We start from the raw sequence: 60,717 nt of genomic DNA, 5'->3' as shown, positions 1-60,717 counted from the left end.
GTGTTGCTCGCAGCGCATTGGGACTGCGATCAATCGATTTCTCTCGCAAAATTACGTCGGAATAGTGTTCTAAAGAATTAATTGCAGCACTTTTCAAAGTCGTCGAAATTTTCACCAAAAATCCAAAGGGGTTAGCCTTGAATTTTCTTCGGCCGAAAAATCTTTTGTCCGGGAATCGATAGGTATTACGCTTTTCAGACTAATTCGACGCCCAGGAACTCAGAAAACACATGAGAAATAGCGTAGGACCAGCAGCAGAGAAATGACGATGAAAATCTTCAGTTTTTCGGCTGTAACTTTACAGGTGTTGCTCGCAGCGCATTGGGACTGCGATCAATCGATTTCTCTAGCAAAATTACGTCGGAATAGTGTTCTAAAGAATTAATTGCAGCACTTTTCAAAGTCGTCGAAATTTTGACCAAAAATCCAAAGGGGTTAGCCTTGGATTTTTTTTGGCCGAAAAATCTTTTGTCCGGGAATCGATTAGTATGACGCTTTTCAGACTAATTCGACGCCCAGGAACTCAAAAAACACATGAGAAATAGCGTAGGACCAGCAGCAGAGAAATGACGATGGAAATCTTCAGTTTTTCGGCGGTAACTTTACAGGTGTTGCTCGCAGCGCATTGGGACTGCGATCAATCGATTTCTCTCGCAAAATTACGTCGGAATAGTGTTCTAAAGAATTAATTGCAGCACTTTTCAAAGTCGTCGAAATTTTCACCAAAAATCCAAAGGGGTTAGCCTTGGATTTTTTTTAGCCGAAAAATCTTTTGTCCGGGAATCGATTGGTATGACGCTTTTTAGACTAATTCGACGCCCAGGAACTCAGAAAACACATGAGAAATAGCGTAGGACCAGCAGCAGAGAAATGACGATGAAAATCTTCAGTTTTTTGGCTGTAACTTTACAGGTGTTGCTCGCGGCGCATTGGGACTGCGATCAATCGATTTCTCTCGCAAAATTACGTCGGAATAGTGTTCTAAAGAATTAATTGCAGCACTTTTCAAAGTCGTCGAAATTTTCACCAAAAATCCAAAGGGGTTAGCCTTGGATTTTCTTCGGCCGAAAAATCTTTTGTACGGGAATCGATTGGTATTACGCTTTTCAGACTAATTCGACGCCCAGGAACTCAGAAAACACATGAGAAATAGCGTAGGACCAGCAGCAGAGAAATGACGATGAAAATCTTCAGTTTTTCGGCTGTAACTTTACAGGTGTTGCTCGCAGCGCATTGGGACTGCGATCAATCGATTTCTCTAGCAAAATTACGTCGGAATAGTGTTCTAAAGAATTAATTGCAGCACTTTTCAAAGTCGTCGAAATTTTCACCAAAAATCCGAAGGGGTTAGCCTTGGATTTTTTTTGGCCGAAAAATCTTTTGTCCGGGAATCGATTAGTATGACGCTTTTCAGACTAATTCGACGCCCAGGAACTCAAAAAACACATGAGAAATAGCGTAGGACCAGCAGCAGAGAAATGACAATGAAAATCTTCAGTTTTTCGGCTGTAACTTTACAGGTGTTGCTCGCAGCGCATTGGGACTGCGATCAATCGATTTCTCTCGCAAAATTACGTCGGAATAGTGTTCTAAAGAATTAATTGCAGCACTTTTCAAAGTCGTCGAAATTTTGACCAAAAATCCAAAGGGGTTAGCCTTGGATTTTTTTTGGCCGAAAAATCTTTTGTCCGGGAATCGATTAGTATGACGCTTTTCAGACTAATTCGACGCCCAGGAACTCAGAAAACACATGAGAAATAGCGTAGGACCAGCAGCAGAGAAATGACGATGAAAATCTTCAGTTTTTCGGCTGTAACTTTACAGGTGTTGCTCGCAGCGCATTGGGACTGCGATCAATCGATTTCTCTCGCAAAATTACGTCGGAATAGTGTTCTAAAGAATTAATTGCAGCACTTTTCAAAGTCGTCGAAATTTTCACCAAAAATCCAAAGGGGTTAGCCTTGGATTTTTTTTAGCCGAAAAATCTTTTGTCCGGGAATCGATTGGTATGACGCTTTTTAGACTAATTCGACGCCCAGGAACTCAGAAAACACATGAGAAATAGCGTAGGACCAGCAGCACAGAAATGACGATGAAAATCTTCAGTTTTTCGGCTGTAACGTTACAGGTGTTGCTCGCAGCGCATTGGGACTGCGATCAATCGATTTCTCTCGCAAAATTACGTCGGAATAGTGTTCTAAAGAATTAATTGCAGCACTTTTCAAAGTCGTCGAAATTTTGACCAAAAATCCAAAGGGGTTAGCCTTGGATTTTTTTTGGCCAAAAAATCTTTTGTCCGGGAATCGATTAGTATGACGCTTTCTAGACTAATTCGACGCCCAGGAACTCAAAAAACACATGAGAAATAGCGTAGGACCAGCAGCAGAGAAATGACGATGGAAATCTTCAGTTTTTCGGCGGTAACTTTACAGGTGTTGCTCGCAGCGCATTGGGACTGCGATCAATCGATTTCTCTCGCAAAATTACGTCGGAATAGTGTTCTAAAGAATTAATTGCAGCACTTTTCAAAGTCGTCGAAATTTTCACCAAAAATCCAAAGGGGTTAGCCTTGGATTTTTTTTAGCCGAAAAATCTTTTGTCCGGGAATCGATTGGTATGACGCTTTTTAGACTAATTCGACGCCCAGGAACTCAGAAAACACATGAGAAATAGCGTAGGACCAGCAGCAGAGAAATGACGATGAAAATCTTCAGTTTTTTGGCTGTAACTTTACAGGTGTTGCTCGCAGCGCATTGGGACTGCGATCAATCGATTTCTCTCGCAAAATTACGTCGGAATAGTGTTCTAAAGAATTAATTGCAGCACTTTTCAAAGTCGTCGAAATTTTCACCAAAAATCCAAAGGGGTTAGCCTTGGATTTTCTTCGGCCGAAAAATCTTTTGTACGGGAATCGATTGGTATTACGCTTTTCAGACTAATTCGACGCCCAGGAACTCAGAAAACACATGAGAAATAGCGTAGGACCAGCAGCAGAGAAATGACGATGAAAATCTTCAGTTTTTCGGCTGTAACTTTACAGGTGTTGCTCGCAGCGCATTGGGACTGCGATCAATCGATTTCTCTAGCAAAATTACGTCGGAATAGTGTTCTAAAGAATTAATTGCAGCACTTTTCAAAGTCGTCGAAATTTTCACCAAAAATCCGAAGGGGTTAGCCTTGGATTTTTTTTGGCCGAAAAATCTTTTGTCCGGGAATCGATTAGTATGACGCTTTTCAGACTAATTCGACGCCCAGGAACTCAGAAAACACATGAGAAATAGCGTAGGACCAGCAGCAGAGAAATGACAATGAAAATCTTCAGTTTTTCGGCTGTAACTTTACAGGTGTTGCTCGCAGCGCATTGGGACTGCGATCAATCGATTTCTCTCGCAAAATTACGTCGGAATAGTGTTCTAAAGAATTAATTGCAGCACTTTTCAAAGTCGTCGAAATTTTGACCAAAAATCCAAAGGGGTTAGCCTTGGATTTTTTTTGGCCGAAAAATCTTTTGTCCGGGAATCGATTAGTATGACGCTTTTCAGACTAATTCGACGCCCAGGAACTCAGAAAACACATGAGAAATAGCGTAGGACCAGCAGCACAGAAATGACGATGAAAATCTTCAGTTTTTCGGCTGTAACGTTACAGGTGTTGCTCGCAGCGCATTGGGACTGCGATCAATCGATTTCTCTCGCAAAATTACGTCGGAATAGTGTTCTAAAGAATTAATTGCAGCACTTTTCAAAGTCGTCGAAATTTTGACCAAAAATCCAAAGGGGTTAGCCTTGGATTTTTTTTGGCCAAAAAATCTTTTGTCCGGGAATCGATTAGTATGACGCTTTCTAGACTAATTCGACGCCCAGGAACTCAGAAAACACATGAGAAATAGCGTAGGACCAGCAGCAGAAAAATGACGATGAAAATCTTCAGTTTTTTGGCTGTAACTTTACAGGTGTTGCTCGCAGCGCATTGGGACTGCGATCAATCGATTTCTCTCGCAAAATTACGTCGGAATAGTGTTCTAAAGAATTAATTGCAGCACTTTCCGAAGTCGTCGAAATTTTCACCAAAAATCCAAAGGGGTTAGCCTTGGGTTTTTTTTAGCCGAAAAATCTTTTGTCCGGGAATCGATTGGTATGACGCTTTTTAGACTAATTCGACGCCCAGGAACTCAGAAAACACATGAGAAATAGCGTAGGACCAGCAGCACAGAAATGACGATGAAAATCTCCAGTTTTTCGGCTGTAACGTTACAGGTGTTGCTCGCAGCGCATTGGGACTGCGATCAATCGATTTCTCTCGCAAAATTACGTCGGAATAGTGTTCTAAAGAATTAATTGCAGCACTTTTCAAAGTCGTCGAAATTTTCACCAAAAATCCAAAGGGGTTAGCCTTGAATTTTCTTCGGCCGAAAAATCTTTTGTCCGGGAATCGATAGGTATTACGCTTTTCAGACTAATTCGACGCCCAGGAACTCAGAAAACACATGAGAAATAGCGTAGGACCAGCAGCAGAGAAATGACGATGAAAATCTTCAGTTTTTCGGCTGTAACTTTACAGGTGTTGCTCGCAGCGCATTGGGACTGCGATCAATCGATTTCTCTAGCAAAATTACGTCGGAATAGTGTTCTAAAGAATTAATTGCAGCACTTTTCAAAGTCGTCGAAATTTTGACCAAAAATCCAAAGGGGTTAGCCTTGGATTTTTTTTGGCCGAAAAATCTTTTGTCCGGGAATCGATTAGTATGACGCTTTTCAGACTAATTCGACGCCCAGGAACTCAAAAAACACATGAGAAATAGCGTAGGACCAGCAGCAGAGAAATGACGATGGAAATCTTCAGTTTTTCGGCGGTAACTTTACAGGTGTTGCTCGCAGCGCATTGGGACTGCGATCAATCGATTTCTCTCGCAAAATTACGTCGGAATAGTGTTCTAAAGAATTAATTGCAGCACTTTTCAAAGTCGTCGAAATTTTCACCAAAAATCCAAAGGGGTTAGCCTTGGATTTTTTTTAGCCGAAAAATCTTTTGTCCGGGAATCGATTGGTATGACGCTTTTTAGACTAATTCGACGCCCAGGAACTCAGAAAACACATGAGAAATAGCGTAGGACCAGCAGCAGAGAAATGACGATGAAAATCTTCAGTTTTTTGGCTGTAACTTTACAGGTGTTGCTCGCGGCGCATTGGGACTGCGATCAATCGATTTCTCTCGCAAAATTACGTCGGAATAGTGTTCTAAAGAATTAATTGCAGCACTTTTCAAAGTCGTCGAAATTTTCACCAAAAATCCAAAGGGGTTAGCCTTGGATTTTCTTCGGCCGAAAAATCTTTTGTACGGGAATCGATTGGTATTACGCTTTTCAGACTAATTCGACGCCCAGGAACTCAGAAAACACATGAGAAATAGCGTAGGACCAGCAGCAGAGAAATGACGATGAAAATCTTCAGTTTTTCGGCTGTAACTTTACAGGTGTTGCTCGCAGCGCATTGGGACTGCGATCAATCGATTTCTCTAGCAAAATTACGTCGGAATAGTGTTCTAAAGAATTAATTGCAGCACTTTTCAAAGTCGTCGAAATTTTCACCAAAAATCCGAAGGGGTTAGCCTTGGATTTTTTTTGGCCGAAAAATCTTTTGTCCGGGAATCGATTAGTATGACGCTTTTCAGACTAATTCGACGCCCAGGAACTCAGAAAACACATGAGAAATAGCGTAGGACCAGCAGCAGAGAAATGACAATGAAAATCTTCAGTTTTTCGGCTGTAACTTTACAGGTGTTGCTCGCAGCGCATTGGGACTGCGATCAATCGATTTCTCTCGCAAAATTACGTCGGAATAGTGTTCTAAAGAATTAATTGCAGCACTTTTCAAAGTCGTCGAAATTTTGACCAAAAATCCAAAGGGGTTAGCCTTGGATTTTTTTTGGCCGAAAAATCTTTTGTCCGGGAATCGATTAGTATGACGCTTTTCAGACTAATTCGACGCCCAGGAACTCAGAAAACACATGAGAAATAGCGTAGGACCAGCAGCAGAGAAATGACGATGAAAATCTTCAGTTTTTCGGCTGTAACTTTACAGGTGTTGCTCGCAGCGCATTGGGACTGCGATCAATCGATTTCTCTCGCAAAATTACGTCGGAATAGTGTTCTAAAGAATTAATTGCAGCACTTTTCAAAGTCGTCGAAATTTTCACCAAAAATCCAAAGGGGTTAGCCTTGGATTTTTTTTAGCCGAAAAATCTTTTGTCCGGGAATCGATTGGTATGACGCTTTTTAGACTAATTCGACGCCCAGGAACTCAGAAAACACATGAGAAATAGCGTAGGACCAGCAGCACAGAAATGACGATGAAAATCTTCAGTTTTTCGGCTGTAACGTTACAGGTGTTGCTCGCAGCGCATTGGGACTGCGATCAATCGATTTCTCTCGCAAAATTACGTCGGAATAGTGTTCTAAAGAATTAATTGCAGCACTTTTCAAAGTCGTCGAAATTTTCACCAAAAATCCAAAGGGGTTAGCCTTGAATTTTCTTCGGCCGAAAAATCTTTTGTCCGGGAATCGATTGGTATTACGCTTTTCAGACTAATTCGACGCCCAGGAACTCAGAAAACACATGAGAAATAGCGTAGGACCAGCAGCACAGAAATGACGATGAAAATCTTCAGTTTTTCGGCTGTAACGTTACAGGTGTTGCTCGCAGCGCATTGGGACTGCGATCAATCGATTTCTCTCGCAAAATTACGTCGGAATAGTGTTCTAAAGAATTAATTGCAGCACTTTTCAAAGTCGTCGAAATTTTCACCAAAAATCCAAAGGGGTTAGCCTTGAATTTTCTTCGGCCGAAAAATCTTTTGTCCGGGAATCGATTGGTATTACGCTTTTCAGACTAATTCGACGCCCAGGAACTCAGAAAACACATGAGAAATAGCGTAGGACCAGCAGCACAGAAATGACGATGAAAATCTTCAGTTTTTCGGCTGTAACGTTACAGGTGTTGCTCGCAGCGCATTGGGACTGCGATCAATCGATTTCTCTCGCAAAATTACGTCGGAATAGTGTTCTAAAGAATTAATTGCAGCACTTTTCAAAGTCGTCGAAATTTTGACCAAAAATCCAAAGGGGTTAGCCTTGGATTTTTTTTGGCCAAAAAATCTTTTGTCCGGGAATCGATTAGTATGACGCTTTCTAGACTAATTCGACGCCCAGGAACTCAAAAAACACATGAGAAATAGCGTAGGACCAGCAGCAGAGAAATGACGATGGAAATCTTCAGTTTTTCGGCGGTAACTTTACAGGTGTTGCTCGCAGCGCATTGGGACTGCGATCAATCGATTTCTCTCGCAAAATTACGTCGGAATAGTGTTCTAAAGAATTAATTGCAGCACTTTTCAAAGTCGTCGAAATTTTCACCAAAAATCCAAAGGGGTTAGCCTTGGATTTTTTTTAGCCGAAAAATCTTTTGTCCGGGAATCGATTGGTATGACGCTTTTTAGACTAATTCGACGCCCAGGAACTCAGAAAACACATGAGAAATAGCGTAGGACCAGCAGCAGAGAAATGACGATGAAAATCTTCAGTTTTTTGGCTGTAACTTTACAGGTGTTGCTCGCAGCGCATTGGGACTGCGATCAATCGATTTCTCTCGCAAAATTACGTCGGAATAGTGTTCTAAAGAATTAATTGCAGCACTTTTCAAAGTCGTCGAAATTTTCACCAAAAATCCAAAGGGGTTAGCCTTGGATTTTCTTCGGCCGAAAAATCTTTTGTACGGGAATCGATTGGTATTACGCTTTTCAGACTAATTCGACGCCCAGGAACTCAGAAAACACATGAGAAATAGCGTAGGACCAGCAGCAGAGAAATGACGATGAAAATCTTCAGTTTTTCGGCTGTAACTTTACAGGTGTTGCTCGCAGCGCATTGGGACTGCGATCAATCGATTTCTCTAGCAAAATTACGTCGGAATAGTGTTCTAAAGAATTAATTGCAGCACTTTTCAAAGTCGTCGAAATTTTCACCAAAAATCCGAAGGGGTTAGCCTTGGATTTTTTTTGGCCGAAAAATCTTTTGTCCGGGAATCGATTAGTATGACGCTTTTCAGACTAATTCGACGCCCAGGAACTCAGAAAACACATGAGAAATAGCGTAGGACCAGCAGCAGAGAAATGACAATGAAAATCTTCAGTTTTTCGGCTGTAACTTTACAGGTGTTGCTCGCAGCGCATTGGGACTGCGATCAATCGATTTCTCTCGCAAAATTACGTCGGAATAGTGTTCTAAAGAATTAATTGCAGCACTTTTCAAAGTCGTCGAAATTTTGACCAAAAATCCAAAGGGGTTAGCCTTGGATTTTTTTTGGCCGAAAAATCTTTTGTCCGGGAATCGATTAGTATGACGCTTTTCAGACTAATTCGACGCCCAGGAACTCAGAAAACACATGAGAAATAGCGTAGGACCAGCAGCACAGAAATGACGATGAAAATCTTCAGTTTTTCGGCTGTAACGTTACAGGTGTTGCTCGCAGCGCATTGGGACTGCGATCAATCGATTTCTCTCGCAAAATTACGTCGGAATAGTGTTCTAAAGAATTAATTGCAGCACTTTTCAAAGTCGTCGAAATTTTGACCAAAAATCCAAAGGGGTTAGCCTTGGATTTTTTTTGGCCAAAAAATCTTTTGTCCGGGAATCGATTAGTATGACGCTTTCTAGACTAATTCGACGCCCAGGAACTCAGAAAACACATGAGAAATAGCGTAGGACCAGCAGCAGAAAAATGACGATGAAAATCTTCAGTTTTTTGGCTGTAACTTTACAGGTGTTGCTCGCAGCGCATTGGGACTGCGATCAATCGATTTCTCTCGCAAAATTACGTCGGAATAGTGTTCTAAAGAATTAATTGCAGCACTTTCCGAAGTCGTCGAAATTTTCACCAAAAATCCAAAGGGGTTAGCCTTGGGTTTTTTTTAGCCGAAAAATCTTTTGTCCGGGAATCGATTGGTATGACGCTTTTTAGACTAATTCGACGCCCAGGAACTCAGAAAACACATGAGAAATAGCGTAGGACCAGCAGCACAGAAATGACGATGAAAATCTCCAGTTTTTCGGCTGTAACGTTACAGGTGTTGCTCGCAGCGCATTGGGACTGCGATCAATCGATTTCTCTCGCAAAATTACGTCGGAATAGTGTTCTAAAGAATTAATTGCAGCACTTTTCAAAGTCGTCGAAATTTTCACCAAAAATCCAAAGGGGTTAGCCTTGAATTTTCTTCGGCCGAAAAATCTTTTGTCCGGGAATCGATAGGTATTACGCTTTTCAGACTAATTCGACGCCCAGGAACTCAGAAAACACATGAGAAATAGCGTAGGACCAGCAGCAGAGAAATGACGATGAAAATCTTCAGTTTTTCGGCTGTAACTTTACAGGTGTTGCTCGCAGCGCATTGGGACTGCGATCAATCGATTTCTCTAGCAAAATTACGTCGGAATAGTGTTCTAAAGAATTAATTGCAGCACTTTTCAAAGTCGTCGAAATTTTGACCAAAAATCCAAAGGGGTTAGCCTTGGATTTTTTTTGGCCGAAAAATCTTTTGTCCGGGAATCGATTAGTATGACGCTTTTCAGACTAATTCGACGCCCAGGAACTCAAAAAACACATGAGAAATAGCGTAGGACCAGCAGCAGAGAAATGACGATGGAAATCTTCAGTTTTTCGGCGGTAACTTTACAGGTGTTGCTCGCAGCGCATTGGGACTGCGATCAATCGATTTCTCTCGCAAAATTACGTCGGAATAGTGTTCTAAAGAATTAATTGCAGCACTTTTCAAAGTCGTCGAAATTTTCACCAAAAATCCAAAGGGGTTAGCCTTGGATTTTTTTTAGCCGAAAAATCTTTTGTCCGGGAATCGATTGGTATGACGCTTTTTAGACTAATTCGACGCCCAGGAACTCAGAAAACACATGAGAAATAGCGTAGGACCAGCAGCAGAGAAATGACGATGAAAATCTTCAGTTTTTTGGCTGTAACTTTACAGGTGTTGCTCGCGGCGCATTGGGACTGCGATCAATCGATTTCTCTCGCAAAATTACGTCGGAATAGTGTTCTAAAGAATTAATTGCAGCACTTTTCAAAGTCGTCGAAATTTTCACCAAAAATCCAAAGGGGTTAGCCTTGGATTTTCTTCGGCCGAAAAATCTTTTGTACGGGAATCGATTGGTATTACGCTTTTCAGACTAATTCGACGCCCAGGAACTCAGAAAACACATGAGAAATAGCGTAGGACCAGCAGCAGAGAAATGACGATGAAAATCTTCAGTTTTTCGGCTGTAACTTTACAGGTGTTGCTCGCAGCGCATTGGGACTGCGATCAATCGATTTCTCTAGCAAAATTACGTCGGAATAGTGTTCTAAAGAATTAATTGCAGCACTTTTCAAAGTCGTCGAAATTTTCACCAAAAATCCGAAGGGGTTAGCCTTGGATTTTTTTTGGCCGAAAAATCTTTTGTCCGGGAATCGATTAGTATGACGCTTTTCAGACTAATTCGACGCCCAGGAACTCAGAAAACACATGAGAAATAGCGTAGGACCAGCAGCAGAGAAATGACAATGAAAATCTTCAGTTTTTCGGCTGTAACTTTACAGGTGTTGCTCGCAGCGCATTGGGACTGCGATCAATCGATTTCTCTCGCAAAATTACGTCGGAATAGTGTTCTAAAGAATTAATTGCAGCACTTTTCAAAGTCGTCGAAATTTTGACCAAAAATCCAAAGGGGTTAGCCTTGGATTTTTTTTGGCCGAAAAATCTTTTGTCCGGGAATCGATTAGTATGACGCTTTTCAGACTAATTCGACGCCCAGGAACTCAGAAAACACATGAGAAATAGCGTAGGACCAGCAGCAGAGAAATGACGATGAAAATCTTCAGTTTTTCGGCTGTAACTTTACAGGTGTTGCTCGCAGCGCATTGGGACTGCGATCAATCGATTTCTCTCGCAAAATTACGTCGGAATAGTGTTCTAAAGAATTAATTGCAGCACTTTTCAAAGTCGTCGAAATTTTCACCAAAAATCCAAAGGGGTTAGCCTTGGATTTTTTTTAGCCGAAAAATCTTTTGTCCGGGAATCGATTGGTATGACGCTTTTTAGACTAATTCGACGCCCAGGAACTCAGAAAACACATGAGAAATAGCGTAGGACCAGCAGCACAGAAATGACGATGAAAATCTTCAGTTTTTCGGCTGTAACGTTACAGGTGTTGCTCGCAGCGCATTGGGACTGCGATCAATCGATTTCTCTCGCAAAATTACGTCGGAATAGTGTTCTAAAGAATTAATTGCAGCACTTTTCAAAGTCGTCGAAATTTTCACCAAAAATCCAAAGGGGTTAGCCTTGAATTTTCTTCGGCCGAAAAATCTTTTGTCCGGGAATCGATTGGTATTACGCTTTTCAGACTAATTCGACGCCCAGGAACTCAGAAAACACATGAGAAATAGCGTAGGACCAGCAGCACAGAAATGACGATGAAAATCTTCAGTTTTTCGGCTGTAACTTTACAGGTGTTGCTCGCAGCGCATTGGGACTGCGATCAATCGATTTCTCTCGCAAAATTACGTCGGAATAGTGTTCTAAAGAATTAATTGCAGCACTTTTCAAAGTCGTCGAAATTTTCACCAAAAATCCAAAGGGGTTAGCCTTGGATTTTTTTTAGCCGAAAAATCTTTTGTCCGGGAATCGATTGGTATGACGCTTTTTAGACTAATTCGACGCCCAGGAACTCAGAAAACACATGAGAAATAGCGTAGGACCAGCAGCACAGAAATGACGATGAAAATCTTCAGTTTTTCGGCTGTAACGTTACAGGTGTTGCTCGCAGCGCATTGGGACTGCGATCAATCGATTTCTCTCGCAAAATTACGTCGGAATAGTGTTCTAAAGAATTAATTGCAGCACTTTTCAAAGTCGTCGAAATTTTGACCAAAAATCCAAAGGGGTTAGCCTTGGATTTTTTTTGGCCAAAAAATCTTTTGTCCGGGAATCGATTAGTATGACGCTTTCTAGACTAATTCGACGCCCAGGAACTCAAAAAACACATGAGAAATAGCGTAGGACCAGCAGCAGAGAAATGACGATGGAAATCTTCAGTTTTTCGGCGGTAACTTTACAGGTGTTGCTCGCAGCGCATTGGGACTGCGATCAATCGATTTCTCTCGCAAAATTACGTCGGAATAGTGTTCTAAAGAATTAATTGCAGCACTTTTCAAAGTCGTCGAAATTTTCACCAAAAATCCAAAGGGGTTAGCCTTGGATTTTTTTTAGCCGAAAAATCTTTTGTCCGGGAATCGATTGGTATGACGCTTTTTAGACTAATTCGACGCCCAGGAACTCAGAAAACACATGAGAAATAGCGTAGGACCAGCAGCAGAGAAATGACGATGAAAATCTTCAGTTTTTTGGCTGTAACTTTACAGGTGTTGCTCGCAGCGCATTGGGACTGCGATCAATCGATTTCTCTCGCAAAATTACGTCGGAATAGTGTTCTAAAGAATTAATTGCAGCACTTTTCAAAGTCGTCGAAATTTTCACCAAAAATCCAAAGGGGTTAGCCTTGGATTTTTTTTGGCCGAAAAATCTTTTGTCCGGGAATCGATTAGTATGACGCTTTTCAGACTAATTCGACGCCCAGGAACTCAGAAAACACATGAGAAATAGCGTAGGACCAGCAGCAGAGAAATGACGATGAAAATCTTCAGTTTTTCGGCTGTAACTTTACAGGTGTTGCTCGCAGCGCATTGGGACTGCGATCAATCGATTTCTCTCGCAAAATTACGTCGGAATAGTGTTCTAAAGAATTAATTGCAGCACTTTTCAAAGTCGTCGAAATTTTCACCAAAAATCCAAAGGGGTTAGCCTTGGATTTTTTTTAGCCGAAAAATCTTTTGTCCGGGAATCGATTGGTATGACGCTTTTTAGACTAATTCGACGCCCAGGAACTCAGAAAACACATGAGAAATAGCGTAGGACCAGCAGCAGAGAAATGACGATGAAAATCTTCAGTTTTTTGGCTGTAACTTTACAGGTGTTGCTCGCAGCGCATTGGGACTGCGATCAATCGATTTCTCTCGCAAAATTACGTCGGAATAGTGTTCTAAAGAATTAATTGCAGCACTTTTCAAAGTCGTCGAAATTTTCACCAAAAATCCAAAGGGGTTAGCCTTGGATTTTTTTTTGGCCGAAAAATCTTTTATCCGGGAATCGATTGGTATGACGCTTTTTAGACTAATTTGACGCCCAGGAACTCAGAAAACACATGAGAAATAGCGTAGGACCAGCAGCAGAGAAATGACGATGAAAATCTTCAGTTTTTTGGCTGTAACTTTACAGGTGTTGCTCGCAGCGCATTGGGACTGCGATCAATCGATTTCTCTCGCAAAATTACGTCGGAATAGTGTTCTAAAGAATTAATTGCAGCACTTTTCAAAGTCGTCGAAATTTTCACCAAAAATCCAAAGGGGTTAGCCTTGGATTTTTTTTTGGCCGAAAAATCTTTTATCCGGGAATCGATTGGTATGACGCTTTTTAGACTAATTTGACGCCCAGGAACTCAGAAAACACATGAGAAATAGCGTAGGACCAGCAGCAGAGAAATGACGATGAAAATCTTCAGTTTTTCGGCTGTAACTTTACAGGTGTTGCTCGCGGCGCATTGGGACTGCGATCAATCGATTTCTCTCGCAAAATTACGTCGGAATAGTGTTCTAAAGAATTAATTGCAGCACTTTTCAAAGTCGTCGAAATTTTTACCAAAAATCCAAAGGGGTTAGCCTTGGATTTTTTTTGGCCGAAAAATCTTTTGTCCGGGAATCGATTGGTATTACGCTTTTCAGACTAATTCGACGCCCAGGAACTTAGAAAACACATGAGAAATAGCGTAGGACTTGCAGCAGAGAAATGACGATGAAAATCTTCAGTTTTTCGGCTGTAACTTTACAGGTGTTGCTCGCAGCGCATCGGGACTGCGATCAATCGATTTCTCTCGCAAAATTACGTCGGAATAGTGTTCTAAAGAATTAATTGCAGCACTTTTCAAAGTCGTCGAAATTTTCACCAAAAATCCAAAGGGGTTAACCTTGGATTTTTTTTTGGCGAAAAATCTTTCGTCCAGGAATCGATTGGTATGACGCTTTTGAGACTAATTCGACGCCCAGGAACTCAGAAAACACATGAGAAATAGCGTAGGACCAGCAGCAGAGAAATGACGATGAAAATCTTCAGTTTTTCGGCTGTAACTTTACAGGTGTTGCTCGCAGCGCATTGGGACTGCGATCAATCGATTTCTCTAGCAAAATTACGTCGGAATAGTGTTCTAAAGAATTAATTGCAGCACTTTTCAAAGTCGTCGAAATTTTGACCAAAAATCCAAAGGGGTTAGCCTTGGATTTTTTTTGGCCGAAAAATCTTTTGTCCGGGAATCGATTAGTATGACGCTTTTCAGACTAATTCGACGCCCAGGAACTCAGAAAACACATGAGAAATAGCGTAGGACCAGCAGCAGAGAAATGACGATGGAAATCTTCAGTTTTTCGGCTGTAACTTTACAGGTGTTGCTCGCAGCGCATTGGGACTGCGATCAATCGATTTCTCTCGCAAAATTACGTCGGAATAGTGTTCTAAAGAATTAATTGCAGCACTTTTCAAAGTCGTCGAAATTTTCACCAAAAATCCAAAGGGGTTAGCCTTGAATTTTCTTCGGCCGAAAAATCTTTTGTCCGGGAATCGATAGGTATTACGCTTTTCAGACTAATTCGACGCCCAGGAACTCAGAAAACACATGAGAAATAGCGTAGGACCAGCAGCAGAGAAATGACGATGAAAATCTTCAGTTTTTCGGCTGTAACTTTACAGGTGTTGCTCGCAGCGCATTGGGACTGCGATCAATCGATTTCTCTCGCAAAATTACGTCGGAATAGTGTTCTAAAGAATTAATTGCAGCACTTTTCAAAGTCGTCGAAATTTTCACCAAAAATCCAAAGGGGTTAGCCTTGGATTTTTTTTAGCCGAAAAATCTTTTGTCCGGGAATCGATTGGTATGACGCTTTTTAGACTAATTCGACGCCCAGGAACTCAGAAAACACATGAGAAATAGCGTAGGACCAGCAGCACAGAAATGACGATGAAAATCTTCAGTTTTTCGGCTGTAACGTTACAGGTGTTGCTCGCAGCGCATTGGGACTGCGATCAATCGATTTCTCTCGCAAAATTACGTCGGAATAGTGTTCTAAAGAATTAATTGCAGCACTTTTCAAAGTCGTCGAAATTTTCACCAAAAATCCAAAGGGGTTAGCCTTGAATTTTCTTCGGCCGAAAAATCTTTTGTCCGGGAATCGATTGGTATTACGCTTTTCAGACTAATTCGACGCCCAGGAACTCAGAAAACACATGAGAAATAGCGTAGGACCAGCAGCACAGAAATGACGATGAAAATCTTCAGTTTTTCGGCTGTAACGTTACAGGTGTTGCTCGCAGCGCATTGGGACTGCGATCAATCGATTTCTCTCGCAAAATTACGTCGGAATAGTGTTCTAAAGAATTAATTGCAGCACTTTTCAAAGTCGTCGAAATTTTGACCAAAAATCCAAAGGGGTTAGCCTTGGATTTTTTTTGGCCAAAAAATCTTTTGTCCGGGAATCGATTAGTATGACGCTTTCTAGACTAATTCGACGCCCAGGAACTCAGAAAACACATGAGAAATAGCGTAGGACCAGCAGCAGAAAAATGACGATGAAAATCTTCAGTTTTTTGGCTGTAACTTTACAGGTGTTGCTCGCAGCGCATTGGGACTGCGATCAATCGATTTCTCTCGCAAAATTACGTCGGAATAGTGTTCTAAAGAATTAATTGCAGCACTTTCCGAAGTCGTCGAAATTTTCACCAAAAATCCAAAGGGGTTAGCCTTGGGTTTTTTTTAGCCGAAAAATCTTTTGTCCGGGAATCGATTGGTATGACGCTTTTTAGACTAATTCGACGCCCAGGAACTCAGAAAACACATGAGAAATAGCGTAGGACCAGCAGCACAGAAATGACGATGAAAATCTCCAGTTTTTCGGCTGTAACGTTACAGGTGTTGCTCGCAGCGCATTGGGACTGCGATCAATCGATTTCTCTCGCAAAATTACGTCGGAATAGTGTTCTAAAGAATTAATTGCAGCACTTTTCAAAGTCGTCGAAATTTTCACCAAAAATCCAAAGGGGTTAGCCTTCAATTTTCTTCGGCCGAAAAATCTTTTGTCCGGGAATCGATAGGTATTACGCTTTTCAGACTAATTCGACGCCCAGGAACTCAGAAAACACATGAGAAATAGCGTAGGACCAGCAGCAGAGAAATGACGATGAAAATCTTCAGTTTTTCGGCTGTAACTTTACAGGTGTTGCTCGCAGCGCATTGGGACTGCGATCAATCGATTTCTCTAGCAAAATTACGTCGGAATAGTGTTCTAAAGAATTAATTGCAGCACTTTTCAAAGTCGTCGAAATTTTGACAAAAATCCAAAGGGGTTAGCCTTGGATTTTTTTTGGCCGAAAAATCTTTTGTCCGGGAATCGATTAGTATGACGCTTTTCAGACTAATTCGACGCCCAGGAACTCAAAAAACACATGAGAAATAGCGTAGGACCAGCAGCAGAGAAATGACGATGGAAATCTTCAGTTTTTCGGCGGTAACTTTACAGGTGTTGCTCGCAGCGCATTGGGACTGCGATCAATCGATTGCTCTCGCAAAATTACGTCGGAATAGTGTTCTAAAGAATTAATTGCAGCACTTTTCAAAGTCGTCGAAATTTTCACCAAAAATCCAAAGGGGTTAGCCTCGAATTTTCTTCGGCCGGAAAATCTTTTGTCCGGGAATCGATAGGTATTACGCTTTTCAGACTAATTCGACGCCCAGGAACTCTGGAAACACATGAGAAATAGCGTAGGACCAGCAGCAGAGAAATGACGATGAAAATCTCCAGTTTTTCGGCTGTAACTTTACAGGTGTTGCTCGCAGCGCATTGGGACTGCGATCAATCGATTTCTCTAGCAAAATTACGTCGGAATAGTGTTCTAAAGAATTAATTGCAGCACTTTTCAAAGTCGTCGAAATTTTGACCAAAAATCCAAAGGGGTTAGCCTTGGATTTTTTTTGGCCGAAAAATCTTTTGTCCGGGAATCGATTAGTATGACGCTTTTCAGACTAATTCGACGCCCAGGAACTCAAAAAACACATGAGAAATAGCGTAGGACCAGCAGCAGAGAAATGACGATGGAAATCTTCAGTTTTTCGGCGGTAACTTTACAGGTGTTGCTCGCAGCGCATTGGGACTGCGATCAATCGATTTCTCTCGCAAAATTACGTCGGAATAGTGTTCTAAAGAATTAATTGCAGCACTTTTCAAAGTCGTCGAAATTTTCACCAAAAATCCAAAGGGGTTAGCCTTGGATTTTTTTTGGCCGAAAAATCTTTTGTCCGGGAATCGATTAGTATGACGCTTCTCAGACTAATTCGACGCCCAGGAACTCAAAAAACACATGAGAAATAGCGTAGGACCAGCAGCAGAGAAATGACGATGGAAATCTTCAGTTTTTCGGCGGTAACTTTACAGGTGTTGCTCGCAGCGCATTGGGACTGCGATCAATCGATTTCTCTCGCAAAAGTACGGCGGAATAGTGTTCTAAAGAATTAATTGCAGCACTTTTCAAAGTCGTCGAAATTTTCACCAAAAATCCAAAGGGGTTAGCCTTGGATTTTCTTCGGCCGAAAAATCTTTTGTCCGGGAATCGATTGGTATTACGCTTATCAGACTAATTCGACGCCCAGGAACTCAGAAAACACATTAGAAATAGCGTAGGACCAGCAGCAGAGAAATGACGATGAAAATCTTCAGTTTTTCGGCTGTAACTTTACAGGTGTTGCTCGCAGCGCATTGGGACTGCGATCAATCGATTTCTCTCGCAAAATTACGGCGGAATAGTGTTCTAAAGAATTAATTGCAGCACTTTTCAAAGTCGTCGAAATTTTGACCAAAAATCCAAAGGGGTTAGCCTTGGATTTTTTTTGGCCAAAAAATCTTTTGTCCGGGAATCGATTAGTATGACGCTTTTTAGACTAATTCGACGCCCAGGAACTCAGAAAACACATGAGAAATAGCGTAGGACCAGCAGCAGAGAAATGACGATGAAAATCTTCAGTTTTTCGGCTGTAACTTTATAGGTGTGGCTCGCAGCGCATTGGGACTGCGATCAATCGATTTCTCTCGCAAAATTACGGCGGAATAGTGTTCTAAAGAATTAATTGCAGCACTTTTCAAAGTCGTCGAAATTTTCACCAAAAATCCAAAGGGGTTAGCCTTGGATTTTTTTTAGCCGAAAATTCTTTTGTCCGGAAATCGATTGGTATGACGCTTTTTAGACTAATTCGACGCCCAGGAACTCAGAAAACACATGAGAAATAGCGTAGGACCAGCAGCACAGAAATGACGATGAAAATCTTCAGTTTTTCGGCTGTAACGTTACAGGTGTTGCTCGCAGCGCATTGGGACTGCGATCAATCGATTTCTCTCGCAAAATTACGTCCGAATAGTGTTCTAAAGAATTAATTGCAGCACTTTTCAAAGTCGTCGAAATTTTCACCAAAAATCCAAAGGGGTTAGCCTTGGATTTTCTTCGGCCGAAAAATCTTTTGTACGGGAATCGATTGGTATTACGCTTTTCAGACTAATTCGACGCCCAGGAACTCAGAAAACACATGAGAAATAGCGTAGGACCAGCAGCAGAGAAATGACGATGAAAATCTTCAGTTTTTCGGCTGTAACTTTACAGGTGTTGCTCGCAGCGCATTGGGACTGCGATCAATCGATTTCTCTAGCAAAATTACGTCGGAATAGTGTTCTAAAGAATTAATTGCAGCACTTTTCAAAGTCGTCGAAATTTTCACCAAAAATCCGAAGGGGTTAGCCTTGGATTTTTTCTGGCCGAAAAATCTTTTGTCCGGGAATCGATTAGTATGACGCTTTTCAGACTAATTCGACGCCCAGGAACTCAGAAAACACATGAGAAATAGCGTAGGACCAGCAGCAGAGAAATGACAATGAAAATCTTCAGTTTTTCGGCTGTAACTTTACAGGTGTTGCTCGCAGCGCATTGGGACTGCGATCAATCGATTTCTCTCGCAAAATTACGTCGGAATAGTGTTCTAAAGAATTAATTGCAGCACTTTTCAAAGTCGTCGAAATTTTGACCAAAAATCCAAAGGGGTTAGCCTTGGATTTTTTTTGGCCGAAAAATCTTTTGTCCGGGAATCGATTAGTATGACGCTTTTCAGACTAATTCGACGCCCAGGAACTCAGAAAACACATGAGAAATAGCGTAGGACCAGCAGCAGAGAAATGACGATGAAAATCTTCAGTTTTTCGGCTGTAACTTTACAGGTGTTGCTCGCAGCGCATTGGGACTGCGATCAATCGATTTCTCTCGCAAAATTACGTCGGAATAGTGTTCTAAAGAATTAATTGCAGCACTTTTCAAAGTCGTCGAAATTTTCACCAAAAATCCAAAGGGGTTAGCCTTGGATTTTTTTTAGCCGAAAAATCTTTTGTCCGGGAATCGATTGGTATGACGCTTTTTAGACTAATTCGACGCCCAGGAACTCAGAAAACACATGAGAAATAGCGTAGGACCAGCAGCACAGAAATGACGATGAAAATCTTCAGTTTTTCGGCTGTAACGTTACAGGTGTTGCTCGCAGCGCATTGGGACTGCGATCAATCGATTTCTCTCGCAAAATTACGTCGGAATAGTGTTCTAAAGAATTAATTGCAGCACTTTTCAAAGTCGTCGAAATTTTCACCAAAAATCCAAAGGGGTTAGCCTTGAATTTTCTTCGGCCGAAAAATCTTTTGTCCGGGAATCGATTGGTATTACGCTTTTCAGACTAATTCGACGCCCAGGAACTCAGAAAACACATGAGAAATAGCGTAGGACCAGCAGCACAAAAATGACGATGAAAATCTTCAGTTTTTCGGCTGTAACGTTACAGGTGTTGCTCGCAGCGCATTGGGACTGCGATCAATCGATTTCTCTCGCAAAATTACGTCGGAATAGTGTTCTAAAGAATTAATTGCAGCACTTTTCAAAGTCGTCGAAATTTTGACCAAAAATCCAAAGGGGTTAGCCTTGGATTTTTTTTGGCCAAAAAATCTTTTGTCCGGGAATCGATTAGTATGACGCTTTTTAGACTAATTCGACGCCCAGGAACTCAGAAAACACATGAGAAATAGCGTAGGACCAGCAGCAGAGAAATGACGATGAAAATCTTCAGTTTTTTGGCTGTAACTTTACAGGTGTTGCTCGCAGCGCATTGGGACTGCGATCAATCGATTTCTCTCGCAAAATTACGTCGGAATAGTGTTCTAAAGAATTAATTGCAGCACTTTTCGAAGTCGTCGAAATTTTCACCAAAAATCCAAAGGGGTTAGCCTTGGATTTTTTTTAGCCGAAAAATCTTTTGTCCGGGAATCGATTGGTATGACGCTTTTTAGACTAATTCGACGCCCAGGAACTCAGAAAACACATGAGAAATAGCGTAGGACCAGCAGCACAGAAATGACGATGAAAATCTTCAGTTTTTCGGCTGTAACTTTACAGGTGTTGCTCGCAGCGCATTGGGACTGCGATCAATCGATTTCTCTCGCAAAATTACGTCGGAATAGTGTTCTAAAGAATTAATTGCAGCACTTTTCAAAGTCGTCGAAATTTTCACCAAAAATCCAAAGGGGTTAGCCTTGGATTTTCTTCGGCCGAAAAATCTTTTGTCCGGGAATCGATTAGTATGACGCTTTTCAGACTAATTCGACGCCCAGGAACTCAGAAAACACATGAGAAATAGCGTAGGACCAGCAGCAGAGAAATGACGATGGAAATCTTCAGTTTTTCGGCTGTAACTTTACAGGTGTTGCTCGCAGCGCATTGGGACTGCGATCAATCGATTTCTCTCGCAAAATTACGTCGGAATAGTGTTCTAAAGAATTAATTGCAGCACTTTTCAAAGTCGTCGAAATCTTCACCAAAAATCCAAAGGGGTTAGCCTTGGATTATTTTTAGCCGAAAAATCTTTCGTCCGGGAATCGATTGGTATGACGCTTTTTAGACTAATTCGACGGCCAGGAACTCAGAAAACACATGAGAAATGGCGTAGGACCAGCAGCACAGAAATGACGATGAAAATCTTCAGTTTTTCGGCTGTAACGGTACAGGTGTTGCTCGCAGCGCATTGGGACTGCGATCAATCGATTTCTCTCGCAAAATTACGTCGGAATAGTGTTCTAAAGAATTAATTGCAGCACTTTTCAAAGTCGTCGAAATTTTCACCAAAAATCCAAAGGGGTTAGCCTTGAATTTTCTTCGGCCGAAAAATCTTTTGTCCGGGAATCGATAGGTATTACGCTTTTCAGACTAATTCGACGCCCAGGAACTCAGAAAACACATGAGAAATAGCGTAGGACCAGCAGCAGAGAAATGACGATGAAAATCTTCAGTTTTTCGGCTGTAACTTTACAGGTGTTGCTCGCAGCGCATTGGGACCGCGATCAATCGATTTCTCTAGCAAAATTACGTCGGAATAGTGTTCTAAAGAATTAATTGCAGCACTTTTCAAAGTCGTCGAAATTTTGACCAAAAATCCAAAGGGGTTAGCCCTGGATTTTTTTTGGCCGAAAAATCTTTTGTCCGGGAATCGATTAGTATGACGCTTTTCAGACTAATTCGACGCCCAGGAACTCAGAAAACACATGAGAAATAGCGTAGGACCAGCAGCAGAGAAATGACGATGGAAATCTTCAGTTTTTCGGCGGTAACTTTACAGGTGTTGCTCGCAGCGCATTGGGACTGCGATCAATTGATTTCTCTCGCAAAATTACGTCGGAATAGTGTTCTAAAGAATTAATTGCAGCACTTTTCAAAGTCTTCGAAATTTTCACCAAAAATCCAAAGGGGTTAGCCTTGAATTTTCTTCGGCCGAAAAATCTTTTGTCCGGGAATCGATTGGTATCACGCTTTTCAGACTAATTCGACGCCCAGGAACTCAGAAAACACATGAGAAATAGCGTAGGACCAGCAGCACAGAAATGACGATGAAAATCTTCAGTTTTTCGGCTGTAACGTTACAGGTGTTGCTCGCAGCGCATTGGGACTGCGATCAATCGATTTCTCTCGCAAAATTACGTCGGAATAGTGTTCTAAAGAATTAATTGCAGCACTTTTCAAAGTCGTCGAAATTTTCACCAAAAATCCAAAGGGGTTAGCCTTGAATTTTCTTCGGCCGAAAAATCTTTTGTCCTGGAATCGATAGGTATTACGCTTTTCAGACTAATTCGACGCCCAGGAACTCAGAAAACACATGAGAAATAGCGTAGGACCAGCAGCAGAGAAATGACGATGAAAATCTTCAGTTTTTCGGCTGTAACTTTACAGGTGTTGCTCGCAGCGCATTGGGACCGCGATCAATCGATTTCTCTAGCAAAATTACGTCGGAATAGTGTTCTAAAGAATTAATTGCAGCACTTTTCAAAGTCGTCGAAATTTTGACCAAAAATCCAAAGGGGTTAGCCTTGGATTTTCTTTAGCCGAAAAATCTTTTGTCCGGGAATCGATTGGTATGACGCTTTTCAGACTAATTCGACGCCCAGGAACTCAGAAAACACATGAGAAATAGCGTAGGACCAGCAGCACAGAAATGACGATGAAAATCTTCAGTTTTTCGGCTGTAGCTTTACAGGTGTTGCTCGCAGCGCATTGGGACTGCGATCAATCGATTTCTCTCGCAAAATTACGGCGGAATAGTGTTCTAAAGAATTAATTGCAGCACTTTTCAAAGTCGTCGAAATTTTCACCAAAAATCCAAAGGGGTTAGCCTTAGATTTTCTTCGGCCGAAAAATCTTTTGTCCGGGAATCGATTGGTATTACGCTTTTCAGACTAATTCGACGCCCAGGAACTCAGAAAACACATTAGAAATAGCGTAGGACCAGCAGCAGAGAAATGACGATGAAAATCTTCAGTTTTTCGGCTGTAACTTTACAGGTGTTGCTCGCAGCGCATTGGGACTGCGATCAATCGATTTCTCTCGCAAAATTACGGCGGAATAGTGTTCTGAAGAATTAATTGCAGCACTTTTCAAAGTCGTCGAAATTTTGACCAAAAATCCAAAGGGGTTAGCCGTGGATTTTTTTTAGCCGAAAAATCTTTTGTCCGGGAATCGATTGGTATGACGCTTTTTAGACTAATTCGACGCCCAGGAACTCAGAAAACACATGAGAAATAGCGTAGGACCAGCAGCAGAGAAATGACAATGAAAATCTTCAGTTTTTCGGCTGTAACTATACAGGTGTTGCTCGCAGCGCATTGGGACTGCGATCAATCGATTTCTCTAGCAAAATTACGTCGGAATAGTGTTCTAAAGAATTAATTGCAGCACTTTTCAAAGTCGTCGAAATTTTCACCAAAAATCCAAAGGGGTTAGCCTTGGATTTTTTTTGGCCGAAAAATCTTTTGTCCGGGAATCGATTAGTATGACGCTTTTCAGACTAATTCGACGCCCAGGAACTCAGAAAACACATGAGAAATAGCGTAGGACCAGCAGCAGAGAAATGACGATGAAAATCTTCAGTTTTCCGGCTGTAACTTTACAGGTGTTGCTCGCAGCGCATTGGGACTGCGATCAATCGATTTCTCTCGCAAAATTACGTCGGAATAGTGTTCTAAAGAATTAATTGCAGCACTTTTCAAAGTCGTCGAAATTTTCACCAAAAATCCAAAGGGGTTAGCCTTGGATTTTTTTTAGCCGAGAAATCTTTTGTCCAGAAATCGATTGGTATGACGCTTTTTAGACTAATTCGACGCCCAGGAACTCGGAAAACACATGAGAAATAGCGTAGGACCAGCAGCAGAGAAATGACGATGAAAATCTTCAGTTTTTCGGCTGTAACTTTACAGGTGTTGCTCGCAGCGCATTGGGACTGCGATCAATCGATTTCTCTCGCAAAATTACGGCGGAATAGTGTTCTAAAGAATTAATTGCAGCACTTTTCAAAGTCGTCGAAATTTTCACCAAAAATCCAAAGGGGTTAGCCGTGGATTTTTTTTAGCCGAAAAATCTTTTGTCCGGGAATCGATTGGTATGACGCTTTTTAGACTAATTCGACGCCCAGGAACTCAGAAAACACATGAGAAATAGCGTAGGACCAGCAGCAGAGAAATGACGATGAAAATCTTCAGTTTTTCGGCTGTAACTTTACAGGTGTTGCTCGCAGCGCATTGGGACTGCGATCAATCGATTTCTCTAGCAAAATTACGTCGGAATAGTGTTCTAAAGAATTAATTGCAGCACTTTTCAAAGTCGTCGAAATTTTGACCAAAAATCCAAAGGGGTTAGCCTTGGATTTTTTTTGGCCGAAAAATCTTTTGTCCGGGAATCGATTAGTATGTTGCTTTTTAGACTAATTCGACGCCCAGGAACTCGGAAAACACATGAGAAATAGCGTAGGACCAGCAGCACAGAAATGACGATGAAAATCTTCAGTTTTTCGGCTGTAACGTTACAGGTGTTGCTCGCAGCGCATTGGGACTGCGATCAATCGATTTCTCTCGCAAAATTACGTCGGAATAGTGTTCTCAAGAATTAATTGCAGCACATTTCAAAGTCCTCGAAATTTTCACCAAAAATCCAAAGGGGTTAGCCTTGGATTTTCTTCGGCCGAAAAATCTTTTGTCCGGAAATCGATTGGTATTACGCTTTTCAGACTAATTCGACGCTTAGGAACTCAGAAAACACATGAGAAATAGCGTAGGACCAGCAGCAGAGAAATGACGATGAAAATCTTCAGTTTTTCGGCTGTAACTTTACAGGTGTTGCTCGCAGCGCATTGGGACTGCGATCAATCGATTTTTCTCGCAAAATTACGTCGGAATAGTGTTCTAAAGAATTAATTGCAGCACTTTTCAAAGTCGTCGAAATTTTCACCAAAAATCCAAAGGGGTTAGCCTCGGATTTTTTTTAGCCGAAAAATCTTTTGTCCGGGAATCGATTGGTATGACGCTTTTTAGACTAATTCGACGCCCAGGATCTCAGAAAACACATGAGAAATAGCGTAGGACCAGCAGCACAGAAATGACGATGAAAATCTTCAGTTTTTCGGCTGTAACTTTACAGGTGTTGCTCGCAGCGCATTGGGACTGCGATCAATCGATTTCTCTCGCAAAATTACGTCGGAATAGTGTTCTAAAGAATTAATTGCAGCACTTTTCAAAGTCGTCGAAATTTTCACCAAAAATCCAAAGGGGTTAGCCTTGGATTTTTTTTAGCCGAAAAATCTTTTGTCCGGGAATCGATTGGTATGACGCTTTTTAGACTAATTCGACGCCCAGGAACTCAGAAAACACATGAGAAATAGCGTAGGACCAGCAGCACAGAAATGACGATGAAAATCTTCAGTTTTTCGGCTGTAACTTCACAGGTGTTGCTCGCAGCGCATTGGGACTGCGATCAATCGATTTCTCTAGCAAAATTACGTCGGAATAGTGTTCTAAAGAATTAATTGCAGCACTTTTCAAAGTCGTCGAAATTTTCACCAAAAATCCAAAGGGGTTAGCCTTGGATTTTTTTTAGCCGAAAAATCTTTTGTCCGGGAATCGATTAGTATGACGCTTTTTAGACTAATTCGACGCCCAGGAACTCAAAAAACACATGAGAAATAGCGTAGGACCAGCAGCACAGAAATGACGATGAAAATCTTCAGTTTTTCGGCTGTAACGTTACAGGTGTTGCTCGCAGCGCATTGGGACTGCGATCAATCGATTTCTCTCGCAACATTACGTCGGAATAGTGTTCTAAAGAATTAATTGCAGCTATTTTCAAAGTCGTCGAAATTTTCACCAAAAATCCAAAGGGGTTAGCCTTGGATTTTCTTCGGCCGAAAAATCTTTTGTCCGGGAATCGATTGGTATTACGCTTTTCAGACTAATCCGACGCCCAGGAACTCAGAAAACACATGAGAAATAGCGTAGGACCAGCAGCAGAGAAATGACGATGAAAATCTTCAGATTTTCGGCTGTAACTTTACAGGTGTTGCTCGCAGCGCATTGGGACTGCGATCAATCGATTTCTCTCGCAAAATTACGTCGGAATAGTGTTCCAAAGAATTAATTGCAGCAATTTTCAAAGTCGTCGAAATTTTCACCAAAAATCCAAAGGGGTTAGCCTTGGATTTTTTTTAGCCGAAAAATCTTTTGTCCGGGAATCGATTGGTATGACGCTTTTTAGACTAATTCGACGCCCAGGATCTCAGAAAACACATGAGAAATAGCGTAGGACCAGCAGCAGAGAAATGACGATGAAAATCTTCAGTTTTTCGGCTGTAACTTTACAGGTGTTGCTCGCAGCGCATTGGGACTGCGATCAATCGATTTTTCTCGCAAAATTACGTCGGAATAGTGTTCTAAAGAATTAATTGCAGCACTTTTCAAAGTCGTCGAAATTTTCACCAAAAATCCAAAGGGGTTAGCCTTGGATTTTTTTTAGCCGAAAAATCTTTCGTCCGGGAATCGATTGGTATGACGCTTTTTAGACTAATTCGACGCCCAGGAACTCAGAAAACACATGAGAAATAGCGTAGGACCAGCAGCACAGAAATGACGATGAAAATCTTCAGTTTTTCGGCTGTAACGTTACAGGTGTTGCTCGCAGCGCATTGGGACTGCGATCAATCGATTTCTCTCGCAAAATTACGTCGGAATAGTGTTCTAAAGAATTAATTGCAGCACTTTTCAAAGTCGTCGAAATTTTCACCAAAAATCCAAAGGGGTTAGCCTTGGATTTTCTTCGGCCGAAAAATCTTTTGTCTGGGAATCGATTGGTATTACGCTTTTCAGACTAATCCGACGCCCAGGAACTCAGAAAACACATGAGAAATAGCGTAGGACCAGCAGCAGAGAAATGACGATGAAAATCTTCAGTTTTTCGGCTGTAACTTTACAGGTGTTGCTCGCAGCGCATTGGGACTGCGATCAATCGATTTCTCTAGCAAAATTACGTCGGAATAGTGTTCCAAAGAATTAATTGCAGCACTTTTCAAAGTCGTCGAAATTTTGACCAAAAATCCAAAGGGGTTAGCCCTGGATTTTTTTTGGCCGAAAAATCTTTTGTCCGGGAATCGATTTGTATGACGCTTTTCAGACTAATTCGACGCCCAGGAACTCAGAAAACACATGAGAAATAGCGTAGGACCAGCAGCAGAGAAATGACGATGAAAATCTTCAGTTTTTTGGCTGTAACTTTACAGGTGTTGCTCGCAGCGCATTGGGACTGCGATCAATCGATTTCTCTCGCAAAATTACGTCGGAATAGTGTTCTAAAGAATTTATTGCAGCACTTTTCAAAGTCGTCGAAATTTTCACCAAAAATCCAAAGGGGTTAGCCTTGGATTTTCTTCGGCCGAAAAATCTTTTGTCCGGGAATCGATTGGTATTACGCTTTTCAGACTAATTCGACGCTCAGGAACTCAGAAAACACATGAGAAATAGCGTAGGACCAGCAGCAGAGAAATGACGATAAAAATCTTCAGTTTTTCGGCTGTAACTTTACAGGTGTTGCTCGCAGCGCATTGGGACTGCGATCAATCGATTTCTCTAGCAAAATTACGTCGGAATAGTGTTCTAAAGAATTAATTGCAGCACTTTTCAAAGTCGTCGAAATTTTGACCAAAAATCCAAAGGGGTTAGCCTTGGATTTTTTTTGGCCGAAAAATCTTTTGTCCGGGAATCGATTAGTATGACGCTTTTCAGACTAATTCGACGCCCAGGAACTCAGAAAACACATGAGAAATAGCGTAGGACCAGCAGCAGAGAAATGACGATGGAAATCTTCAGTTTTTCGGCGGTAACTTTACAGGTGTTGCTCGCAGCGCATTGGGACTGCGATCAATCGATTTCTCACGCAAAATTACGTCGGAATAGTGTTCTAAAGAATTAATTGCAGCACTTTTCAAAGTCGTCGAAATTTTCACCAAAAATCCAAAGGGGTTAGCCTTGGATTTTTTTTAGCCGGAAAATCTTTTGTCCGGGAATCGATTAGTATGACGCTTTTTAGACTAATTCGACGCCCAGGAACTCAAAAAACACATGAGAAATAGCGTATGACCAGCAGCACAGAAATGACGATGAAAATCTTCAGTTTTTCGGCTGTAACGTTACAGGTGTTGCTCGCAGCGCATTGGGACTGCGATCAATCGATTTCTCTCGCAACATTACGTCGGAATAGTGTTCTAAAGAATTAATTGCAGCTATTTTCAAAGTCGTCGAAATTTTCACCAAAAATCCAAAGGGGTTAGCCTTGGATTTTCTTCGGCCGAAAAATCTTTTGTCCGGGAATCGATTGGTATTACGCTTTTCAGACTAATCCGACGCCCAGGAACTCAGAAAACACATGAGAAATAGCGTAGGACCAGCAGCAGAGAAATGACGATGAAAATCTTCAGATTTTCGGCTGTAACTTTACAGGTGTTGCCCGCAGCGCATTGGGACTGCGATCAATCGATTTCTCTCGCAAAATTACGTCGGAATAGTGTTCCAAAGAATTAATTGCAGCAATTTTCAAAGTCGTCGAAATTTTCACCAAAAATCCAAAGGGGTTAGCCTTGGATTTTTTTTGGCCGAAAAATCTTTTGTTCGGGAATCGATTCGTATGACGCTTTTCAGACTAATTCGACGCCCAGGAACTCAGAAAACACATGAGAAATAGCGTAGGACCAGCAGCAGAGAAATGACGATGAAAATCTTCAGTTTTTTGGCTGTAACTTTACAGGTGTTGCTCGCAGCGCATTGGGACTGCGATCAATCGATTTCTCTCGCCAAATTACGTCGGAATAGTGTTCTAAAGAATCAATTGCAGCACTTTTCAAAGTCGTCGAAATTTTCACCAAAAATCCAAAGGGGTTAGCCTTGGATTTTCTTCGGCCGAAAAATCTTTTGTCCGGGAATCGATTGGTATTACGCTTTTCAGACTAATTCGACGCTCAGGAACTCAGAAAACACATGAGAAATAGCGTAGGACCAGCAGCACAGAAATGACGATGAAAATCTTCAGTTTTTCGGCTGTAACGTTACAGGTGTTGCTCGCAGCGCATTGGGACTGCGATCAATCGATTTCTCTCGCAAAATTACGTCGGAATAGTGTTCTAAAGAATTAATTGCAGCACTTTTCAAAGTCGTCGAAATTTTGACCAAAAATCCAAAGGGGTTAGCCTTGGATTTTTTTTGGCCGAAAAATCTTTTGTCCGGGAATCGATTGGTATTACGCTTTTCAGACTAATATGACGCCCAGAAACTCAGAAAACACATGAGAAATAGCGTAGGACCAGCAGCAGAGAAATGACGACGAAAATCTGCAGTTTTTCGGCTTCAACTTCACAGGCGTTGCTCGCAGCGCATTTGGACTGCGCTCAGTCGATTTCTCTCCCAAAATTCTGTCAGAAGAGTGCCTGAAAGAATTCATTGCAGCACTCCAATCCAAATGGGATTAGCCTTGGATTTCTTCTCGCCGAAAAGTCTATTGTCCGTGAATCGATAGCATGTTACTCATAATTCTTATTTGATACCCAGGGATGCAGAAAAGCCATGAAAATGAGCATATGACAACAGCAACGGAGTCACGAAGAACATCTTTCGGTTTTGCTCTAACTCGTGATTCCTTGCCAACAGCGTATCCGGATTGTGCGCAATCGATTACTCTCGCATAATTATTCTGATACAGAAAATATAACAAATTTATTCAATTTTTATCATGTTTGTCAAAAGTTCAACATGTTCCATCATGTCTCCAGTAGCACATCTGGACTGTGTGATCGGACATTGGTTACAACTGACCCTCTCTATCTGTATTGATTTGTATCACTGTGCAGCATTATTGTCCCCTTCATCGGCAAACCATCAATAGTTGACGGAATACAAAGGATATACGGTTGAAGTTGATTTTTCATTCATTTTATTACAGATTACATCAAATAGAGCTAATTCAATATCATACGATTACTCATATCGTATCGTAGCAGAGGTTTGTTGGGCCTGTACGTAGTTTGAAACACAAGCTCAATGTCTTAAACCAACATAATAAGTATAACAACTATATGCTATAGTGTTTCTCGTTCTCCGCTGCAGGCAATGTGCACAGCAGACCCTTTTCAATATGCAATAATTAGATCTCTTATGTAATGTTCAACGAAATGTTTGCATGCCACGTTGTATTTTACTTCAATTCTATTCTTTAACTCGTTAAATCACCACACACTCACACTCAAACACTTGTACTAGATCTAAGGCATATTGAATAAACCAAAGATTTGATTCATGAATTTCTGACTTTTCTTTTCCACCTTTCCGAAAACTCATCGCAAGCACTTTGCGTTGGCTCTGACTTGACGATCTTCGTGGTTCCACATGCAACAATGAAAGTTTTTTTATTCCAAAATTATTCCAAAGGAATTTTTCAGCTCTTCTTCCATTGCTGGATGTACATAATATGAAAATATTGATAATTTTGGAAACGATTCGCATTCCATTCGACCGTTCTCTGAAGTAAAACTTCCGTCGAAATAATCATTTCAATTCCATTGATTGCAAAGCAAACTGTCGATGTGAAATTTCGTGGCTCAGAAAAGAAAATCAGAAAAAAAATTTTCACTCTGACCCCGACGTGATTTGAACACGCAACCTTCTGATCTGGAGTCAGACGCGCTACCGTTGCGCCACGGAGTCGGTTGTTAAGATTGAAGTACACTAATCTCATGAATAAAAAGATTCGTTTCAATGGATCACACAATCGTGTGTTTCTTTCAAAATTTAACAATTATTATGGCAATTACGATACTCTATTGTAGTTCATATTAACTATAACTACTACATTTTAACTTTTAACTATGCGGGATAGTATCACCACAGTCTCTACTGAGCAAAGTGACCCCTTTCCCCAACGCATGAAACTTCTGCACGTGTTACAAGCATAGTCTACCGTTGCCTAGCAACACGACGCCATTGGCCAAGATTCCTTAATGGTATGGGAATTTAATTAGTTGTTTAGCACGCTGCTTAACTGGAAGTCCGTCATTGTTGATAACTGACTCGCTGAACCACGTCTCATAATACATGGAAATGTCTGGCTTCATCTAAGCTGGAATCGAAGTGCCATTGAAGAAGACGAAGCCACTCCTTTAGTAGGGTTATGCTACGGTAGCATTAAATGGCAGTAAATCATAAGACGACAAAATTCAACTCACATGCTTTGGCTTAGTACCTCAATTACTGCGTATATTAAGTCTACCATTCGACCGATCGGCTTAAGGTACTTGTACGGTGTTAACCACGATCCTGGTGTATTCTACGTGAAGCTGCCCCCGAACGGTATACCTTAGTTTTCAACTAACAAGTGTTCGACAACTGTATTACCAGTTCGCAACTCTGATCAATCATGTGCGTCTGTTGTTTTTAGTTGTATAAGAATTTGCTTTTTCTTATAATTGAACAATCTACTGTTCACATCACTGTAGATTATAATCTCATTGGCAGCCATTAAGCTATGAATTCAAATAATCATGCATTAATAATTCATACCGAAATATTGTCTACATCAGTAGCTTTTAGTTTAATTTAATTATTCTACTTCATCAGATCGTGCGGTACTTCTTTATAAACAACATTATCGGGTGTTGGATATGTATGCGGTAGAAGTACCAAAAAAACACGAGGGAAAAGGACTGGGAAGGCTATTGGCAGAGGTAATGAAAGATCACTGTGATAACGTTCACAATCGCTTGATACATAATCGCACGGCGAGCTAAAAATATGAATTCATACTTTTGATGTTATCTGATTTAATCCTGATTTTATCCAACGTTTCAGACAGCGTTCACTTACGTAGTTGTTCGTAATTATCGTATGCATCTAACTTGCACGTACCTGCAACGCTATTACGAGACAATCAAGACGCAACAACTCAGTGCATACGTTGTTGGTCCTCCGCACCTTTTAACTGGTCCTCAACCAGCGGCAATGTTTCCTACTGCAGAGGCCGATAGGCTTGAAGGCATGCCGGATCCAACTGACACAGAAAACAGATTCAATAAGGATTAGTGTCGAACTTAAGACTTGACATTTTTAAAGGTGGAATAAGTCGAAAACGTAGATCAATAGAACAAAAAAAATATGGATGAGACCGAGTATAAAGCACTGATACAGTGGTACTGCCGTAAAAAATATTACAACGGCATGTTAATCCATGCGAAACAAGCGTGCGATGCTCATCCAGCTAGCGAAAACTTGAAAATTTTACTCGCTTTGGCTTACGCACTGATAGGACAAGGCAGAGACGCTGCTAAGGAAGTTTCAGGATTAATTGGCTATGGGGATACAACGCTGGCTGCTTTATTAGTGCAAAGCTATGCTTACAGAATTGGCAACAGCATCGATAGAGGTGCATTAACTCAGCTAGACGCACGTATACGCGAAGATAAAAGAAAAGCTACGCCTCAAGCACTAACACTGGCTGGGACTGTGCTGTTTTTACTTGATAAAGTCGAAAAAGCTAAAGAATATGCCGATCGAGCATATAAGATAAATCCTGCAAATATAGATGTGCTATTGATCAAAGGATGGATCAGTTTGCACTTACCAAAGGAGGGGAGCGCAGGGAAATTCACAGACTACTTCGAGCAGGTGCTGAAACAAGACAGAAAACATCTTAATGCTTTACTTGGCTCTGCAAGCTACAAAGAACAGAATGGAGATCACGATAGCGCAATATCTATACTCAACTCAGTCATAGTTCGATATCCAAAACTGTCTATGCCGTTGATAGAAAAAATGTCCAACCAATTGGCTATGAAAGATTGGGAACAGGGGCTAGAAACATCCAACAGAATACTGTTACTTGATTCAAATAACACAAGCGCCGCAAAACTTAAAGCTATTGCATCGCTGTGCAGGGATGGCGACTACGCCGAAGGGTTGAGATACTTGCAAACTTTTTTCAGACACTTGTCGCTGTCGGAGCCTAAAAACATATACCTTCTCATAGATGGAGTGCAATTATTCTCTCGAGTAACTGGACGGGATCCAGCCATATTAACAGAGCTGACAAAGATCACTGAGAAATGTGTGCAGCAAAATCCTCAGAGCAGTGAACTAATGGTTGAATTAGGGAATCTGAATGTATTCATGGGAAAAATCAAGGATGCTGAACACTGGTATCGCAGTACGGTACGAATCGACGAATCTTCGCTGCCGGCATTGATGGGACTGGCGCATTGTCAGCTGCTCGACACTTCGTCCGGAGCCACAGATTTGGCCAGACAGCAAATTGACTTTCTCAGAGAAATACAAGCAAACGCCACAAGTCCCGAAATTCTGTACATGTCAGCTAAATTGAGCAATCACGAGCCAAGTATAGCTGTAAATTACCTGGACATGGCAGCCACGATATTGTTGGAAGACGCTAAAGGCATTCCTTACGGATTTGAATACCTCAAAACTTTGAATCCAGATTTTTGTTTGGAAATTGTAAAAGAGTACTTGATATATTTACCAAGCACATCAATTGGGAGCGCTCCGGAAGAGAAGAACTCGTCTATTGATACGTTGAAAAAGCAGTGCTTGAACATACTTGAAAAAGTTTGCGATGCTTGTCCTGGCTTAGCGGCAGCTTTGATGTTGCTGGGAAAAGTCCGATTGCAGAATGGGGACTTCGACGGAGCTTTGGAGGCCTTGAGAAAACTGCTAGATTCGGTTGATCCAACCAGCGCACCAGGTCACTTGTTAATGGCTCAAATTCTCGCTCGACAAGGAAAGTATCAGCAGGCTTCGCAAAGTTTGGAAGTTGGATTGAGCTACAATTTTAAAGTCAGAGATGATCCAATGTACCATTTGATCATTGGACTGGTCGAGAAGGAAAATGGAGACCTGAATAGTTGTATTCATAGTTTACGTGTGGCTATGTCGTATGCCGGGCTCATGCCTGGCGAGGGTATATCATCAACCACTTCGATACCCACCGCAGACAAGGCGACGCTTTACCTGGAGCTCATATCTGCTTACAGTAAAGTCAAAAAGTATAATGAAGCAATTTCACTTATGGCGGAAGCTACTGGGGAATTGTGTGGCACTGTGGAGGAGGGTCGGATAACGATCGGAAACGCTGAACTCTGTCTGGACATGGGCGACGTAGACCAGGCCATAAGTTACTTGTCAAGAGTTCGTCCAGGTCAGCCTTACTACTTGCAAGCGCACACAAGACTCGCTGAAATTCACCTCAAATGGAGGAAGGACAGGAATGCTTTTGCCAAGTGTTTCAGGTGAGATACTGTGCGAACAAAAAACTAATTTGAAGTTGAAATCAGTAGCATTAATTTAACTAATGATTGGAAAATAACACTTTTCTTCAACTTGAGTATACTAATACTGTAAAATATTGACGCTTCATTGAAATGCATCATTGCATTGACGTTCCTTGCTTCTACACTATAAATAAACCAATTTGTATGTAACCCTCAACCATTTTTGTATCCAGGGAACTAGTCGAGCACTCTCCTGGTCCGACAACATACAGCATGCTTGGGGACGCCTATATCGCCATTCAAGAACCAGATCGAGCGATAGAAGCTTATGAACAATCCCTAAAGAAGAGTCCATCCGACAAAATACTGGCTAGCAAAATGGGAAAGGCACTGGTCAAAACACACCAATACGGAAAGGCAATAAATTACTACAAAGAAGCAACGCGCCAGGAAGGCTGTGGTGATCTGAAATTAGATATGGCAGAATTGTTCATGAAAATGAAACAGTTTGACAAAGCGGAAGCCACTCTTGCTCAAGAGTTACAAGTTAAGTCCTTTTACCTGACATGGGTATTGGCTATACACGTCAGTTTTTCATAGAATGCCTGAATTCACACAGCGAATTGTGATCGTTTACAGATTGTCGCAACGCGAACGACCTACAGAGCCTAGAACTGCGAACAAAACAGCTACTGTTACTGGCCAAGGTTCGAAAAAGAGCAGGCAATACGCAGGCAGCCCTCGCAACTCTGCGTGAGGCCAGAGAAAATCAAAGCAGGGCTGTTCAAAGAGCTGCCGTAACGCCTGGTTCAACAATGCAGAAGGAGTTGCTGGCCCAAATATGCTTGAGTATGGCGGAGCATGCTTCGTCTCTGCGAGATTTTGACCAGGCTATCGTCTACTATAAGGAGGCTCTGAGTCACAAATCTGGTGACACTAAAGCTCTGTTGTCACTGGCCAAGATTTACATGCAGGTATATACGACACATTCTACATAGCAAGCTTCGCACAGAAATTTATGCCAGGTGACATCACCATATTTTTCCCAGGTAAACGACCTGGATCGTTGCGCTCAAAACTGTGCAGCTTTACTAACAATGGATCCGAGCAATGAGGCAGCGCTGGTGATGATGGCTGATCTAGCCTTTCGCAAAGTGGATTTTGAAACTGCTGCGTTCCATTTTCGTCAGCTGCTAATTCGTCAGCCGACTTATTGGACAGCGCTGGCAAGACTGATAGAAGTTTCGCGCCGAACAGGTAAAACGATGTCGAACGAGAATTATTATTGTGTGAGCGATGCAGAGTTTTCATTAAATAAACGAAAGACGAATCCTAGGCAACATGGATGACCTTCACGAGTGGATCTCTAGGGCAGAATCTAGTATGAGTGGTTCAAACCAAGAAGCTGGCTTCTCTTATTGCGCCGGTCTGCTAGATTGGAGACTTGGCAAGCTGAATTCTGCGCTTCGGTACTTTAATGCTGCTCGACGAGATCCGGAGTGGGGTCAGCAGGCTATCTACAACATGATTGATATATGCTTGGACCCTGATGACGACTCTGCGCTAACTAATGATACCTTCAACGACGGTGATACTGAGTACCAAGATTCGAGATCACTGGCATTAAAAACAGCTCAACGCTTATTGCAGGTACCATATTATCGCACACTTGACAGACAGTCACTCTTCAAGGAAATTCTTCTACATTGCAAAGAGAAGTGCCGAGTAATATTCAGGGAGGTGGAAATTAGTAAACCTGTTAACATACCGAAAGTTGCAGTAACCAGATAGTACCTAATAACTTTTTTAAACTGAGCACTGTTTTACAGGATAATGACTATCTATGAATTAGGTGATTTCTAAATGAAGATACAAATATTCGTATGCAAGTTGTCGATAAGAATTCTTGTAAATAAGATGTGTCGATAAGAAGTCTCGCAAAGAAGAGGGACAATATAAACTGATGAATTTCAGGCCTACAAACGTAGTTTGAAATCACATTGTTCCAACCAATTTTGATTCCAGGAACTGAACCCTAAAGGCGGCATCCAGGAGATGCTAACCCACCGACTGCTGGGAGATTTCTACCTGCTGGCGACGAAGCAGAAGGGAAACATTGAGCGGGCCCTGCAAGATTGTACAGCTCTGGCGAGCCAGGATGCGCTCAAGGATCACGTGGGACCAGCGTTGGGCTTGGCGACGGCTCACATCCTGCTTAAGCAAACGCCGCGAGCACGCAACCACCTGAAGAGAGTTTGCAGGAATGTTTGGTCCTTCGAGGATGCCGAGTACTTGGAACGTTGCTGGGTCCTGCTTGCCGACATTTACGTCCAGTCGAGTAAATACGAGCTGGCCAACGAGCTGCTGAAGCGCGTTCTCCAGCACAACGCGACCTGTGTACGAGCCCACGAATTGTCCGGGTACATTGCCGAGAAGGAACAGAATTATCGTGAGGCTGCTGTCCAGTATTCTCAGGCTTGGAAGTACGGAGGAAGGTCGAAACTCTCTGTCGGCTACAAACTCGCCTATTGCTACATGAAGAGTAAAGCTTACGCCGACGCTATTGAAACTTGCAACGAAGTGCTGAAACAAAACCCTGATTATCCTCGGATAAAGAAAGACATACTGGAAAAGTCCATGAACAATCTACGAACCTAGTTTTACAGATATCATTGTGCCGAAAGTCAATAATTAACTTACATTCAAGTAAGATCCTGGGAGGATTCGTAGAAAGCGCATCATTTGAAAGACGCTGCGCCTGCAGATAGACCACCAAAGTTACGCACAAGATGTTTTACTGCATGTAACACGTAACTTCGGTTGTCTATTTGCCGGCGAAGCGTCCTTCAAATTGTTCGCTTACAGAAACTCCTCGCTGTATCGTTGATAAGATTATTGGATTAGTTTCGTTGATTCTATCCGCACACTGATGCCCGCAGTTAAATATATATCTGAGAATCTTAGTATTAGATGAATTATTCCGTCCACTGTAATCGTAAGCACGAATTGCTCGTAAAACTGAGGAAAATATCGTCACTGCAACGACGTTGAAAATTTCATTCCTGACAAATAAAATGCGGTGTCATTGAATTTCATTCGTTTTTATTTTCAATCGTTATATTATCGTCCGAACATGAAGTACAAGGTAGCTTCATTCTGTAATGGTTAGGTTAGATAAGTGTAGCAATTTATAGGGAAACTTTGTTCTCCGAAAACTGTGGGCAGCACTTCACTGAACCGTCAGTATATATTACACGTCAGGATATCAATGGTTTAAATTTAATCACCACAAGAGGCTGTTGCAATAAATTACATCAATTGAAATTTTAAAGTACACCTATAAATCAAGGCCAATACTGTCTTAACTATAAGTACTTGATGGTACACCTTGATATGAATGTATGATTAAACTGTTATCCGCAGGTGATGAGGAAGCGTGGATATTGCAATAAAATGCATACATATATGCCTACACGATATATCCACTCCATAAACGTGAATGGGCTACTGCGCAATTCGCGTGGCTTTATGCATTGGGATTTTCGGTGATTACATTAAACTCTCAAACTGTCAAACTACGCTGAGACACTTTTTTCACACGATAGTACCACGGGATTTGGGAAACATTGATTATAGCGGTGTTCGTTTAATTTTATTAACTCTATAAACTACTTGATTACAGTAATAAGTAATATTTACACGTTGAATGTGGTAGTTTTACAGCATACCTATTACGATTATTACGTCATATTATATACAATGATAATTTTGTTTTAAATAAATCAGATAAGATTAAAATATGCATGTGTATGTATATTATGGATTTAACGCGACGATGTATTTCAAACACTTTACATACCATTATATGTATACACTATTGGCTATTTGTGCATGCTCAAATATTTCGTTTCAATCAAAATAGATAGTCGCTAACTTATTCAGCAAATAGGCGCGAGGAATATTCCACTTGTATAAATAAATGTACATTTTCACAGTAATTTTTACTCAAAAATAACACAATGTAACAGAATAAAAGCCCATCAGCTTGCGCGAACTTTTCTGCGCCTTCGATATCGGAGAAATTAATATTGCAATAAATCGCAGCTGATATAATGTTTTCCAACATATTTTTTATGTCGATATACGAACCGAACTTGAATCGACATTGTCAAAAATTAAAAAAGACGCAAGTCGCTAAGCTCGGAACCAAATTCTTTTCCCACGTCTGTATCATGCCGTGATTCAATGCGTTTTCATTTTTACCTCTGCCGAATCATGATGCCTAATTCGCGGTGTACTATAATTGTTGTTGTATAATTTTATCTAAGATAATTATCTTCGATAAATTCACTTCACCTTTCATCTAATACATAGAGATAATTCGAGTCAATTTAAGTTTATCCTTAATTTTCATCTAGATGATTCTGCTTTTATCTCAGTGATGGGTATAACTCTACCCATCTTGACTACCCATAGACAAAAATAAGGATAATGGTGTATGTGTCACGCCTATTACAGAGAGACTTAATTTTTCTATGCATAATCTCTTGATATTTTTTTCCAGACAATAAAACTGATTAGCTTGTACGACACTGGCGATCGCGTATATCCATCAACCAGTTATTCGGTGCTCAAAACTTGTTGATATAGTAGTCATACGTATGCTCTTCAGAGATCCAAGTACATGATTTGGGTTGCTGAAGCGGCACCGCAAGCGGCCAACATGCATGCCACCCATACGACTGCTGTTGTCGTTCCCGAGACGCTGACGATGGTCCCAAGACCACAGGACAGGAGGAATTGCGCCAGGAACACCATCGACGAAACGATCGCCACGTCCGTACCCAGGCCTCGGACACCGCCGCTTTGAACAGCGACCCCATCCACCCCGACCTCGAACTGTAGAAGACATGAAATGATGGTTTTATCAGGTCACTCGAAGCGGAGAGGATTGACCGAGATAGTCTAGCCAGTGAAATTATTCTCTGAAAATTTTTCCAAGAATTTCTGTATAAATTTACCAATTATGTCGATAAATAATTTTTTCCAATAAAAAGTCCCGTATTTATTCCGAAAGTTGGAAAAGGCCTGTTTTTCATGAAAATCATCGCATTATGAGAATTTGTTTATCACCCGATAATCCGCGAGAAATTTTCACTTCAATTTCTTAATCATATTCATTTTCGTTATAAGAATGTTTTATTAGCTATTTATGTGGCATGCCACATACAATATTTTTTACGGTATGGGCATTGAAAAGCAAAACGAAGAGTGAGGTTATGTCGTGATCCGTACGACGAAGCTACTTTATTTGGCAGTTTGGGATGCGCACTTCGAACTGCGCATCAAAACTGCGAAATAAAGACTTTATTCCGCAACTTTGTTCGCTGCCGTATAAGGCGTCACTTTACGGAACGAAAACTGCCACAAAAAGTGGACTTCTCAATGCCCATGCCGTAAAAAATTTTTTTATCTCATATCGAGATGTAATTTGTGTTAAAGTTTGCACGAATTACAATAAAAAAAAAAATTTTAATTTCAAAGCAATTTAATTATCAAATCTGCTTTCGTATCTCGCTTTGCAATTAACACCTTGAACAATTTTGAATATTGTTCGAAACTGTTATATATAACTAACATTTTACGCTTAGAAACGTAGTTCAATTTCTTCAAAGGTTCACCGATTACGTTCAACAATTTCCGAATTTCTCACCGATAGACCGTCGAGCTGTCTATCTCGGAGATTGATTTTGGAAATTGATCGTTGTTCTTTGATTGCTGTTTTTCTTTTCAGAGAATTATTTCCACCGAAGTTGCATGTAATGTGTGGACTTATATTACCGTTGACGAAGCGTGGTAATGGGCAATTAGCAGATACGGCATTGTAAAGAGTGTCGAATACATGACGCCGGCTGTCCACGAGAAAATAATTACACCCACAGGGTGTTTCGTCAGCGCCATCATCATCATTCCCGTGCTGTAGAACAGCAGGCCGCATATATAGACTTTCCGGGCTCTGCGAATGACCGAGGAATTAATTAATAATTCTCTTGTTATTTTTGGGAATTTTCCTAGAGTAGAAAGATTATTATGCATTTAAACAAGGGTTATTAGCTCCGGTTTTAGATTAAAATTGTTTCCTATTCAACATACGAAACTCATCAAGCTTACATCAGGCAGCCGATCAATTGCCTTTACGTTTGACCGGATCAGCAGAATGACAAATTATTTAAAATTGTTCGTTAAATCAATATTTTCGGAGCAACTTATGATACAGATTTAGCAAAAGCAAGGCCGTTTTTCATAATCAAAAGCAATTCTGCTCTGAATATAAAGATTTAATTGATTGAATTTAATAACCATTAATCACCCTGTGATTTGGCAAGCGTATATTAATGATTCAAACGAAGTTGTGTGTCACCTAGTATTTGCGTCTGTACGATAAAAATTAGCCGCAACTTGCTGTTATACCAATTAAAACTCACAAGCGTCAATCCGACATTGAGTAAGGCTCACGGAACAAATAATTACTTAATGACACGGTGAACGTCCTTAGTTTTACAATGACCTAGAAAATTTTTAGTATGACATATCTTATTGCTAATTGTAAGACTAACTTGTAGCGTTTAATGAGTTTCTCAATGACGAGCGAGTAACAGGCACACGATAAGGAGTACATCGACATCCCCCAGCACCCAAATCGAACCCCGGATTCGTAAAGTTGTCGTTCAGTAGATCCGTCGGAAGCCTGAAATAAAGATTGAAAAGTATTGGAGAGGAACAGGGTGGAATTCCTGAAACAGCATGGCAGAGCTAAAAGTGCTGAAAAAGACGTTTAAGAGAGGTGTTACGTCCCGTTTTTTTTCACCTGGAAAAGATGTCTCGCGATTAGTGTGAGAAAATACGTCGTTCGCCATCTTAGGATGTAAAATATGGGTCATGAGACACCGATTTAGTCTTTTTTTTTTATCGTACATTGGCTTAAAATATGAAAATATGGTCAAAAGGTCGAAATTGAATAACAGTTTAATTAAAAAAAAAAATGTCGTATGTACTGGTAGATACGACCATCTGCTACTGATTCGACTATAAAAACTTAGGTTGATTAATTCCATGAGGTCGTATTTGCCAAAAATAATTTTCTTTTACTTCGATAATTGACGGTTTAGATAATCGAGGTTCAGAAGATCGAGATATAATTTGCGGTTATGACCTTTTGTGTTGGTTTTGGAGAATGATTATCTAAGATTTCTGAATTTTTGCAGATATTGATTTATTTATGCGTTTCAATGGTTTTCGAAATATTTGTAAAAAAAAAAAATTGTGGTTACGACCTTATGTTTCGATCTTTTTCTTCATGTTTATACTTATTAATGGGAAAACGTTATATTTTCAAACGCTTGATTTTCCGTGCGGATGGTAAAAAAATTGTAGGCCCTTTTGCCACCAATATTGCATTTTTGGTTGTTACAACCTGATACGCGACACCTTTTCGAAACTTGACGTAAAGAAATCAGCCCTTGACGAAACATCAAAGTATCCAACCGTCCGAAACCCGAGTCTCAAAGTTCGGAAAGTGCAAAGTTCCGAAAGTGCGAGAATGAGAAAATTTGAACATATGAAGCATCGAAATTCCGAATGATCCAAGATTTTCATTTCCGTGAACTTCTGGCTTGTTGAAATCTCACCACTTTGATCTTTCCATGTCTTTGATGTTCAATATTTTCACGAAACTTTATTCATCGGAACTTTTCTCTATCGTAACTTGAATTTATGGAATCTTTCATTTCGGAACCTTCAAATTCGGAACTTCAGTAAAATAATTAATTGATCCTGACCTTAGGATCACCCCCGTAAACCGCCTCGCCAACAAAATCGGTGAAGTAGAGAGAGTAGCAGACGTGTGCCATCCAGCAGAACAGATTCGTCAAGCACAGCATCCTCATGCTGTGAGGCATGTAGAGTATCGAGAGAAGATACTCTCTCAGAGTTGTTCTGGAGCTCGTCTCTACGCCCTCGTCGAATCCGTTGTTCTCCGTCGCCATTGCAGCCTCCGGAAGCACGTCGGGAATCATGGGAACAGCGCCAGGTCGCTTGGGACGTTCACCGGTGGGTAGCTGCCTGAGGATGAACTCCTGAAATCGCGGATATGTTTGATTTTTACGTTTGAATTTCCTCGTTTTTTCATCGTCAACTAGCCTCTGCAGTGTTTCCAATGTTCGTCGGATCCTCCGCCTGCGTCAGGGTTCCATACGAGGTACACTCCTCGGCTGCAATCTTGTCCGACTCTTCCGACTTCCTGCTCTCCGACATCTGCGGAGGAAATTTTGCTAACGATTGAAATCGACGAGAAAATCTTCAATGAATAGAATATCGTCAATGTTGAACTAGATAATCTGATAAAGGTGAAATTATTCAGTAACAAATTCATCCAAATAAGATGTATTATCTCTATAAATTGTAATAGATTATCCTTATTTCCATCTGAGTACTGAAGAAAAGAAAAGAAAAAAGAAACAAAAAATCAATAAAGACGACAAAAACAAGAATAAAAGGAAAGAATTTATTTTCGTTGATTCGAAAAACTGTTTCTTTCCGGGTGGTGAAAGAAAGTACGATATTTTACCGCGAATAATTTTTTGCCAAAGAAAGTAAAGATGATTTGGTGGAAAGAAATAAAAACTAGTCCATGAAGCAAGAAGATGATTTTTTTCGTCAACGTCAAAGGAAAAAAAGAATGTTTGCTAGTCTCAAAATAAAATATCCCTTTCCTCTTGGAAAGTTTTTTTTTCATTCAAATTATCTGTAAGATGAAGAGGAGAGGTGAATTTAACTTAATCACACAATGAGATAAAAGGTTCCGTGAATTTTTCCGACATACCTAAAATTGTTCTGGATAAACTTATATTTTACAAACAACGTATAAAAATACCGTCAGAATATTTTCATTATCCATCGGGATTATCACTTTGCAATGCGTCGTCTGGTGGAAAAAATCGAACTAATGCAGCCAAGCTACTAGCTAACCGTTGACTGTGTTCATTCGCTATTGGATGGTGGAACAGGTATATTATTTATCACGTTTCATTAAATTGTGTGTCGTGAGTAATTGGAAACCCCGGAAAATCGCGATGTGCCCTCGTTAAAATTAAGAATTTAGGTTATGTGGTGACAAAATGGCGCCGAGAACCAGACTCTGACGTCACGAGGGCATTTTCCAATACCTTCTGGTCGTGGAATCGTTGGTACTGATCCCGCTCGAGGACCTCAAGTGGAATTTCCTTGAAGCTGGTGATGGTGCAAAAGACGCATATCACGAATATTATCGTGATTAAGGTGAAGGTCGCGTGAAGGTGGCCCCCCAGCATGACCCCAAGGGTCGTTGCGTCCCAGTTGATGCCTCCCAGTCCATAGCCCATGAAGCCCCCCAATCCGGCCATGATGGTGAAAGTGCTGAGTCCCCGGGCATGATCCTCTGTGAGGTGTAATCAGGGTTTTGCAATGATGCGAGGTAAAGATTAAGTTACAATCAATTTGTAACTGCCGAATGGATTCGATTGGCGAAGTTGCACCTCGGCAATTTTATTGATTCATGTAAGCATAAGTAATCAAGTTGAAGAAAAAGTACGCGTAAGTATACGAGAGTGAGAATATTCATTTTTACTAAGCAAGGTGGGAATTCTTTTGATATAAAAAAAATTGGGTCAAACTTACTCCGACCACTTTCATTTCTAACCTCCAAATTGCGAGATACTTATTGACTAGACGATGCGGTGATATTGAAACTCGAAATTTATTTGAATTGAAGAGGATATTCGACGCCTACCTGGAACAGTGACGTCTAGAAGATAGGCTCTGGCTGGGCTTTGACACGCGTCAGCGTCAAAGTCGAGGAGAACAGTCCCGAGTATTGTGAAGAATATCCCCCAAGAATGGGACGAGGTTGGAGGCGAGTGATGGTTTTCACCCGTAGAAGTTGTGCCCGAGGTTCGATGCCCCAAAGGAACGGTTTGATTGACAACCGTCGGAGTGTCGCCGAAGGCGTATCCCATGTTTTCACCGTTGGGGACGAGGATCAATCCTGGAAATTGAAGCCCCGAGTCTTACATCGATCGGTCTTAGGCCTCTCGCATATTTTCACTCTCTTTCTCCCTCACTCTCGAGTCTTCTCTCTCTAGATCACTTTACGTACGTTTTCATATGAATCAATGTCGGAAGATGCAAATATAGGCGTTGTAGAGCAATCTATGAAAACTTAGGTTGAAGATTGCGAATATGACCGATAAATTTCGAAATTCAAGATGGCGGACTAAAATCCAAAACGTCACTTGATTTCGATGAAACTCGGTATTCGGGGGTTTTCGAGGTCACTGATCACGAATCTGAACTCGAAATTTCAAAACTCATCCAATACAGGTTGGGTAGAGGGACTTTTTCGATTTTTCACCGCCATATTGGATCCGCTAATTTAAATTTTTCTCTACCGTTAACTGCCGGAAAGCCTAAAGTATAGGTTCTAACTGTGATCGGTTATATTTAACATACAGGCACACCATTTGGGGAATTTCTAAGGGGATTAAAGCTCATAAAACCCCGGCAGTCTAAAGGTTAATTAAGTTCGCCACGCTAACATTTTCAGTTGCCAATTCGTTTACAATTCACATAATTTATTCTAGTTCTGTGAAAAGAATTTTGTCAATTCTATCTGTATATTTTTCTGCTTTACAGTAGCGTCATGTCCATTTATAATTCTCTGTCAATCAATCGATCAATCACTCACCGATGAAGACACCGATGGCCAGGAGCAGGATGAACGGCCTTCTTCTTCCTTGTCGTATTCTGCAACGGTCACTCACGCTGCCGAGGAACGGGGTCACGAAAAAACCAACCAGAGGACTCAGCGCCCAGACCAAGGTCATGTGCTGGTGGTCCACACCGATCTTGAGGAGCGTCGGTGACACGAACGCGGTTTCGGCCGCGTAAGAAAACTCGATGCCCATCACGGCGGCCGAGATCCGGACCAGCTCACCCCGCGTTTTTTTCCTGAATTTTGGATACTTGTTTCACATTCTGGTCGCCCAATTATGATTCTAGGTATTAGATACGAGTAAATTCCTGAAGAAGTGCATCACACTTGATCGAACTTCGTTTGTATTTTTAATTTTTTAAATTTTTTCACTATAATCCATAAATAGAAAGTATCGTTGTTATCAGTAACATCAACCGTTTTGCTTGGCGACATGTTTTACGGTCGTTGCGATATTTCAAATTGATTTCACTTACGTCAAATCTGGAGACAGTTAAGACGGGGTTCGTCTTCTTTACCATGGTATGCTGTTTTTTTTTCTCTTTTTTCTTTTGGTTTTCAATCGCGATACTCTCATGTTGAAATTCGATTTTTAGTCAAAACGACTTTTTACAAACTTTTAATACGATTGTTATAAAAAAATGATCATTGGAAGAGAAGTGAAGGGATTGTGGCACAAGCGGTAAACTATCCAAGTTATATATTGTCTCGAAATTTGAAGTAATTCGATCAAGATCGATTTACATATTTTTTAATAAAACACTTCCCCATCGAATTGAATAATTGGGTGTTGAGATCAATAGATTCACCCTCTTTTTCAGCACTTCACTCGTATATGAGAGCGGATGTAACGCACCTGTATATGTGCGAATAGTCGTCGAGGGTCTTTTCCAGCTTTGGAGGGCCTCGAAGATGGTTCAAAACACCCTCGAGTCCTTGGTCCAAAGGAATGCTCTGTTTCCACTCTTTCCAACCGTTCCATTTCTCGCCAACTTTATCTCGCACTCCGTGAATCCTACCGGCTAATCCCTCGTACTCGTGCAGTTTATCCACCATTATTTCCGATTCTTCTTATCTTGTCCTTAACCCTGAATAAAACAGTTTAAAACGTCGAGTGACAGTTCCGTATAAAAGCGGAGATTCGATTCACCCCGAGAAAAGTTTCATGAAAATGGAAGAACGCTGCTGCTCTAGTTATGGCGGTTCTCATGTCTCCTGTTCATTCGGGTGGAATTACTCTTAGGTACAAGGCGTGTAATTGTTTCTTGGTAACTCTTTGCTAACAGTGAAAACTATATTATTCCGTAGATTTAAAAATCCGAATTTGCGAAGCCTAATATGATGCATCGAACGAATGAGAAATGACTAATTCGAGAATTTGTAATTGGCCTGAAATTCCTTACCTAAGATTTTTGGTTTTCTCTAAACGAATGCCCAATTAAATTAGATGGAAAAAATTCGGGGGATGCGAATCAGAATGGCCTAACTCCGAGAATTTGCTAATCGGATTGAGAATAAAAAACGACCGAAAATCTATCGAAAGTGAAGAATAACACTTCTTTTAACCTTCAAGCTTTCTTGGATCGAGCAAAGTGTTTGCGCGAGTTTCCAGGTAGAAAATATAAGAAAACACTGGCTGTAACTGCAATTAGTGATTCACGTGATTACACTTTTGTGTATTTTATGCGTCAAACAACAAAGAAATCTTATCGCTAATTGTTTCGATCAAAAGCAATTTAATCAATTCTTTTTAGGCGTGAATCGAACAGATTACTTTAATGATTTATTAATCTCATCTGTGAGAAGTTGATGTGACCTAAACCGCGCCATTTTTTTCTAATTTTAACACTGGAGCCTGATTTTCAAAGTTCTGTAATATACTAGTTGAAAACATAAGAAGGACAGAATGTACTCGAAAAATCCAAACACAAAAAAAAAAAACAGAAAAGGTATAGCGTCAAGAATGTAATGACAAGTGAAAATCCAAGGCTTCGAGCTATAGAGACTCGTGATTATATTTACTTAATTTTCTTCTCACCAGTGTATAAATTGCAGTAATTCACGACGCGAAATAAATGCTGTAAAAAAAAAAAAAGTTCGTGAATTGGGATAAGCACAATATACCTGTTGATCCGGATTGCGATAATCCTTCGGGATTACGCGGCGAATCAAAGTATCCGTAAGTCCGAATGCCAGGGATGGTGGAAAAAAAGAGCAGAAGTAGAAAGGGGAAAAAATGGTTCAAAGAAAGAAAAAAATTTGCTTATTATTTCAGTGAATGAGGGTAGAGTAAATACGTGCAATAAAAATAATGCAACAACCAACCTGAATTATCACTCTCTGATATCCCGTGACTTCAATCCATTTTAAACCGCAACGTTGCAAATCAACCGGCTTCTCCCTACCGAATTTTTCAAGATCGCGTCACTCTCCTTCAGCAGCTAACGTCAAGGATTACGTTCAACCCTGTCGACGGACGCTGCTCGACTACCAACCCCGAAGCTCACCCCACCCTCGAATCAAGCCAGTGTCGCGACGTCGCGACGCGCTGCAAGTTCCGCGTTATTCTAGCAAGAACCGATGCCTGTGTGAGTCTCTAGGTGCGTTCAATGTTGGACGGAACTTGGCTCAACATTTTACGCGTACAATCATAACAGCAACGACAAAGATGGCTTTCGTTTTCACAGAAGCTAGTTTATTTCAACAACGGTAAAAAAGCTTCGTTCAAAGATTGTTTTCTCCAATGTTGCACCACGAAAGTTTGCTCAATATTTGGCAGAGAATAGTCTTCACCAATTTCGTTCTTTTCATTTTTTTCTCATTCTTTTTCACTCGCTGGTTCAATGAAGATACGATGTATCGAGTACATATATATTGTACAAGAAAAAAAAAAATCGAATGTCTGTTATATACCTACAGTCTTTCCGTGCGTTCAATGTTGGACGGAACTTGGCTCAACATTTTACGCGTACAATCATAACAGCAACGACAAAGATGGCTTTCGTTTTCACAGAAGCTAGTTTATTTCAACAACGGTAAAAAAGCTTCGTTCAAAGATTGTTTTCTCCAATGTTGCACCACGAAAGTTTGCTCAATATTTGGCAGGAATTCATTTTAACCAATTTCTTCATTTCATTTATTTATTTATTTTTCCTCGAAAAATCCATCCAATCGTTGGTCAAATCAAAATACGGTAGGTATAGTACGTATATCCTACAAGTAAAAACTACAATATATGTTACTTACATTAATTGGTTTAAAAGTTCTTCTAGTGCAGTGGCCAAGTTAATAAACGAAAATAAATGTACAGACCTTTCTCAAGGGACGCTGAAATCGCGTGAAATTGCAGATGGAATGTTTGTCGTGAACGATTTTGTTATTTGTTCTTCGTTTCGTTAATTCCATTTCCTCTCGTTCGTCGCCTTCTTTCTGCAAATACTCGAACTGGTGGCTGCAGGTTGTGCTGATGCAACAAGTACCTGCAACGTGACGATTCCATCCTCGGTTGACCTGCTTGTAGTTATAAGATAGCTTCATCACCTCTGAAATACGTTTACTTTTACGTACACAATACAGTCACTAAAATAGAAGAAATTATTACGATCACGTCAAAAGGTATTTCCAACAAATGACTTTTTAAAAACCATTAATTCCGACAAAAATAGTGTTAAAATCATTGATAAAATTAGGCAAAAAGAAAATATATGGAACTTGTGTTAAAGGTGTTAAATTTTCTATAAATACGTAGGAGGATTCTTGAAACTTGATTTAACCAATGACTTTTTCTTATCGAAAATTTATTTGTTTATTTATTTTTTTACCTCAATTAATCGCCAGATGCCGCCTGGTTTTCTTACTTCTTAATTCTCGTTACGAACGAAGGAAGCATCGACGCGGAATGGATCGACCTAGTATTTTCAACTTGCAAATGAGCCATCGAGAGTTAGATTTCCAGCAGCAGTAGTCATATACATATACGTACAATTTCCTTCATGGAAATTGCGCGACTATCCTTCCAGCATTATTATACAATGGATGAAAATTTTTGCTCGTTCGCAAAACTTTTCTTACTTCCGTACTTTTTCGATACTGCAGATTAAATCATCGCATGGCTAATAATTTTTATATAGATTTATATTACAGAGATTTTTTCTGTTTTATAACATATAGAAAGAAAATCAATACCTGATTAATTGTCGAGATGCGGAGGTGCTAAATGGGATGATTAAAGTCGGATAAAGTGTCTACCATTCAGCCGGTGTTTCATCGCTTCAATAATTGTTCCTCTTTCCTCCAGATAGCAGTCGCCGTTAAATCTCTGGTGACTTCATTGCCATTTACACTTGGAGCAAACACCTGGGACTTCGCTGCGGACTCTTTCGATATTGTGCGTTTTTATCAGCGTTGAAAAACACCGAGGGAAATTTATACAGGTGTTAAACATTCGAGTCAGATGGCAAAGAAAAAATGAATTCGAAGTTTTGGATTTCGAATTTTAAAGAGATCGATTAACTGAAAATTCGTTATTTTTATTAATCTTATTACGAAATAGTTAAATCGTCATGTCACTAAGATGCGAGACCTCTTTAGCAATTGAAAAATATAAAATACTGGAATCGTAAACAAAATGTTAGATATCGATGTTTTGTTTCAAATCCCTTCAAAATTATTCAAAGTTTTTATAGTAGATCCGTTAGATTTCACTCTACGACGCACATTTTATTCGTAAAGACTACTTTATACGATTTCACTGTAATGCTTTATTATTAATAATTAATTTAAAAATATCGATAACGATCAACAAATCTACGATATTATTAACCGTTTGAAAACATCTTGAAACAAAACACCGATATCTATAAAGCTTTTTCTTAAAATGCTAGTATTTCCAAATTTTGTACGTCTCACGAAGACATCTGATTTTATAAATGCCGAATGCACGAATTTATCGTGCCAAAATTATTAAATGGTATAAATTTTTCGGAAGCCAAGTTCCTTAATCGATGAAGATTCGAGGGTGGCGTTGACGCTACTGCAGATTAGCCTATAGCTATAACGGTATACGGAAAGCACTTGGAAGAGTCTTAAATTATTAACAGTACAGCCGTCACCCAAATGAAGTCTTACAATCTGGGTCTTTCCTAGAGCAGCCTTGGCTAAGGCTCAGTGTTACATGTTGGAGGTAAGGTAACAGCTGACAGTTTTTTTTTCTACCACTGACGTATAGGAAAATTGACGAGGTGTTGTTTTACGATTCTTTATACCTGCTGATTATTTTTTATACGTTAAAAAAGTTATTCACACATGTCGTTCTGCCGGTAAACAATTTTCCCCTCTTCTTCAACTCGTTCGTTTATTTATTTCCTTTCCTTTAGTGATTATTTATCCTCCTACATCCAACTCAATTAATTGGGTCGGATTTCATGCCGACGAAAAACCGGAGAAACAATAAGAGGAGAAATTTTCTGTAAGCATGGAGAAGCAGAAGCATCAAAAAGCCTAATAATGACGAGGACGACGATTCCGTTCTACCAATCGGATTAAGTTGTATTCTGTAAAGACTGAGACGCAGCGTCGTTGATACTTTTCTCTCCAGATTTCCTCATGAGACAAATTCTATCTTGGATTTTCTGGGGAAATAAATGAGGAGGAAAATGGCGAAGCAATTATTTCCCAGGAGGATTTTTCTTCGTTGGATGTAAAAAGATTTTTAAATGCGGAGTGATAAGTCTGCGGTAGATGAAATGTATTTCATTACAATATGAAATTAGACTAATGACCATGTAAATCGGAGTTTTGAGAGCACCGATAAGCGATTTTTGATAATTGAAATAATTTTTGTCATTAGTCAATCTAATGTTTGACAATAAGTTTAACAATAGCTAAACACCTGCAGATCGTTAATATTTTTTTGGATCATCTTGAGAAATGGTTATACTCAGAAAACCAACGATAAAAAATTACTGATATGCGAGGTGTTCACTTTATTGTTGACTGCGAAGCTAATTGAATTTGATAGTGAAAATGATGATGGATAACATTGCGACCTCAATTGCATTCCCCACCGAAAACTCACCGAGAACAATAGTTCGCTGGCTCTGAAAAACATTTCCGTGAATAAATCAGTAGAATTGTTTTGAAAAAAATATCATTGTTCCCTTATAGATTCAAGTATCAGACGTACAGTCGAATGAAAAAATTTACACCAAAAGCAAATATATAAACTGAGTTGTTGAAAATAACGATCGTGTCTTACGATATTTCAGAGAATATTAAGTTCCGTGAATTCAAATAAAGAAATATTGCTTTTTAATAGCTCTAGAAGATCCGATTATTATTATTTCTTCATATTATTATGGCAATGAAATCCGTACTGTGTGCTCAACTTATGACTCATTTCATTGACTATACACGCAGCAGCTAGAATCAAGTCTTTAACAACGTTAATATGTTTTTCAAAAAAGCGCAAGAATTCATCCATTCACGCAGATAATGACATTCATTGTCTTATTAATACGATCTGTCCTTTTTTTTTTAAGGTCCAATTTTTCTAGGCTTCGAGACTTCTTTACTTTCTTTATCGTGAAGTGATACATCGTTCTAATAATTGTGGAATCAACTCCATTATTCGTTCACTAATTGTTTATTATTTAGGGGCCTAAAAGAAAGTGCGATTTAGAAACAGAAGGCATACATGCACCCCGAGTTTTATTCCTTCCTTTCAATCAGCGCATGAATCCGCACGAATGTCGCAGTGCGAATCTATCGGCTTTCGCCAATCTGGGTTGCCATCAACGATCGAAGAAGAACCGGATCGCGTCCTGATTAAAAGATCCACAACGGATGGTTGAAAAGTATTTGAAACGAAATTTCGGTGTTACGATTTTTTTTCAGCAGCCGGTACTTCCGACGCGGAATACAGACGCATCGATTTTTTCAGCAAACCAGCCAATCACCGTCAGCCCGTTCGCATCAATTTTCTCCAGTGATTCCAAGGCTGGGCAGCTGCTGTTACGCAGCGGGAAGAAATCCCTATTGGACGATATTGAGTCAATTTATTTGCAATTTAAAGACTACAAGCCCTGGTTCACTCTGAGCTGCACGAACGATCGTCCGGAATCGTGATATTATACGCAGTACGTTCGTTCGTGTGTTTATATATTGGATCGAGAAACAGAAATCCCCTCATTTGTTATCACACAACCCGTCTCGGTGAAGGCGTCATCCTGATCGCGTGGCACTCACTGGCACTGTATTTTCAGAAATAAGATACCGGCGAGTCATTAACGATTTCTTCGTAAGTCGTTGATGAGTGAGCGTCAGAAATCCCCTTCTAGACCAAGAGTTGGTTGCAATAAAGAAGAGAAGAAAGACAAAAGAGAAAAAAAAAAAAAAAAAAGAGGAAGAGGAATTGGAAGAAAAGAGCAAACACACAGAAGGAAAGAGTCTTTTCCTCCGAGTATCGATCAAGCTGCGCCTCGGATCATTTACTCCGAATCGGCAAGCTCCGTGCATACGAAGAGATTGTCGCCCTTGCGACTTCTCCAATTACTGAATATAATAATTGCAAAATTTATCATTAATATTATTGCAACGGAGAATAATAAATTGAATATAAACTCCGAGTGACGTGATTCGACCAAATTCCAACTGCTAAAGTGTCACGTAATTCTTTCGGTGGATATTGTGTGAAAGAGAATCGGGTTATCGAGAGTGAGGGAAACGATCGCGTGAAAATTGGGATTCTTGATGTTATAAAAATTTTATCAGAGAAAAAAGTGTTCGACGGACTAAACAAGAATCAACCTAAAGTACGTGATTTATATTCGTCTGAAAGTTGGTCAATTGACGTTTTCGTAATTATAATTGTCTTAGTTTTGTTAGTGTGAATCAGCGGAGAATGATATGCAGAGTGTGAAGAAATTAGCTCTCGGGTAATAATTTGTGTATGGATAACAAACAGTTTAACATGAAACGCTCCATTTGACCTTTCGAAATTGACCCAAATAAAATTCAATTGCGAGTAATCATTAAAAATATTCAACTTCTCTTCTTCTCCTTCATCCTGATCTTCTTATTCTTTTCACACGTGTGTAACTACTTAAGGGCATCAACGTCGCTCGCTGTGATGTAGCTTCCTCCTTCTATTTGGATATTATTTTTCGACTGACGAGAGCGTCGGACGGAGGTGAATTCTCTTCGGAGTTGATTTTCTACCTACGTTTTTACAACGTACAATTTTTAACGGTAACAAAGCTGTTATGGGAGTCGAAAGTCAACAACGCGCAAAAGGTCTGTATAAAACTAACGTCACTAAGTAAAATAAAATTATCTAAACCCTGAAAGAAATATCCGATTTCCATTCCATAAAATCTGACTGGTGCAAAGAAATTGACAAGTCACTCAAAATTTTTACTGATAAATATTTTTTCGAAAGAAATCCTCATTTGATACACATCAAATTTCATCTCTGTTCTCACTTGGTTCAATAGTTTTTCCTTAAATTGAACTGCAGTAGTTCAATAATTAGTCAAAATCATAGTGTGTTTGAGTTAATTTTTCGGCCCTATGAATCGGGGTTCTCCTTAATAGCAAGTCTAAATTTAAAGGGGTCGCAGTATCGGCTTGGAAGGTTACAGTATATAATACCGATGACATTTTTTCTGTTTGAACAGGTGTAAAACCGCCGTTAGAGAGTGAAGTCCAAGATGCAGTTGATCAAACAGGTAAATCGGGGACAAGTCTGAACGCAAACCCAACCATAAGCAATTGGGAATTGGCCTATTTTCCACTATTACAACATTCGGCGTGATGTAGACGCCAATAGTTTACCCTGTCTTGTTACTAGAAGACCCTTCGCTGCACTTGACAACCATTCAACCCTCAAAAGTCCAACATGATCGTTATCTTTACCACAGGTTTTGGAAAATTTCACTACAAACTTTTCGTCGTTTGCTCAATGGTGTTCATGAACACCGGACTCGGGGCCAGCAGTTCGGGTCTGATCGTACCTGCGGCTGCCTGTGACTTCGAAATGAGGACCGAGGATAAGGGTCGGTTGACCGCCGCACCGATGCTCGGTAATCCAACGCAACAATCTAATCATCTTATTGCGTTTTTTGATCGAATTCACCTTGTCGTTCAGAAAGGTTCTTCAGGATCGCGTCTCTCAGTTTTTGCCCGACATTTCCGCCTCTCCCATTCCTCGTCTTGGAGTCTATGACAAAAGCTCAACGTCATTTCGAACGTCGAATTAACTGCACACAGCCTCTCACGTGATGCCTAAATTGGCCCGAAGCGTCGATCGAACTGTTCGATACTCGTAACGGTCAAGTGTCCAATTGCCATTAGTGAGATCACGTGACAATCCAACTCATGGAGGCACCGCGTGATACTGTATCACTTTTAACTAAACGATGTCGTACGACGTGGATTATGGTACACGGTGGAAATTAGTTTTTAATCGATAAACAGCGAGTGACGAAAGCTGGATAGGCTGACCGATGACTGCTGTCAAAAAGCCATGGAAGGAACCATTTTCCGATATCCTCATTCACGACATGTCGGTTGACATCGCATCAGAGGATCATTATCATCATCGTCGTCGTCGCTTATCATTTGCTTCAAGTGTGATTCAGCTTCAGGTTCATCTTCATTTTTCAGGCATGGTCTGTGGCTCATATTTCTGGGGATGTTTGGCGGACATTAAAGGTCGGCGAACTGCGCTGCTGGCAGCGCTTTTCCTCGACGGATGTGCTGGACTCATATCAGCTTTCGTTCCGAATTATTGGGTCTTTGCTTTCCTCAGGTTCCTCAACGGATTCGCGTGAGTGAAACCGACGGCTACACGATAATGGCTGAAATATTTGGCCTTGAATACCTCTGCAGAACCTATATATAAATATTCCTTTTCCAGCATCACCGGACAGAGTGCCATGATATTTCCATATCTCGGTGAATTTCAACCCAAGAGATTAAGAGAGACAATTCTCTGCTGGCTGGAGATGGCTTGGACTTTTGGGATCATCTTGCTTCCTTGTATGTCAACTAAACTATGTAACCCACTATAACCTCACTTCCGGTCACAAAGTAGCCGCCATCGTAGTTCGTTCAAACAATTCATAATCTGCCCGAGGATGTTTGACGAACGAGATCTTTTTTAGCCAACCAATTAACATAGCTCAAGATTTTTCATCCTTAGAATATATCCAGAATAGATTGACACAAACGACCGTGTAAAATTTGGAACTTGTTTTGCGACCATTGTGTCTTCGAACTCCTCCACGTCTCGAAGGCACGTATCTACAGGCACTTTTATGATTGACCGTCACAATGAATCTTCCTATCACAGTGCTGGCTTGGCTTATCATCCCAATGACGTTCCGCTACACCTCGAGCAACTTCTCCTTCGCTTCGTGGAACCTCTTCGTCCTGATCTGCTCGCTGCCAGCTCTTTCGTTCAGCGCGGTGCTCCTCTTCTTTCCAGAATCACCAAAGTACCTATTCGAAGATAGTCAGGACGACCGAGCGATGAAGATCCTGGCTCAGATGTACGCAGAGAACTCTGGAATGCCGGCCGAAAATTATCCCGTAAGTAGTGGCTGGTACGCAGGATCACAGAACGAATTCGTAACGACTGCACGGCCCGTCGCGTCGTCTGCTAAAATTCAGTATTATAAACAAGAATCACTTATTTTTGGTGCAGGTGAAGTTTGTTGGGAGTGGCGGCGATCCGTTGGAAGCAAAATTGGCGGTAGTTTCAAGCGACGGTGTAATTTCACCGGTAAAAATAAAGCGCAGGAAGAAGCTGCTCGGGAAAATGTTAGGCGACATCGTCAAGCACACGATGACGATACTCCGGCCACCGTACCTGACGATAACACTTCTCACGGCTGCCATCCAGTTTGCAATGACGGCCGCTTATTACACCCTGATGAGCTGGTTCCCGGAACTCTTCCAGAGGTTTGCCGAGTTCGAAAGGGAACATCCGGGCAGCTCTGCTGGCGTTTGTTCCCTTCCCGTCGTCGTTCCGGTCGCCAACTCTACCACGGTGGGTATCGATTCAAGGATGATACTGCAAAACGGTGTAAGTATCCAAAATTTTGACTAATGAATTTCAAAGCAAAACAAAAAAAAAAAAAGAACTGCGTTTTACACTTTTTTTAAGTTCTTTCAAATGACCTCAGTCCCGATTAAATAGCGCAATTTTAATATGGCATGCGCGTAATGTCGGTAACAAATGTCGCCAAAATGAGATTTCGGTGTACTTCGTAATCGAAAACCAGATCAGCTGCCATTTTGTCATTTCACCATCAAATCTCATGGGACTGAGCTCAAAATGTGTGTTTTATCACCGCCGAGTGGCATCATACCAGATAGTTCGATCCAATCAGTGCGACTGTGAAAATTTGGCCAATTTCTGTGGGTGGTAACCAATCTGTAAAACTTTTTTCCAAATTTTGAAAAAGTAAAAAGACGCTCCACTTTTTGCCAAAATAAGGCATTAACTGCCCAAGTTTCACTCTAATCGCTTAAGCGGTATAGGAGTTTTGCATCCCCGCGTTTTCGAGGTGTACACCGGGTCTTTATAAGCACCTTAAGAAAATTACTACCTATAAATTATCGATCTTCACTCAACCCACCTCTGTTAAAACCCGCCTCCTCGGAGCCTGGCCAATGACAGTGTGTAGAATTACCTCAAACGATCTTCAGCAGATAAACGTCGTCAACGAATTTGGATGTGATACCAAACTCCAGGGTTCCGTTTTCCTCTACACAATTTTCCTGGGCCTGGCCTGCATTCCCACCAGCGTTTGGCTGCCCATGTGCATCGGACGTCTGGGGTACAGATTTTTTTTAGGTAAGTATCAAAGCTCAATTGAAATTGTACTTTTACGTAACGCGTTTTTTGACTCGTTTTTTCCGCACACGAAGCACCAGTTTCCACGATGGTCGAACGCGCATGCGCGCAGTACAGAAAAGTGGTCTTTTCCGTACTGCGGATGCGCTGTCGCGAATAAGTCTGACGCTACGCGACTCTAACCTCAATTTCATGCTTCGTGAGAAAACGCGTAACGTTGTTGTTACACAATGTACTGTTTCGTTTTTCAGTCGTCAGCACTGTGTTATCGGGCGCTGCAGCGGTTGGTCTCTTCTTCGTAACCTCATCGACGCAGAATCTAATCGTTTCTTGCATATTCGAAGCCTTGACTTCGATGGGAGTCAGTGTGGTTTACTGTGTGCTGGTCACCTTCTATCCCACACATTTAAGGTAATACGATTGGTACCTAAAGGTTCGCTTTTCGAACCTTCACAACTCCTTGGAAGAACTTCGGGAGTCACCATAATACAAGTAGAGGACGGTGGGGCAAAGTGGACACCTTAAAATTTTTGATGTTTCAGAAAATTTTGGGGCAAAATGGGCCCCCCCAAAATATTTTAAATAACATATAGAAAAAAATAAGAAACACTTGTTATCTTATTGTTATTTCTGTCGATTCAGCATCGCGTTGGTCGTTCAAAAACTTTCCACTCTGCACTTTATTCGCACAAATTGAAGAAAGTTCCAAAAATTATAAAAAATCAGGAGGAAAAGAGAAAGGATAATAGCTATATATGTGGCATGCCTGTAAACCGCTTGTTTTTTTGGCAAGGATAAAGATTTCAGTACGAGCTGAAGGCGGGCCGGAAGCGAGTCCTGAAATTATCCGCGCCAAAAAACGGCTTACGGGTATGCCAAATACAATATTTTTTACGGTATGGGCATTGAAAAGCAAAACGAAGAGTGAGGTTCAGTCGCGATCCGTTCAACGAAGCTACTTTATTCGGCAGTTTGGGATGCGCACTTCGAACTGCGCATCAAAACTGCGGAATAAAGACTTTATTCCACAACTTTGTTCGTTGCCGTATAAAGCGTCACTTTACGGAACGAAAACTGCCACAAAAAGTAGACTTTTCAATGCCCATGCCGTAAGAAAAAAATTGGGCTTGAAAAATCTATCCAAAAATAGACTTCATGCTCGCTGCTGTTCGTTTTCAGGGTAATCGCGGCGTCGTTTTCTGCATTATGCGGTCGTTCCGGCGCGCTAATTGGGAACCTGATGTTCGGCTACCTGTTGGACCTTCATTGCATTGTTCCGATTGCGGTAGTCGCTGGCCTACTGTTCTGTGAGTTTCGGTCTAAATATATCCCAACCTTCCTGTCTCCTATTCTCAACGTAAAGTGGGGGTCCAATAATAGCACGCACTATGCATACATCCGTGTACATACGAAACTGGTCGTTAATTTCCAACACATCCTTTTCGTCCCTGGAATCGATAGTTAATGACGAAAAACCCGTCCGTCAATTATTTCAGATTTTTAGCTTGATTGGAAAAGGTGCCGAAATCGATTTGAAATTGGAAAAAAAACCAATCAGCTTAGAATAAAAATAGAAACAAGCTATCGTTCAATTCTTTTTATTTGATAAGAAAAAAAGAAACGAATCGAAAATGACGAAAAATGAAAGAATTTTTGTAGAAATACGTATTTAATAGTGATTTTATCATGTTACAAATTTATACGTACCATATTTGTTTCAAATAAAATGTAAACGTTAAAAATATAAAAACGTTCTTCTTCCTAATGTTCGAGTAAAAAAAGAGCAAAAATGAAATAAACAACATAGTTTTCTTCTTTCTTATTCGTAAGTTGATACATTTTTTGTTTTTTTGTTTGTTTCCAGTTTCAAATATCCAAATTAAATAAAAAAGATTGTCCAATAGCGATTTTACTTTTTATTTTCTAATTTTCTTCGAAAACTGAAATTCGTTTCTTTTTACTTTTAATATCAAACTAATCAAGCTAAAAATCTGAAATAATTCACACACCGTTTTTTCACCATTATCTATCGATTCCAGGGTGGGAAATATGTGTTGAAAATTAACCAGCACCCTAGTGTATATATTATAAATATACATTAGGGTGGCGCAAAAAAACCGACTATTTCTCTTTTTTGAGTCTCGTGTGACAAAATGTTAGTTTTTGATGTTTTAAGAGCCTGCTCCAAAGGATAGCTCAAAAAGAAATTTTAAGAGGTCACTCCAAATTTTTAAGATTGTCAAAAATCATCAAAAAATTAAATTAAAAAAAATGTATTTTCAGTATTTTGTTTGATTTTTAATTCATGTCGTGGTGTATTGTTATCGATTCTTTCATACTAAATTAAAGAAAAAAAATTTATGAAATTTTAATATGAATATTAAAAGGTCGCTCGAAAAGATCTAAAGAAATGCAGCAAAAAATTGAAAAAAAATTATGAGCGACCTTTCGAAATTCAAATTTTGAACCGAAACTTTCGGAAACTTATTTTTATTTCGTCTATAAAATTATACCGTAACGAAAAAAAAAAAAAAAAAAAAATCGATTTTCGACGATTTCTGACGTTTTAAAAAATGTGAAGCGACCTCTTAAAAATTTTTTTTTGTACTATCCTTTGGAGTGGGCTCTTAAAACATCAAAAAATAACATTTTGTCACACGAGACTCAAGAAAAAAAAAAAAATCGGTTTTTTTGCGCCACCCTAATATACATACAGACTTAATTATTAGCTTGATCTCGCAATTAGAACAACAATCAGCTCTATTATTACGGTGATTTTTGATTCAAAATATGCCGGTTGACGCCTTATTATACACTGTTCAAAATAACCGTCGCCTATCCGCATCCCACCAGACTTTACGAATTTAATCACGCAATGTAATTAATTACTTTGCGCACAGTTGGCGGAGCTCTGACCTTCTTTTTGCCAAGGGAAGCTAATCTTGGGAAAACTGAATCTACGGCTGTGGTGAACTAGAATACGATGCCAGAATTTTCTCTATATTTATATACAAGTAGGTATTAGAATAATAATAATAATAATAATAATAATAATAATAATGATGATGAACAAAATAATTAAAACATGTCTCACACGTTTTACATTTTTTTTTATAACTCTTCGCAACTTTTCCACTATCGATAATTATTGAAAAATAATAGCGATCCTCATGTTGTGAATAAATTATTAGTCGCTAAAATTCTATGCACTTTTTTTTTTTTTGCACATAAATAAATTTATCAACTTGTACGGAAAACTAATTATAATGTTAACAATAATAATGAAACAAGGACGCAAGGCTTTGCGAGGAATTACACAGGTGTACAAACACACACTATTTTTAATTGGATAAAATTTATATTTTCATTAGTGATAATAAGACTGGGAAAAAAGTTTAATAATTAATATATTTCCGAATAGACGATCTCATTAAATTCGAATTAGGAAAAATTTCGTTAAAAGTTATTCGAAAGACGCGTTGCAGCGATTGTAAAATTTTTTCGAATCGAATAACTTTTCGATTCTGTTTGATGGAAATTTTTTTTTTTTTTATGTATATATAATTCATTCCTCTGACACTCACTTTTTATATTCATTGTCAGTGACTTATGTATTTATTTATTTCTACAGAAGCTGACTATCTTCGCGAC

At 40.3% G+C, this 60,717-nt stretch overlaps 4 protein-coding genes and 1 non-coding gene across 7 annotated transcripts; 3 read left to right on the top strand and 2 right to left on the bottom strand.

Annotated features, from left to right (window-relative positions):
- Positions 1 to 30,758: 30,758 nt before the first annotated feature.
- On the bottom strand, positions 30,759 to 30,830 carry Trnaw-cca. Its single transcript has one exon. It is a non-coding gene; the product is annotated as a tRNA-Trp (tRNA).
- A 266-nt stretch (positions 30,831 to 31,096) lies between these two features.
- On the top strand, positions 31,097 to 32,201 carry LOC124408189. Its single transcript, XM_046884939.1, has 3 exons — positions 31,097 to 31,472; positions 31,740 to 31,846; positions 31,971 to 32,201. Exons 1-3 carry the CDS (start codon positions 31,349 to 31,351, stop codon positions 32,199 to 32,201), a joined length of 462 nt encoding a protein of 153 aa, XP_046740895.1. The 5' UTR covers positions 31,097 to 31,348.
- Positions 32,202 to 32,273: 72 nt separating this feature from the next.
- LOC124408188 (tetratricopeptide repeat protein 21B-like) lies at positions 32,274 to 37,509 on the top strand. Its single transcript, XM_046884938.1, has 6 exons — positions 32,274 to 34,417; positions 34,633 to 34,946; positions 35,039 to 35,373; positions 35,449 to 35,656; positions 35,736 to 36,049; positions 36,425 to 37,509. Exons 1-6 carry the CDS (start codon positions 32,274 to 32,276, stop codon positions 37,055 to 37,057), a joined length of 3,948 nt encoding a protein of 1,315 aa, XP_046740894.1. The 3' UTR covers positions 37,058 to 37,509.
- Positions 37,510 to 38,035: 526 nt separating this feature from the next.
- LOC124408180 (proton-associated sugar transporter A) lies at positions 38,036 to 47,708 on the bottom strand. Of its 2 annotated transcripts, none has more exons than XM_046884926.1 (10): positions 47,526 to 47,708; positions 46,063 to 46,281; positions 45,180 to 45,442; positions 44,226 to 44,480; positions 43,624 to 43,874; positions 42,599 to 42,712; positions 42,238 to 42,534; positions 41,017 to 41,147; positions 40,241 to 40,415; positions 38,036 to 39,298 (listed from the first exon to the last, which is right to left on the bottom strand). In XM_046884926.1, the coding sequence occupies exons 2-10, from the start codon at positions 46,260 to 46,262 to the stop codon at positions 39,068 to 39,070; spliced, it is 1,917 nt and encodes a 638-aa protein (XP_046740882.1). In that variant the 5' UTR covers positions 46,263 to 46,281; positions 47,526 to 47,708; the 3' UTR covers positions 38,036 to 39,067. The 2 variants fall into 2 exon arrangements, with proteins under 2 accessions (XP_046740882.1, XP_046740883.1); XM_046884927.1 differs by having other exon boundaries at positions 40,241 to 40,376.
- A 5,218-nt stretch (positions 47,709 to 52,926) lies between these two features.
- LOC124408093 (synaptic vesicle glycoprotein 2C-like) lies at positions 52,927 to 60,080 on the top strand. Of its 2 annotated transcripts, none has more exons than XM_046884777.1 (11): positions 52,927 to 53,498; positions 53,882 to 53,932; positions 54,125 to 54,286; positions 54,870 to 55,032; positions 55,123 to 55,244; positions 55,558 to 55,796; positions 55,912 to 56,256; positions 56,922 to 57,066; positions 57,318 to 57,477; positions 58,246 to 58,373; positions 59,967 to 60,080. In XM_046884777.1, exons 1-11 carry the CDS (start codon positions 53,468 to 53,470, stop codon positions 60,041 to 60,043), a joined length of 1,623 nt encoding a protein of 540 aa, XP_046740733.1. In that variant the 5' UTR covers positions 52,927 to 53,467; the 3' UTR covers positions 60,044 to 60,080. The 2 variants fall into 2 exon arrangements, with proteins under 2 accessions (XP_046740733.1, XP_046740732.1); XM_046884776.1 differs by having other exon boundaries at positions 52,928 to 53,498; positions 56,919 to 57,066.
- Positions 60,081 to 60,717: the final 637 nt, after the last annotated feature.

This window comes from Diprion similis, chromosome 7 (assembly GCF_021155765.1).
Source record: "Diprion similis isolate iyDipSimi1 chromosome 7, iyDipSimi1.1, whole genome shotgun sequence".
NCBI classification, from domain to species: domain Eukaryota; kingdom Metazoa; phylum Arthropoda; class Insecta; order Hymenoptera; family Diprionidae; genus Diprion; species Diprion similis.
Note: the sequence above shows the minus strand (reverse complement) of the source record. Positions and strands in the feature narration are given on the sequence as shown.

What these genes read in the sequence shown, in the direction of transcription:
- LOC124408189 (XM_046884939.1), top strand. Translation starts at nt 31,349, where the DNA reads ATGCTTTGGCTTAGTACCTCAATTACTGCGTATATTAAGTCTACCATT. An exon ending in CGTGAAGCTGCCCCCGAACG is followed by an intron (nt 31,473 to 31,739) that starts GTATACCTTAGT and finishes CTACTTCATCAG; the next exon opens with ATCGTGCGGTACTTCTTTAT. An exon ending in TGGGAAGGCTATTGGCAGAG is followed by an intron (nt 31,847 to 31,970) that starts GTAATGAAAGAT and finishes CCAACGTTTCAG; the next exon opens with ACAGCGTTCACTTACGTAGT.
- LOC124408188 (XM_046884938.1), top strand. Translation starts at nt 32,274, where the DNA reads ATGGATGAGACCGAGTATAAAGCACTGATACAGTGGTACTGCCGTAAA. An exon ending in TCTTGCTCAAGAGTTACAAG is followed by an intron (nt 34,947 to 35,038) that starts TTAAGTCCTTTT and finishes GATCGTTTACAG; the next exon opens with ATTGTCGCAACGCGAACGAC. An exon ending in AGAAGTTTCGCGCCGAACAG is followed by an intron (nt 35,657 to 35,735) that starts GTAAAACGATGT and finishes GACGAATCCTAG; the next exon opens with GCAACATGGATGACCTTCAC.
- LOC124408180 (XM_046884926.1), bottom strand. Translation starts at nt 46,262, where the DNA reads ATGGTGGATAAACTGCACGAGTACGAGGGATTAGCCGGTAGGATTCAC. An exon ending in AAACTCATTAAACGCTACAA is followed by an intron (nt 40,416 to 41,016) that starts GTTAGTCTTACA and finishes GGTCATTCGCAG; the next exon opens with AGCCCGGAAAGTCTATATAT. An exon ending in ATTACCACGCTTCGTCAACG is followed by an intron (nt 39,299 to 40,240) that starts GTAATATAAGTC and finishes TGTCTTCTACAG; the next exon opens with TTCGAGGTCGGGGTGGATGG.
- LOC124408093 (XM_046884776.1), top strand. Translation starts at nt 53,468, where the DNA reads ATGGGAGTCGAAAGTCAACAACGCGCAAAAG. An exon ending in AGATGCAGTTGATCAAACAG is followed by an intron (nt 53,933 to 54,124) that starts GTAAATCGGGGA and finishes TCTTTACCACAG; the next exon opens with GTTTTGGAAAATTTCACTAC. An exon ending in GGGGTACAGATTTTTTTTAG is followed by an intron (nt 57,067 to 57,317) that starts GTAAGTATCAAA and finishes TTCGTTTTTCAG; the next exon opens with TCGTCAGCACTGTGTTATCG.